The 72,089-nt window shown below is 46.3% G+C and overlaps 1 protein-coding gene across 1 annotated transcript; it reads right to left on the bottom strand.

Annotated features, from left to right (window-relative positions):
- Nucleotides 1–26,614: 26,614 nt before the first annotated feature.
- LOC130298350 (uncharacterized) lies at nt 26,615–28,111 on the bottom strand. Its single transcript, XM_056551278.1, has 2 exons — nt 27,900–28,111; nt 26,615–27,813 (listed from the first exon to the last, which is right to left on the bottom strand). The coding sequence occupies exons 1-2, from the start codon at nt 28,022–28,024 to the stop codon at nt 27,240–27,242; spliced, it is 699 nt and encodes a 232-aa protein (XP_056407253.1). The 5' UTR covers nt 28,025–28,111; the 3' UTR covers nt 26,615–27,239.
- Between the last annotated feature and the right edge of the window lie 43,978 nt (nt 28,112–72,089).

The raw sequence follows: 72,089 nt of genomic DNA, 5'->3' as shown, positions 1-72,089 counted from the left end.
TTCATATCCAAAATAGAAAACTACACAGACAAAAGTCAGGCCACAGCAGGTGCACCTACTATGGTGGATGACTTTTTTTGCTCCTGGTAATTTATACATCTGGATGGACTGCCCAAGGTAGTATAAGGCTTCACATGTAATGGAAATTATCGTGCTGACAAAGTGTATCCTGGGATATTCTTCGGGGGACAATACATGCATAACAGCTGTGGAAAAACAGGAGGCCCACACAATGGCCAGCAGGATCCTCTGGATCAGGACCTGATGACCCCTGAACTCTTCAGTATGCATAACCATATACTTATAAATAAGAAAGGTTAGTACCAAAGTGCCAATGGACGTCCCTATAAATCCAATTCTGAATAATATGCTTTCGGGAAAGACATTTCCCACGTCACTGTGAAGGAAAAGAAACCAATGTTATTATGGATATTTCCTCACTCCCAACCCATGAAATAAGAATCATTTGCTTGTTTATCTTACCTGATGCTCATCAGTGGCGAGGCTGCATGGCCGAGGACGACCGTCATGATGTAGCTGGTGGCAAGCCAGGCCGCACACCAAAACGCCAACAGGAGGGGGACGAACCCCAGTCCTTTTAGCTCCATTTCAGACAAGTAGAAAAAGAAGACGCTAATCTCACTATTCTCACTAATCGCACTGGAACAGACTGAAGGCTCGGGCGGCTGTCAGTGGGATGTCAGGCCTCCAGCTGTCTATGACATCACATGTGACATGTCAGAATGACTGCTTGTTTCTTTGAGCTGCCATGATTTAGTATCTGCTATAGACAGAACCTGATGTTTTTACTATGGACCTTACAGACCTCAGAACCCAAGTAATTAGTGCAGGGGCTCCATTTTGATCATCTCATATTTCACATTATTTGAGTTCCAGGGCTCAGATACATTTGCACCCTCTATAGCAGTGGTCTTCAAGCTGTGAACCCCCAACCGCTGCAGAACCACAACTCCCAGCATGCCCAGACAGCAACTTTGCATAAGGAAATAGTCTAATTAAACTTTTCTTATATATAGAATCCCTGAAATCTCCAATCTCTCCTTTTATTGCTTTATGATCTGTGTTACTTATTTGTAAAAAACAATGTTTGTGATTGTCTTCCCCCCACACACTTATGGGCTATCTCTTCAAACGACTTTATTTGACCTAAAGCGTATAATTGATTTACATAAATAAGCCCCTTTTCATCCAAAAGAGTGAATCTTTAATTTTAAGGAACTCTTTAAGTGCTTTATTCGACCATAATGAAGTAAAGTCAAAACTCCATGTGATTTAAAAAATAAATTTAAGTTCCCCCCATACTTAATTATCTAGATATGCATGGGTGTAGTGAGTATCCCAGCTTCCAAAATCTCAAAAATATCCTTCATTTTTCAGAGGCTTTTTCAAAAATGAAAGAAGCGATCTGATTGGTTGCTATGGGCAACTCAGAAACTTTTCCTCTGGGCAGGTTTTGATAAATCTCCCTCTATGGGGGAGATTCATTAAGACCAGTGTAGAGGAAGAGTTGTGCAGTTGCCCATAGCAACCAGATTGCTTCTTTCATTTTTCACAATGCCTTTGCAAAATGAAAGAAGCGATCTGATTGGTTGCTATGGGCAACTCAGCATATTTTCCTGGAAAAGTTTCTGAGTTGCCCATAGCAACCAATCAGATTACTTCCTTCATTTTTCAGAGACTTTTTCAAAAATGAAAGAAGCGATCTGATTGGTTGCTATGGGCAACTCAGCAGCTTTCCCCATAGACCACAATGGGCCTACTGGTTTAAATGGGCAAAAAATCAGAGTTAATGCACTAGACACAGTTCTCTATACCATTAACCCCTTCCCGACCTATGACATACCTGTACGTCATGGGTGGCAAGGTGTTCCCGACCCATGACATACAGGTACGTCATGAACATTTTTGCCGCTACTCGCGGCATCCCGCAGCGCCCGGTAAGATGGTGGCTATCACTGATAGCCAGCCATCTTACCATGCGACCACGGGGGGTTTCATCCCCCACCCCCCCCCCCCCCAGCGATCGCTGCTATCAGCTGGTCAACTCTGACTAGCTAATAGCAGCGTTTCGCTATCAGAATATTTAGCAGCGCGGTGTGTAAGTCCCGATCACGGGGATCGGGACACACACCGCTCTGCTAAGTGTCCCTTACCCATCCCCCGGCATCACTTACCCGACCATGCGGTGTCCCGAGTGGTCCCGTTGCGAGCGACGTCCTCCAGGCGGTCCCGGCGGCGCTGCGTCCCGGCGGCGCAGGTTGACCGCCAGATGAAGGGGCAGCCGACACGCCCCCTCAAAAAAAGCGCTATAGCAGAGCCAGAAATTGCCAAAGGCAGCGCTGCATCAGTCCCCCAAAAAATGTGAGTTCCTGGATTTAAATATCTATATTCAGGATGGCTGTTCGCATACTGCCAACTATTTTAAGGAGGTGAATGCAAACAGATACCTCGACTTTAACAGTTGCCATCTTAAATAATGGAAGAAGAACATTCCATTCGGTCAAATGAAAAGAATCCGAAGGAATTGTTCTTCCACACAAAAATACCTACAACAACTAGAGAACCTGGAGGATCGTTTTAAACAAAAAGGGTATCCCAAACCCCTTATACAAGGAGCACGCCAGAGAGTGGACGAATTAGAACAAAGTGCTTGCTTGAAAAATAATAAACAGGGTAATGCAGAGGGGGGTTATAATGATGAATTTGATTCTGTTTTTCTAACTAGGTATTACACTTCACACACCAATATTTTTTTATAATTTTTTTTTTTTTGTATAGGTAATATCACCAGCTCATATTATTGTGTCATGATTACTGGCACCATATGTAGTCCCCCAGTTATTCTTCTTTAGATGTTTTCCGTGTCCTGTGCAGTATCTCTCCCAGAAGTCCACTTGATGGCCCCCGTGGTGGTCTACACCCCGAAGTCATCAATTTTTACTCTAAGAGAGAGTGTGCAGCTGTTTCTGGAGACGGTCAACAATAACCTCTGCATGGTGGAATAATAGGTCACGATGTTTATCAGGATCAGTAGAAGCATCACCCACTCGATGATTATGATGGGGATTTCACGGATCTCGTCCCAGTCTTCATCATTATGGAATAATTCCTTTAATGTTTCATATCCAAAATAGAAAACTACACAGACAAAAGTCAGGCCACAGCAGGTGCACCTACTATGGTGGATGACTTTTTTTGCTCCTGGTAATTTATACATCTGGATGGACTGCCCAAGGTAGTATAAGGCTTCACATGTAATGGAAATTATCGTGCTGACAAAGTGTATCCTGGGATATTCTTCGGGGGACAATACATGCATAACAGCTGTGGAAAAACAGGAGGCCCACACAATGGCCAGCAGGATCCTCTGGATCAGGACCTGATGACCCCTGAACTCTTCAGTATGCATAACCATATACTTATAAATAAGAAAGGTTAGTACCAAAGTGCCAATGGACGTCCCTATAAATCCAATTCTGAATAATATGCTTTCGGGAAAGACATTTCCCACGTCACTGTGAAGGAAAAGAAACCAATGTTATTATGGATATTTCCTCACTCCCAACCCATGAAATAAGAATCATTTGCTTGTTTATCTTACCTGATGCTCATCAGTGGCGAGGCTGCATGGCCGAGGACGACCGTCATGATGTAGCTGGTGGCAAGCCAGGCCGCACACCAAAACGCCAACAGGAGGGGGACGAACCCCAGTCCTTTTAGCTCCATTTCAGACAAGTAGAAAAAGAAGACGCTAATCTCACTATTCTCACTAATCGCACTGGAACAGACTGAAGGCTCGGGCGGCTGTCAGTGGGATGTCAGGCCTCCAGCTGTCTATGACATCACATGTGACATGTCAGAATGACTGCTTGTTTCTTTGAGCTGCCATGATTTAGTATCTGCTATAGACAGAACCTGATGTTTTTACTATGGACCTTACAGACCTCAGAACCCAAGTAATTAGTGCAGGGGCTCCATTTTGATCATCTCATATTTCACATTATTTGAGTTCCAGGGCTCAGATACATTTGCACCCTCTATAGCAGTGGTCTTCAAGCTGTGAACCCCCAACCGCTGCAGAACCACAACTCCCAGCATGCCCAGACAGCAACTTTGCATAAGGAAATAGTCTAATTAAACTTTTCTTATATATAGAATCCCTGAAATCTCCAATCTCTCCTTTTATTGCTTTATGATCTGTGTTACTTATTTGTAAAAAACAATGTTTGTGATTGTCTTCCCCCCACACACTTATGGGCTATCTCTTCAAACGACTTTATTTGACCTAAAGCGTATAATTGATTTACATAAATAAGCCCCTTTTCATCCAAAAGAGTGAATCTTTAATTTTAAGGAACTCTTTAAGTGCTTTATTCGACCATAATGAAGTAAAGTCAAAACTCCATGTGATTTAAAAAATAAATTTAAGTTCCCCCCATACTTAATTATCTAGATATGCATGGGTGTAGTGAGTATCCCAGCTTCCAAAATCTCAAAAATATCCTTCATTTTTCAGAGGCTTTTTCAAAAATGAAAGAAGCGATCTGATTGGTTGCTATGGGCAACTCAGAAACTTTTCCTCTGGGCAGGTTTTGATAAATCTCCCTCTATGGGGGAGATTCATTAAGACCAGTGTAGAGGAAGAGTTGTGCAGTTGCCCATAGCAACCAGATTGCTTCTTTCATTTTTCACAATGCCTTTGCAAAATGAAAGAAGCGATCTGATTGGTTGCTATGGGCAACTCAGCATATTTTCCTGGAAAAGTTTCTGAGTTGCCCATAGCAACCAATCAGATTACTTCCTTCATTTTTCAGAGACTTTTTCAAAAATGAAAGAAGCGATCTGATTGGTTGCTATGGGCAACTCAGCAGCTTTCCCCATAGACCACAATGGGCCTACTGGTTTCAATGGGCAAAAAATCAGAGTTAATGCACTAGACACAGTTCTCTATACCATTAACCCCTTCCCGACCTATGACATACCTGTACGTCATGGGTGGCAAGGTGTTCCCGACCCATGACATACAGGTACGTCATGAACATTTTTGCCGCTACTCGCGGCATCCCGCAGCGCCCGGTAAGATGGTGGCTATCACTGATAGCCAGCCATCTTACCATGCGACCACGGGGGGTTTCATCCCCCACCCCCCCCCCCCCCCCAGCGATCGCTGCTATCAGCTGGTCAACTCTGACTAGCTAATAGCAGCGTTTCGCTATCAGAATATTTAGCAGCGCGGTGTGTAAGTCCCGATCACGGGGATCGGGACACACACCGCTCTGCTAAGTGTCCCTTACCCATCCCCCGGCATCACTTACCCGACCATGCGGTGTCCCGAGTGGTCCCGTTGCGAGCGACGTCCTCCAGGCGGTCCCGGCGGCGCTGCGTCCCGGAGGTGAGTTTCCGGCAGCAGTGCGGCATCTTCATTGGCAGCAGTGAGATCGCCGTAAAGCGATCTCACTGCTGCCTCTGGGAGTTTCAAAACGGCAACTCCCAGCATGCCCAGACAGCCTTTGGCTTTCTGGGCATGCTGGGAGTTGTAGTTTTGTAACATCTGGAGGTCCACAGTTTGGAGACCACTGTATAATGGTCTCCAATCTGTGCTGTTCCAGATGTTGCAAAACTACAACTCCCAGCATGCTCAGTCTGTTCAGGCATGCTGGGAGTTGTAGTTCTCTAACATCTGGAAGAGCATAGATTGGAGACCATTATACAGTGGTCTCCAAACTGTGGACCTCCAGATATTGCAAAACTACAACTCCCAGCATGCCCAGACTGCCCAAGCATGCTGGAAGTTGTAGTTCGGCAACATCTGATCCTTCAGATATTGCCGAACTACAACTTCCAGCATGCTTGGGCAGTCTGGGCATGCTGGGAGTTGTAGTTTTGCAACAACTGGAGGCACACTAGTTGGGAAACATTGTCCGTTTGCTACCTCAGTGCCTCCAGCTGTTTCAATTGTTGCAAAACTATAACTCCCAGCATGCACTGACAGACCATGCATGCTGGGAGTTGTAGTTTTTCAACAGCTGGAGGCACACTGGTTTGGAAACGCTAAGTTTGGTTGCAAAACACTTGAAAGTTTATTACTTAACTTAGTGTTTCCAAACCAGTGTGCCTCCAGCTGTTGCAAAACTACAACTCCCAGCATGCACGGACAGCCAAAGGGCATGCTCGGAGTTTGCAACAGCTGGATGTTTGCCCCCTCCCCCCAATGTGAATGTACAGGGTACACTCACATGGGCGGAGGTTTACAGTGAGTGCTGCAAGTTTGAGATGGCGCAAAATTTGCGCTGCAGCTCAAACTCCCAGCGGCAAACTTGCTGTGAACCTCTGCCCATGTGACTGTACCCTAAAAACACTACACTAACACTAACCTAAAATAAAAAGTAAAAAACACTACATATACACATTATCCCTACACAGCCCCCAAAAAAATGAAAAACGTCTGGTACGCTACTGTTTCCAAAACGGAGCCTCCAGCTGTTGCAAAATAATAACTCCCAGTATTGCCGGACAGCCATTGACTGTCCAGGCATGCTGGGAGTTTTGCAACAGCTGGAGGCACCCTGTTTGGGAATCATTGGCATAGAATACCCCTATGTCCACCCCTATGCAAATCCCTAATTCAGGCCTCAAATGCGCATGGCGCTCTCTCACTTTGGAGCCCTGTTGTATTTCAGGGCAACAGTTTTGGGACACATATGGGGTATTGCCGTACTCGGGAGAAATTGCCTTACAAATTTTGGGGGGCTTTTTCTTCTTTAACCCCTTATGAAAAGGTGAAGTTGGGGTCTACACCAGCATGTTAGTGTAAAAAAATAATTTTTTTACTCTGACATGCTGGTGTTGCCCTATACTTTTCATTTTCACAAGAGGTAAAAGGGGAAAAAAGATCCTCTAAATTTGTAATGCAATTTCTCCCGAGTATGGAGATACCCCATATGTGGGCGCAAAGTGCTCTGGGGGCGCACAACAAGGCTCAGAAGGGAGAGTGCACCATGTACATTTGAGGCGATTTGCACAGGGGTGGCTGATTGTTACAGCAGTTCTCGGAATCAGAATGATAAGTAAAAGCATTCCAGAGTTATTAATGTTTAAAGTGACAGTGGTCAGATTTTCAAAAAATGCCCAGGACCTGAAGGTGAAAATGGGCTGGGTCATGAAGGGGTTAAAGGGGTACTCCGGTGAAAACCTTTTTTTTCTTTTAAATCAACTGGCTCCGGAAAGTTAAACAGATTTGTAAATTACTTCTATTAAAAAATCGTAATCTTTCCTGTACTTATTAGCTGCTGAATACTACAGAGGAAATTATTTTCTTTTTGGAATGCTCTCTGATGACATCACGAGCACAGTGCTCTCTGCTGACGTTATTATAATAATAATAATAATAATAATAAGTCTTTATTTATTGTTGTCCTTAGTGGGATTTGAACCCTCTCCAGCTCCACTATATCTTTCTTGTACACTGGTGCTCAGTACTGTACACAGTACTCTATGTGAGGACTGACTAGTGATTTGTACAGCGGTAGCATTATTTCCTTGTCGTCGGCATCTATGCCCCTATTGATGTACCCCATGATTTTATTAGCCTTGGCAGCAGCTGCCCGACACTGGTCACTACAGCTAAGTTTACTGTTACCTAAGGCTCCTAAGTCCTTTTCCATGTCAGTCGTCCTAAGTGTTCTTCCATTTAATACATAATCCCAGCTCGGATTTTTGCATTACCTTACATTTATCAGTGTTGAACCTCATCTGCCACTTCCCAGCCCAAACCTCCAACCTATCCAGATCCATTTGTAACAGTGCACTGTCCTCTATAGTGTTTACCACTTTACAGAGTTTGGTGTCATCTGCAAAGATTGCTACTTTACTATTCAACCCCTCTGCAAGGTCATTCATGAATATATTAAATAGGACAGGACCCAAGACGGACCCCTGTGGTACCCCACTAGTAACAGTCACCCAATCAGAATAAGTACCATTAATAAACACCCTCTGTTTCCTATCATTGAGCCAGTTACTTACCCACTTGCGCACATTCTCACCCAGCCCAAACCTTCTCATTTTATGCACCAACCTTTTATGTGGAACCGTATCAAATGCTTTGGAAAAATCCAGATATACGACATCCAGCGATTGCCCCTGGTCCAGTCTTGTGCTCACCTCCTCATAAAAGCTGATCAGGTTAGTTTGACAGGATCAATCCCTCATAAATCCATGCTGATACAGGGTCATACATTTATTTTTATCAAGATATTCCAAAATAGCATCTCTTAGGAAACCCTCAAACTATTTACCGAGGTTAAACTAACAGGTCTATAATTCCCGGGGTCACCTTTTGACCCCTTCTTAAATATTGGCACCACATTTGCCATGCGCCAGTCCTGGGGAACAGTCCCTGTCACTATAGAGTCCCTGAATATTAAAAATTGGGGTCTGTCTATTACATTACTTTTTTTTTATATTTTTTTTATTTTAATATTAAACAATTACAAAAATACATTGCACAAATCCGATAAAACAACATCACCAATCGGAAGAAAAGCAAAAGCCATAGAAGCCAAATCCATACTTGTTTACATCCAAGAGTATGTCTAATCAAATTTGCCCATCTTACCAATAGCTCCCAGCAGTATAAACTCTATCGTACGAGGTACCTTCACAGGGATTTTACTTTCTACCTCTTTTATTACAGATTCCCAGAAAACAGATATCTTCTCACACGACCAAAAACTATGTAAATAGTCCGCCTCTTCCAAACCACATTTAACACAGTGAAGTGATTCTCACCCCTATCCTATGTAAATGAAGCGCGGAATAGTGGGTCTTGTGTAATATCTTAAATTGTGTAATTTTATGTTCCATATTACGAGAAACCTTGCTTATATTTTGGGCCATAATGTCCCAATCTTCCTCAGACACAGTACCCACTATTCCGGACCATTTGTCTTTAATTCTGTTGATCCCCCTTACTCCAATAATCTTATTTAATTTCTTATACAAAATTGATATTCCTTTTTTTTTTTAAAGTGCTCTATTTGAGTTAGTGCTTCTATGAAATTGTGTTTCTGTGCTACATATATCTCCTTATCTATCGTGTTATGGACTGCATGACTAACTTGCCAATAGTACAGCCAATCGTTATCACTAATATCATACCCCCTTTTTATGTGCTCAAATGAAAAGAGTTGTCCTTTATCAAATAATTGTTCCAGTCGTTTTATACCCTTACTATCCCAAAAAGTTGACTCACACTTCACCAATTCTTTAAATGTATTGTTACCCCATAGGGGTGTGAACCCAAAACTATTTCCTACATGTAATTCTCCCTTTAATCTTTCCCATACTTTCCTATATTTATACAATAACATCGTGTTATTTGACCCACTCTCCTCATAATCATCTAATTCCAACACCTCATATATGTTCACTTTCTCCTTATCTACTACAATCTTCTCCAGATATCTAAAATTTCTCCAATTCACGATTCGTACCAACTGCGCGGCCATGTAATAAACAAAGAAATTGGGCATATCCAATCCCCCCCTATCTCCAGGGGCCATAAAATATCTGTACTTCAGACGAACCCTTTTTCTTCCCCATAACAATCTACCCAGTATCACTTCTATCTTCCGGAACCAGCATTTGCCGATCCACACTGGCGAGGCAGCAAGAAAAAAAAGGATCTGTGGGAGGACCACCATTTTTATTATCGCCATCCTTTCTGACATAGAGAAGGGCATTTTAATCCATACTTCTACTCTCTTCGCTAAACTATTCAAAAGGGGCAGTATATTGTTAATCACAAACCTATCATTCGTGGCTGCTATTTTTACTCCCAGATAATGGAAACATTCATTTTTTTTGAACACGGATAGTCTTCCCACCGTCTCCCCCATATCTTCATCCAGGGGGAGCATAGTAGATTTACTCCAATTTATGTCCAACCCAGATAGAGGGGCAAATGCCTCGAACATCTTAATGATACGATGTATTTTTTCTTGTGGGTTAGTTACAAAAAGGAGGATATCATCTGCAAATAACAAGATCTTACTCTTCTCTCCATTTACTCCAAATCCCTCATAAACATCATTATCTCTTATCCAAGCCGCTAAGGGTTCAATATAAATTAAAAATAAAAAGGGTGAGAGGGGGCAGCCCTGCCTTGTTCCTCTACTTAGTTTGAATGGGTAGGAGGGGGTTCCATCTACCACCACACTCGCCTCGGGGTTAGTGTATAGTAGCTGAATATAACTCAAAAACCTCGGGCCCACCCTAACCCTCTTCAAAACTTCCCAGAGGTATCTCCACTCCACCCTGTCAAAAGCTTTAGTAGCATCCAATGACAGAATGGAGCGGGGGCCACGGGATCCACTCTGGATTGCTTCATACACCTGGTGGATATTGTCATGAACCTTTCTTCCTGACCTAAACCCTCCCTGGTCACCGCCCACCACTACCTCCACTACTTTATCCAATCTCCTTGCCAGTGCTTTCGCTATTATCTTTATATCTGTATTAAGCAAGGAGATATGAGCCCAAATCCAAGGGATCCTTATCTTTTTTCCTAATGAGTCTAATATTAGCCTCACACATAGATTTAGGGAGAACCCCCCCCCCCCCCCTCCAGGATTCATTAATGATACCCAGCAGTTTTGGAAGCAGCAGGGTTGAGTATATTCTATATATCTGGAAAGGAATGCCGTCAGACCCAGGGGATGTATTCCCTTGGATTGATGCCAATGCCTCCTCCAATTCCTGGAGGGAGATTGGGTCATCCAGGGAGTCCCTGACATCCTCTGTCAAACTCGGAATATTAATTCCCCTCAAGAATTCCGCTACCTCCGCCCTATTAATATCGCTGCCCATATAGAGATTGGAGAAAAAAGAGCCATCCATTTGGGCTATTTCTTCTCTATCTGTGGTTATGCTGCCATCCTCCCTCCTCAGAGCCATAATACCACATTCGTCGCCTTGATTTTTAAGTAATCTTGACAGTGTCTTATTTGGTTTCCCTTTCTCAAAGAAATTAAATTGCCCACTGAAGAATAGTTTATTTTGTGCCTTTTTAAGTAGATATTCTTTATATTCCTCTTGAGCTGCCTTCAGTTCTAACAGCTGTTCCCCCCACTATCCTCTTCTATCCCTGCTTCTAATGTTGCCACTTTACTATTCAGTACTGATTCTTCCTGTGAGAATTCTTTTTTTTTTTTATTGATTCGCCCTATATATAGGCCCCTCAAGTATGCCTTCATAGTATCCCATACCACCTGAGGGTTTGCGGACTTATGATTAATCTCCCAGAATGCCTCTATTTCCTGTCTAAACCAGTCCTGGTCGCCCACTAATTCAATCCAGTGGGGGTTGAGCCGAAAGCCCAACCTTTTCCCACCCATTACCTTACCTCCAATTTCCACCACCACTGGGCAATGGTCCGATAGGGTTTTAGCTTTATACTGCACCCTGCTGGTCCAGGTCATTGCATTCTTATCACACAGGCATAAGTCAATTCGGGAAGCGGTGTTATATGAGGTACTAAAACATGAGTACTGTCTTACTCCTGGGTTTAGTTACCGCCACCCATCAACCCAATTCCTCTCTCCACAGTATCTCGCCAATGCTGTTTCGTTCCCCCCTACATTCCTACCTAATTTGTATCTGTCCATACTAGGGTCTATTACATTGTTCAAATCTCCAACTATCCATAATGCCGAATGTGTCTTACTTACGCTATAGCTCACGAGGTCCCTCAGAACATCCACTCTAAAAGATGGAGGAATATAAACAAAAGCCAAGATGACTGCCCTATCTTCCCATATTCCATAAAGAAATACATATGGACCATACTTATCTACCTTTGCATTCTTAGTCTCGAATGGTACCCTCCTGTGAACATATACTGATACTCCCATGGAGTAGGAAGAGAGTCTGGAGTGGTATTCTTCTTTGGCCCACTTCCTTGGAAGTATCTGCTCATCTCTTGACCTATGGGTCTCAACTAAACATATGATCGCAGGAAGGCACCTCCGAATATAATCGAAGACTGCACACTTTTTAATTCTATCCGACATACCTCGTATGTTCCAGGCTAATAATTTAAGCATAGATATATTTGCCTAAGAGAAAAAAGAAAAGAGAGAAGAAGAAGAGAGAGAAAAAAAAAAAAACCCTCTTTTGATCATCCCGTGCCATCCCTCCCTCCTTTCCCTTATCCTTCCCCACCCGCAGCCCCCCCTCGCCCCATAATGCACCGTACTTCTACTATGCACTCCTATCCTAGTGACACCCCAGAGAACCCCCCAACCCCTCCCCCCGAGACGTAACATTATTACTCAACTAATACTTCCAACCCCTAATGCCACAGTAGTGCCTTATATTAGATGCCTTATTTATCCATCCAATCTGAGACTTCTTGTGGGGTTCCAAATATTGTTACCTTTCCCTTATGCTCAACCCGGAGTCTCGTTGGAAACAGCAGAGAGAAGGGCACCCCTGCGTTCTTTAGCCGCTTTTTTATCTCCCGAAAGGATGCCCTTTTCCTCTGGGTCTCCCAAGAGAAATCCGGATATAGAAAAATATTCTGTCCATTATACTGTAGGTCCCTCATCTCTCTTGCCTTCCTAAGGATAGTATCCCTGTCCTGGGAGGTATATAACTTAATTAGGATTGTCCTAGAGGGACCCCCCGGAGGGGGAATACGCCTTGGCACCGATGAGCTCGTTCAATCCCAAACATTGGGGTAAGATGCCCTTCCCCTATCCCCTCCTTCAACCACCTACTAAGAAACTGTATGGCAGAGTTCCCCCCCCCCCCCCTCCACCCCCTCAGGAAACCCCACCATCCCCTCAGGAAACCCCACCATCCTTATATTGCAACGTCTGGATCTATCCTCAAGGTCAGTGAGCTTATCTTTAACAGATGTCCTCTCCTTTTTCAAGTCATTAACCTCCTCCTCCAAAACCTTAATCCTATTTTCTGTTTTAGGGGCTTCTTCCTCTAGTCTGGAAATCCTATCTCTCATTTTAGTCATATCGTGTCTTATCAGAGATACCTCGGTAGATACCACACCTAATTGTTTATTTATCTCCTCAATTGCACAATTAGTTTTTTCACCCCTCCCAAGATCTCCTCCAACATCTGTGTTCCCATAGGGGGCACAGACTGCCCTTCCTCAGTTTCTTCCACCTCCAAGACCGAGTACCTAGAGCCTGTTTTACTAGGGGAGAGATCCTTCTGGGTTCTAGTTTTTATACCCACAGCTGGAGACTTCCATATTTTATCCAATTTACCCATAGCCCCCTTATCTTTTTGTGGCGAGCTACCCCCTGATCTTCTGGGGTTCACCTTAGGGGCCATTTCACCCACTATTTCTCTTCACTTTATATTTGTGGGTTGTATGTATCACTACGGGGATATCACGGACCAACTTAGCAACTTTATACACCATAGGCCCCTCCCACTCGAGAATTTAAAACCCGTTATTTACAGCATACAAAAGTAAGAATTCACAGTCCCTTATGGCTCTGGGGAGCGCTTAAAACCTTGGGTATCACACCCTGATCCAGAAATATCCACCACCAAATATAGCATACTAATATGCAACTACGGAATCATTAGTGTATTCACGCTCCCCCTGGTAGACAGTGCAATCACCCCCCAGAGTCACTGATCTTATTGGGTCCAAGGAGGGGTCCAAATTCATGAGAGAGGAATTCTGCTAAGACCAAGTTGTTCAATTTAGTCCATGAGTCCCGGTTTCTCCAAATCGCTAGGAGGAGTGACCAGGCAGAGAGTCAGGCATCCAATATTGTCCATTCCACATGGGGCCAGTGCAAGAGGCTGCTGCTGTTCAGAATATTGCCGGGGTATTAATCAATGGTTTCACCGGCTTCTGCACTGTTAGATATTCATCACATGTAAAGTCTGATCGTTTTACTCAGCTCCACTCTCCATCCACAAGAAAGGGTCTGGGCCAGTCTATTCAAATCCCAGCAAGGAGTAGCGGAGTTCCACACATGCCCCTCAACACCTCCGCGTCTGTCTATTACATTACTTAATTCCTTTAGAACATGGGGGTGAATGCCATCTGGACCTGGTGATTTGTCTATTTTGATTTTTTGTAGGTGGCACTGTACTTCTTCCTGGGTTAGACAGGTGACCTGTACTGGGGAGTTTACCTTATCACACTGTATTTCACCTGGCATTTCATTTTCCTCAGTGAATACAGTGGAGAAGAATTTTAGTATATTTGCTTTTTCCTGATCCCCGTTTATAATTTCTTCCTCATCATTTTTTAAAGGGCCAACACTTTCATTTTTGACCCTATTGCTATTTATATAATTAAAGAACATTTTGGGGTTAGTTATACTCTCTTTGGCAATGAGTCTTTCTGTCTCTATTTTTGCGGCTTTTATCTGTTTTTTACATATTTCACATTTTTCTCTATAGCTTTTTAATGCTTCTTCACTGCTGTCCTGTTTTAGTAACTGAAATGCTTTATTTTAGTCATTTATTGCCCCCTTAACATTTTTATTCATCCATATTGGTTTTCTTTTATTTCTGACCCTTTTATTCCTATAAAGTATATACATCTTACAGTGAAAATTTAAGATATTTTTTAAAGTCTCCCATTTAGTGTCAGTATTGTTCTTTTTGAGGACAATATCCCATTTTATATTGTTATGGGCTTCTCTGAGTTGATCGAACTTTGCTTTTCGAAAGTTCATTGTTTTTGTGGCCCCTCGAGAGATTCCCTTATTGAAGAACAAGTTATAATGTATTACATTATGATCACTATTTCCTCGGTGTCCATCTACTTGCACATTAATTACTCTGCCAGTTTCAGTACGTTGGAAAATATTAAGTCTAGTAGGGCGCCCCCTCTGGTCAGGCCCTGCACCATTTGGGACAGATAATGGTCTTTAGCTATAGTCAGAAATCTGTTTCCTTTAAAGTCAAAGTCTGCCCAGTTCTCCATGAACCCAAACCCCTCCTTCCTACACCAGCTTCTGAGCCACTTGTTTACCTCCCTTATCTCCCGCAGCCTCTCTGGTACGGCTCGTGGTACAGGTAATATTTCAGAAAATACTACCTTGGAGGTCCTTGCCTTAAGCTTGCAGCCTAAGTCCCTGAAATCATTTTTAAGGACACTCCATCTACCTCTTACTTTGTCATTGGTGCCAATATGTACCATGACTGCTGGGTCTTCTCCAGCCCCACCCAGCAACCTGTCAACCCGATCCGCGAAAGTGCCGAACTCGAGCGCCAGGAAGACAACACACTGTTCGGCTATCCCGGTCTTTGTGACAGATCACCCTGTCTGTCCCCCTAATAATTGAGTCCCCCACTACCAGTACCTGTCTGGCCTGCCCTGCTCTCCTCCCTCCCTCCTTACTGGAGCAGACACCCCCCTGGCGGTCAGAGGCAGAGTCCTGCTGCAGTACCGCTAGCTCTGAAATGACATCCCCCTCATCTGCCAACTGGGCAAACTTGTTGGGGTGTGCCAGTTCAGGACTAGCCTCCCTGACACTTTTCCCTCTACCCCGTTTTCTAACTGTAACCCAGCTAACTGCCTGACTGTCCTGCCCCTCCGTCCCACTATCCATCCCCACCTCGACCCCAGAGAGTACCTGCTCAGTGAGCAGGAGACTACTCTGCGGGTTGTCAATGCATCTCAGTGTTGCCAGTTGCTCCTCTAGATCCAGGATCTGGGCTTCTAAATGAGCAACTCGCACACATCTCGCACAACAATATGCACCCTCAAACTGTTGTTCAAGGATTGCATAGATTGCGCAAGATGCACACTGGACTGCCTTTTCCAACATGGAGGTCATACTAGATTTGGGGATTGCAAAAATTAACAGAAAAGAAAAAAAAATCAAATATTTCAATTTAAACTTCCTGAATTTAAAGTCCCTTAATTTTAAGTCCCCTCACTTTTATACTCACTCACTTGTATGCTTCACACTCTTGTATACAGACAAACAGTCGCTAGCTCAACATAGTGTATTTGCTTTATATTTATCACAACCACAACCACCTCTCTTCCACTGCCTGGAAGTGAAACTTTTTTTTTTTTTTTTCATTTACACATCCAAATTTAACGAAAAGTCGTAAAAGACCTGTGGGGTGTTAAGGCTCACTGGACCCCTTGGTACGTGGCTTGAGGGGTGTAGTTTCCAAAATGGTATGCCATGTGGGGGTTTTCTGCTCTTCTGGCACCATAGGGGCTTCCAAAATGTGACATGCCCCCCAAAAACCATTTCAGCAAAAATTCACTCTCCAAAATCCCATTGTTGCTCCTTCCCTTCTGAGCCCTCTACTGCACCAGCCGAACACTTTACATACACATATGAGGTATTTCCTTACTCTAGAGAAATTGGGTTACAAATTTTGGGGGGCTTTTTCTCCTATTACCCCTTGTAAAAATTCAAAAACTGGGTCTACAAGAACATGCGAGTGTAAAAAATGGAGATTTTGAATTTCCTCCTTCACTTTGCTGCTATTCCTGTGAAACACCTAAAGGGTTAACAAACTTACCCAAATGTCATTTTGGATACTTTGAGGGGTGCAGTTTTTATAATGTGGTCATTTGTGGGGTATTTCTAATATGAAGGCCCTTCAAATCCACTTCAAAACTGAACTGGTCCCTGAAAAATTCCAATTTAGAAAATGTTGTGAAAAATTGGAAAAGTGCTGCTGAACTTTGAAGCCCTCTGATATCTTCTAAAACTTAAAACCTGTCAACTTTATGATGAAAATATAAAGTAGACATATTGTATCTGTGAATCAATATATAATTTATTTGGAATGTCTGTTTTTGTTACAAGCAGAGAGCTTCAAAGTTAGAAAAATGCTAAATTTTCAATTTTTTCATCAAATTTGGGAATTTTTCACCAAGAAATGATGCAAGCCTCAACAAAAATTTACCACTAACATGAAGTAGAATATGTCACGAAAAAACAATCTCAGAATCAGAATGAAAAGTAAAAGTATCCCAGAGTTATTAATGCTTAAAATGACAGTGGTCAGATGTGCAAAAATGGCTCGGTCCTTAAGGTGAAAATGGGCTGGTTCCTTAAGGGGTTAAACCCCTCTGGCATTTGACAGATCTTTGGAACAGTGGGCTGTGCAAATGAAAAATTTTCATTTTTCTTTTGGCAGACCACTGCTCAAAAAAATCTATCAGACACCTGTGAGATGTAAATGCTCACTGCACTTCTTATTAGGGGTGTAGTTTCCATGATGGGGTCACATGTGGGGGGGGGGGTTCACTGTTCTGGCACCATGGAGGCCTAAACGCACATGGCCTTCAATTTCAGCCAGATTCTCTCTCCAAAAGCCCAATGGTGCTCCTTCTCTTCTGAGCCCTGTAGTTCACCCGCAGAGCACTTTACATCCACATAAGGGGTATTTTCTGACTCACAAGAGATGGGGTTACAAATTTCGCTGGGCTTTTTTTCCTATTGCCCCTTGTGAAAATGATAAAATTGGGGTAACAATAGCATTTTAGGGAAAAAAATATACATTTTTTTATTTTCACCTCCAACTTTAACTAAAATTTGTCAAACACCTGTGGGATGTTAAGGCTCACTATACCCCTTATTACTTTACGTGAGGGGTGTAGTTTTCTAAATGGGGGTCAAATATGGGTGTTTTTTATGTTTATGTCAGAACTGCTGTAACTACCAGCCACCCCTGTGCAAATCACCAATTTAGGCCTCAAATGTATATGGTACACTCTGTTTACACTAACATGCTGGTGTAGACCCAAAATTTACCTTTTCTTAAGGGGTAAAAGAAGAGAAAAAAAATTTGTAACCAAAAACTGTTGCCTTGAAATATGAGAGGGCTCCAAAGTGAAAAAGCACCATGTGCATTTGAGGCCTAAATTAGGGATTTGCATCCACCACCAAATTACCCTACAGCAGTGCTTTCCAAATAGGGTGTCTCCAGCTGTTGCACTACTTCCTGTTCAGGGTGTGGTTGTGTGATCGTCAGCTCCAGGAGAACCAGAGAGCAGCAGGATTTTCACCAGCCCTCCCCCCCCCCCCCCCCCCCCAGGTTTGTGGCAGCCTTCGGGGAAGGGCTTCCCTGCATGAACCCCAACGTCCCCATCTCCCTTACCAGGCCGGCGGGAGGTGGAGGTGACATTGCAACGGCCAACTCCCAGGATGGGGTACGGAGATCCTCCAGGATCCGCAGAAATGCAGAACCAACTCCACCGTCCATATCTGGAAGCCGCAAGGCTGCAAGGAAGGCTACAAGCAAGGCTGCAGGTAAAGACCTGCATGAAGGTGAGGAGTTGAGGAGAAACATGGGGAGGCAAGGTACCTCTGAACCCCAGCAATGGGGGGCATTGGGTCCCAGGGAGTCTTTGGCCACTTTTGGGTCCCGACTCCAAGCAAAAATGGCGGAGTATGAGCGTCTTGGCAAAATTCTTCGTGGGCTAAGAGAGGACTTAAAATTTGCCCGTTACCAGGCTGATTACACCTCAAAAAATCCAAGGCCAGTGTATTCGGCTAAAGTGCGCACCCTGAAAAAAGAGGTTGAGGAGGTAGAAAGGGTGAGGATGGAGATCATGGAAGGGGCTGGTATCTTCAGAGAAAAACTCTGCAATGAAAGTCGGTTCAGAGGCCAGCAGAACCCAGAAAGAGAGGAGGAGGTCAGTCACAGCGAAAGCAGTGCAGAGGAGGATGGTGTGGAGGTGGATGGTGGAGGAGAAAGAGAGAACAGTGCTGAGGAGGACAGTGTGGAGGAAGATGGTGGTGGAGAAAGAGAGGACAGTGCTGAGGAAGGTGCTAAAGAGAAGCAAGATGGTGGTGCAGAGGAGAGTGAAATGGAGGAGGACACAACCCAGAGTTCATACATAAATCCTGCTCAGGTAGCCCTGCCTGTAACGTCAGATGACAGCAGTGACGACAGCGGCAGCAGCAATGGGTTAATTGGTGGTGGATTGCTGAAGGCGATTGTGCTCCAAGAGTCACCTACCCATTTTGAGAACTTCTCATTTGGAAATGACTTAGGCCCAGATACTGAGGTGAAGGGCAAGAGGAAGAGGAGAAATAAAAGGAAAAAAGGAGAGGTCACCAGACTTGTTTATTCTTCTCTCCAGCAGTCTGGGCCATCTGAAAAGGTGGTTCAGGCTGGTGGGCCCCCCAGTCTGCCCGACCCCGCTTTTGCTGTAAAGCGGGGCCAGAATGGGGGGTACATGGTGGATAAGGTTTCTAAGATGGCTGCAGATGCCAAGGAGCCCGCCTGTCCAGCCGGTAGGGAAGGGCAGGACAGGCTTAAGGTGGGCGACTCCGATGCTGCAGGACCACCCCAGGTGGGCAGGGGGCGTGTCCTAGTGCCGGAGCTTGGTGATGTTGCTGTCTGCTCGGGGGGCGGTCCCCTGAGCGATCTGGGCGTAGCAGGGCACTCCTCTGTGAGGGGGGGGGAGTGTCCATGCGTCTGGATTGGTAGAAAAGCCCGGGCGGTCGGGTGAGGTGGCTCCTGAAGGTTGCACTGACGCTGTGGGGAATCCCTACACGTCGGCTGCTGTAGGAGGGGTGGGGGTGCGTCCGGAGGGACAGCTCCCACCCAGTGTGAAGCAGTTCTCACTGGGAACATCATCGGCGTTGAAGGAAGTGTCATCACTGGAACTGGAAGTAACATCGCCAGAACCGAAAAAGCGGTCATCGGGGGCGGGACCAGCAGCACAAACCCCCGTGGCATACGCAAATAACCCGGCTAGCTCAGGAAAGTTTAGCCAGGATAATAGTGTGAAAGGGAAGAGTGCAAAAGAGTGAAAATTTTGGTGATGGTATGTTGCATGAAAATGTTAGCAGTGTGCAAGAGTGGGGCATTAGAGGTGTACTAGAGAGGGGTGCTAGCGGTGTGCAAGAGAGGGGTGCTAGCGGTGTGCAAGAGAGGGGTGCTAGCGGTGTGCAAGAGAGGGGTGCTAGCGGTGTGCGAGAGAGGGGTGCTAGCGGTGTGCAAGAGAGGGGTGCTAGCGGTGTGCGAGAGAGGGGTGCTAGCGGTGTGCAAGAAAGGGATGCTAGCGGTGTGCGAGAGAGGGGTGCTAGAGGTGTACAAGAGAGGGATGCTATCGGTGTGCAAGAGAAGAGTGCTGGAGGCAGGCAAAGGGATGTCACTGGATCAGTAAAGAGTACTGAGGAAGTATGGGCTGGTTCGGCTGCCCCCCTGGTGGTGACTGCTAGAAGCTATGCCAGCGTCGCTGCCGGGGAATCAAGAGGGTCTCCGTCTCCATCTGGTTCTGGGGGTCACTTGCAGCGGCGCCTCCTGGAGGCTCTGCGTAAGGGTGATAGGTCAATTGAGGTAGAAGGGAGGGGTTCGGTTGACCTGTCTTTTTGGATAGAGAGGCATGGTCTGGGTGCCTTCCAAGAACAGAATGGGGAGGTGATGTGGTCCCTCCCGACTCCCGGGCAGGATAGTAACCGTAGGAATGTGGCCCGTCTGATTTGGAGGGGTAAAGATGCGTGCCCACCCCGGGCAAGGGTGGTTGAGCTCCTCCTTCAGATGGAGTTCAGGGCGAGTGACATCTTTGCCCTGATTCACCCCTATGGTTCTTCTGAGTTCGACATCAGCTTTGTTCGGCCAGAGGGTCTTGAACTTTTCTGGTCGAATTACGAGATGGTGAAGAACGAGCCCGGCTGGCGGGATTTCGCTGTAAAAGCGATATCCCGGCAGAACCAAACCAAGAGAGTGACCGTTTTGACCCGTAACGAGTCGCTCTCTTGCTACGACATCATGACCTGGCTCGGTCGTTATGGGGATGTGACGGACATGCCCAAGAAAAATCTTGATGAGCACGGGATCTGGTCTGGGGCCTGGACGTTTTCCGTCAAACTTAGGCGTTCAGGGAGCACAGTTGCCCACATCCCATCGGCAGCCTTACTCGGACGTGACAGAATCCAAGTCTTCTACCAGGGGCAGCCTAAAGTCTGCCACAGGTGTGGTAGTCCTACCCATTTTAGCGCAGCCTGCACTGTGCAGGTTTGCGCTTTGTGTGGTGGGGCTGGTCATTTGGCTGCATCCTGTGGGCAGATCCGGTGTCATCTGTGTGGTGTCCTAGGACACCCTTTCAAGCGTTGCCCCAGCGCCTTTTCCCGTTTGGTGGCCGCTCCAGCTGGGGAGAGCTTTAGGGTTGCCCCGGCTGGGGAGGGTACGGGCATGGGTGAAGGAGCAAAAGGGTTAATGAAGAGCAAGAAGGGGCCTGCCAAACTAAGGCGAGAGGAAAACCGCAGAAGGAGCAGGGAGCTGGAGAGTTCTCAGGTGGCGGGGGTAGCTCCTGGCCCTGCTCCTGTCACTAGCCCAGATGTTGCTGAGACCCTGGGGGATGATGTGTTGGATGAGGAGATTAGGAGGATTCGCGAAGAGGAAGGCAAAGAGGCTGATCTTTCTGATTCCTCCCACTATAAAAGTGTGGATGAGGAGGGGAGGGAAAGGCCGAAAAAAGACAAGGGCAAAAAAGTTGTAAAGGAGAAGTCTCAGTCCTCTATTTCAGGTGCTAAAGGCCAGGTCCTAAAAGGAAGCTTACCTGCCCCCCTTCTGATTGACCTATCGAACAGGTACCTTGTCCTTGATACCATCTCCTCCCCCTCATTGGAGGGGGTGGCGAGGATGGGGTGCCTGAGGGATTGGAGCCTCCAGGGGGAACTGGGTCCTGTCCTGTTGAGGCATCTTCCTCGGAGGGCAGGGCTAACTCAGGGCCAGATGGAGATGGGAGCCAGATGGATCAGTCTGAGTCAAAAAAGAGATCTAAAGAAAGTAAGAATGCTCCTTCTTCTTCAGGGGATGAGGCGGTGAAGAAGAAGGGCCGAAAAAATAATGGGTAAGGCCGTCTAACTCAATTACCCAGGATGGCAGCACTCACCCCATTGACGCTGGCATCTATTAATTGTGCCAGTATAAAGTCTGATACGGCTAGATTCGCAGCCTTTGATTTTCTCGGCCGTGTTGAAGCCGACATTTTCTTTTTACAGGAGAACAGGTTGTCAGATCTAGCCTCTCTGGTGAAAGCCAGAAGAGAGTGGAGGCGCGGCCCCTCCCACTGGTCGCTTGTGGCTGAGCCGTATAGTGGGGTGGCGGTCCTTTTTACCGCTCCGGTCGAATGCAGACGGGTCATTGAGTTAGAAAGGGGGAGGTGCCTGATCTTAGATGTCTTCATGAAGGGACAAGAGCTCCGGCTCATTAACATCTACACCCCACAAACAAAGTGGGGCCGTAAGGATCTCTTTATGAGGATTAAGCCCTTTCTTTTTACTAGCCGGCAAGTGATCTTTGGAGGGGACTTCAATAATGTCACGAGGTCCCAAGATAGGAGAGGTTCCAATGATCGGCTGGCTTATGACTGTGTGGCCCTTAGTAATATAGTCAGGGAAGCTCGCCTAGAGGATGCCCACATCCGGAGCCCCTCAGGCCACGCGGGTTTCACCTTTCATCGAGGTAGCAGCAGGTCTAGGATAGACAGGTTTTATTTAAAGGAGGAATCCGTCTCTTCCGCAGTGTCCGTGGTTGAGGTGGAGTTCTCCGACCACTGTATGATTTTGTTTTCCCTGAATGTTTCAGAGACCCCCCGGATGGGAAAAGGTTATTGGAAGCTGAATTTGTCCCTCCTGGAGGAAACAGAGATAAGACAGTCCTTTGAGGATTTTCTTCAGAGTCAGGTACCTTTACTGGACTTTTGTAGTAGTAAGTCTGAGTGGTGGGAGATATTCAAGAAGCAGGTTGCGGGGTTCTTCCGCCAGCTCTCGAGCCTCAGGTCCCTGAACAGGTATCGCCTGTATCAGGGACTGAGGAGGAAACTCGAGCTTCTCGTCTCAACTGGAGGTAGCCGAGAGGATATCTCCAGAGTGAAGTCCTTGCTGATGATGTGTCAGTACGATAGGCAAGCATCTTTGGTTTTTGAGAGGGATTACGGGAAGTACCGCTCGCCCGACCCTTACAGGAACTGCAAGATGTCAGTGAGTAGTAAAGTAGTCTCAGGACTGATTGATAGTACGGGATCTCTGAATCGGTCCAGATCAGGGATCCTGGAGGTCGTCAGATCCTTCTACTCGCACCTACAGACAGGAAGCTTCTGGCCAAGATACTGTTTAATCGGCTGGTGAAGTTTGCACCCCGGCTCCTTTCGGGGGCTCAGCACTGCTCTGTTCCAGGCCGAAGCACCTTAAGTGCTGTCCTCAGTGTCAGGGAGGCAGTGGAGCGGAGTAGTGCGGGTCTCTGGAAGGGGTACTTACTTTTCCTTGGATCAGGCCAAAGCATTTGATCAAGTGAACCATGACTACCTCTGGTCCGTCCTCCTGAGATATGGCTTACCGTTTACTTTTGTTAATTGGCTTAAGGGCAGAGAGTTTCCCGCTGGTGAACGGGTGGTCTGGCCGCTCTTTGAGGTGGGGTCCGGAGTCCGTCAGGGTTGTCCTTTGAGCCCGCTCTTATATGTATTTGCGATCGATCCCTTCCTTAGGAGGGTAAGTTGCGGACCATTGGCGGGAGTCAGGATGATTCTGGCGGAGCCGGGTGTCGCCCAGAGAGTGGTGGCGTACGCTGATGATGTCACCATTTTCCTCTCCTCGAGAGAGGAGGTCGATGTGGTGATGTCGGAAGTGGACCGCTACTCGGAGGCATCCGGGTCTAAGATCAACCAGGATAAGTGTGAGAGTCTCTGGCTGGGAGGGGGAGACCCCACGTACGATCTCCCGGACACCCTTCCAGGGCCCCAAGAGTCAGCAAAAGTTTTGGGCATCACATTCGGCCAGGATGATTATCCCACCAAAAACTGGGATGGTAAGCTCCAGGATGCCACTCAGAGGGTGGACCAGTGGAAGGGTTGGTCTATGACCCTCAGGGAAAGGGTACACCTGATCAAATCGTACCTGCTCCCCTTGTTTATCTATCTGGGCAGCGTATGTATTTTACCAGAGGCTTACTACACTAGGGTCTGCAGCCTGTTTTTCCAACTGTTATGGGGGAACAGGTTGAACCTAGTCAAGAGGGAGGTTACGTACCGCACGAGGAGACTAGGGGGTTTATCTATGGTAAACCCTGTGGTGTTCTTAACGAACACCTTCTTGAAAGCCAACATTGCAAACCTCTGGTCAGAGAGGGCTCCTCCGTGGGTACTCTCCTGCAGGGAATGGTTTCGGCCTTTCTTCCAGGAATGGGAGACAGGAGGGCAAGTGAAGGACCTCCGTACACCACATGGATATCTTCCGGCTTACGCTACCCCGACTCTGAAGGTGATACGTCGGTGGGGTCTGGGAGTGTGGGAGATCAGGACCCAGTCAAGGCAGTTCCTTGACAAACGGGTTCTGTTGACCCACTTCCAGAAGCCTCTGGCGCTCAGGGACTGCCCAGGTCGGGATCTGAGGGTGGGGTTGCATCTTTTAAATATGAAAAGGATCCCCCAGAAGTTTTGGGACTTGGCCTGGCGCTGCTTTCAGGGGAAGCTATATGTGAGGGACAACCTGAAGTACAGGAACTCTGATGACCGGGGATGTCCCCGAGAAGAGTGCGGGGACACGCTGGAAAGCATGGACCACTTCCTGCTTCATTGTCCCTTTAATATAGGGGTTTACAACAGGGTGGGTGCTTCCATCGGCTGTAGTCAACTTGCCGGCCTTTCCTATCCGGAGTGGGCTTATGGGGCATTCAGGAACCTGGGTGGCCGTGATCGGGGCACTTTATTCTTAGTTAGCTTAGTGGTTAGGTACTACACGTGGAATGCACGGTGCTTAGTATCGACCCAACAGAAAGTCCTCTCCGAGGTGGAGGTATGTAGGAACATCACTGGTGACCTCGGGAAGATCAGGTCTTTGGAGTATGGCAGTCTTGGTACCAGTAGGGCTTCTCTCCTGTGGAGAGGGTTTTCTTTTGATGTACCTTAATTTTGGTTAGGGACAGTATATAGATGTTAGGGTGAGTATAGGGTCAGTTTTATGAAGGGATAGCGATAGGGTTAGAAGTAAGGTTCATAGGGTAAGCATTTTGAAACTTAGTTTTATCAGGATTGCCATCCTTCTTCCTGGTGGTGGGCTATGCATGTCACTCTAGCTTTTTGTTTTGTTTTCTGTAATTTGAATGTAAAGGGCTTGCAGGCAACCAATCTTGGGCCTGGTGGGGGTTTGAAGTACTGTATTACTTTGTTTTTCATATTATTTCTGTGGTTGTAGTGAATTAGTACATTGTTGAGTTAGTTAATAATAGTGGGGGGGGGGGATTAATTTTAAGTTGGGTGGGGGTTGTTGGGGGGAGGGGGTGATGCTTTGGGTCGGACTTGGGTCAGTTTATGGACAATGACTGTTTCAGTAAAAAAAAAATAATAATAAATAAAAAAAACACTGTGATACACGAACTCTGACCATGTCCAGTGGGAGTGGTGTGGGTGATGGGAGAGTTCATAGTGTAGGTTATTTTTCTTTAGGTTTTATTCTTGTTTACATGTATTTCATAAGTATAAATAGTTTTATGTATTTTTGTAAAGTGTTATACCTCATTGTTGGGTAAAGGCAGTCGGACCAGCTTTTAGTTGATATTATTGTGTTTATTTTTTTCCCCTTATGGTAATGTATCCATGCATGTGTGTGTTACTATAGTTTAAAGAGAAGGGAAAGGAGAAAGGGGAAAAAATAAATAAATGAAAATTCCAAGTTGGAATTATTTTTAGTTATGGCAATAAGCCCTCTTTTTATTATATTTTTTTTATTTTTTTTTACTTTATTTTATTTTTATTTTTTTTTCGTTGTTATGATATAATATGTATTGTGAGTATTGGTTGTTGTATGTGTGTAAAATTAATGGTATTTCCAAGATGGAATTATTTTATTTATTTCCTTATTATTTTTATGGCAGTTAGCCCTATTTATTTTTGTTTAATGCATTTTGTGTATGGTATGTGGGGATAAGTTTCCTATTCGGATGTTTTCAGTTAAAACTTAATTAAGGAAAGCTATATTTATGTTTTGTTGGTAATTAATGTGTGTGTGTATGTGTGTTTGGAAGGATAATAGGTAAGAATTAGTGGTATCAGGCAATATTTGTTAGTTGAGTTAAGCTGGGCTGGTTGGTTAGGTAGGTCCTTTTATTCTGTAACAAAGAGTTTATATTTGTTACTTTTTCATCCTTATGTTTCAGCTGATTACGCATTGTATTTGTGTTTTGTAAAAGTTTTATATTTTTCTAATAAAAAGAGTTCCAGCTGTAGCAAAACTCCCAGCATGCCAGGACAGTCAATGGCTATGCCGATGTGCTGGCCCCTGTATCACCCGTCATTATGCACAGAGTAAGTTTTCTCTGTGCAGTGATGACAACAGGGTGCCGCAACCGAGATCATGGGGGTCCTTTGGAGAGGGGATAAGATGTCTTGGTGCGTAGTACCCCTTTAAGAGGGAAAAACATGATATATATATATATATATATATATATATAAGAGGACTATATGTGGGCAACGCTAGATATTGCTTCATTATATAGTAACATCCCACATGACAGAGGAGTGGAAGCTGTGTGATATTTTTTAGTGGAAGATCCCTTGATGCCCATACATCAGAGGAACTTCATTTTGGAGGCCATTAAAGGAGTAGTGCAGTGTTGAAAAACATCCCCTATCCCAAGGATAGGGGATACATTTCAGATTGTGGGGTGTCCGACTGCTGGGGGGCCCCGTGATCTCCTGTACGGGGCCCTGGCTCGCTGGCCAGATAGCGCGTGTTGACTAGTGTTGAGCAGCATAGGCCATATTCGAATTCGCGATATTTCGCGTATATATGGACAAATATTCGTCATATATTCGCTAAATTCGCATATTTGTAATATTCGCGTAATATTTTTGCATATGCGAAAATTTGCATAAATGAAAATGTGCATAAGCAAATTTTCCCATATGCGAAAATTCATATCCCAGTCTCACACAGTAGTATTAGAGCCTTCTTTACACCACACAAGCTGGAAGCAGAGAGGGATGATCACTGTGATGTGTATTGTGAAAAAAAAAAAAAACTATATTCGTAATTTCGAATATATAGTGCTATATTGGCGAATATTCGCGAATTCGCGCATTGCGAATATTTGCGAGCAACACTAGTGTTGACCACCAGACGAAGGGGCAGCCGACACGCCCCCTCAAAAAAAGCGCTATGGCAGAGCCAGAGATATCCAAAGGCAGCGCTGCATCAGTCCCCCAAAAAATGTGAGTTCCTGGATTTAAATATCTATATTCAGGATGGCTGTTCGCAGCTGTTTCTGGAGACGGTCAACAATAACCTCTGCATGGTGGAATAATAGGTCACGATGTTTATCAGGATCAGTAGAAGCATCACCCACTCGATGATTATGATGGGGATTTCACGGATCTCGTCCCAGTCTTCATCATTATGGAATAATTCCTTTAATGTTTCATATCCAAAATAGAAAACTACACAGGCAAAAGTCAGGCCACAGCAGGTGCATCTACTATGGTGGATGACTTTTTTTGCTCCTGGTAATTTATACATCTGGATGGACTGCCCAAGGTAGTATAAGGCTTCACATGTAATGGAAATTATCATGCTGACAAAGTGTATCCTGGGATATTCTTCGGGGGACAATACATGCATAACAGCTGTGGAAAAACAGGAGGCCCACACAATGGCCAGCAGGATCCTCTGGATCAGGACCTGATGACCCCTGAACTCTTCAGTATGCATAACCATATACTTATAAATAAGAAAGGTTAGTACCAAAGTGCCAATGGACGTCCCTATGAATCCAATTCTGAATAATATGCTTTCGGGAAAGACATTTCCCACGTCACTGTGAAGGAAAAGAAACCAATGTTATTATGGATATTTCCTCACTCCCAACCCATGAAATAAGAATCATGTGCTTGTTTATCTTACCTGATGCTCATCAGTGGCGAGGCTGCATGGCCGAGGACGACCGTCATGATGTAGCTGGTGGCAAGCCAGGCCGCACACCAAAACGCCAACAGGAGGGGGACGAACCCCAGTCCTTTTAGCTCCATTTCAGACAAGTAGAAGAAGAAGACGCTAATCTCACTATTCTCACTAATCGCACTGGAACTGACTGAAGGCTCGGGCGGCTGTCAGTGGAATGTAAGGCCTCCAGCTGTCTATGACATCACATGTGACATGTCAGAATGACTGCTTGTTTCTTTGAGCTGCCATGATTTAGTATCTGCTATAGACAGAACCTGATGTTTTTACTATGGACCTTACAGACCTCAGAACCCAAGTAATTAGTGCAGGGGCTCCATTTTGATCATCTCATATTTCACATTATTTGAGTTCCAGGGCTCAGATACATTTGCACCCTCTATAGCAGTGGTCTTCAAGCTGTGAACCCCCAACCGCTGCAGAACCACAACTCCCAGCATGCCGAGATAGCAACTTTGCATAAGGAAATAGTCTAATTAAACTTTTCTTATATATAGAATCCCTGAAATCTCCAATCTCTCCTTTTATTGGTTTATGATCTGTGTTACTTATTTGTTAAAAACAATGTTTCTGATTGTCTTCCCCCCACACACTTATGGGCTATCTCTTCAAACGACTATTTGACCTAAAGCGTATAATTGATTTACATAAATAAGCCCCTTTTCATCCAAAAGAGTGAATCTTTAATTTTAAGGAATTCTTTAAGTGCTTTATTCGACCATAATGAAGTAAAGTCAAATCTCCATGTGATTTTAAACATTTTTTAAGTTCCTCCCATACTTAATTATATAGATATGCATGGGTGTAGTGAGTATCCCAGCTTCCAAAATCTCAAAAATATCCTTATAACGACCCATTAGGGTATGTTCACACTACAGTGTGTGAATGGAATCTCCGCTCGCTGAATTCAGTGAGCGAAGATTCAGACTGGCAGCCGGCGGTGGCGGTAGGACCGGGCGGCACTGAGCCGTCACCATTGACAGCTATGCAGTGCTCGCGGACTTCCGTGCAAAGAATGAACATGATCTTTCTTTGGGCGGAACAATTTCAGTGGCGCTGAACGGCTCTCGCGGAAACCCATTCACATTAATGTTAAGTTCACACCGCGGAATTCGGCTCTCGGAATTCCGCCCGTGGAATTCGGCTTGCGGAATTCCGCCCGTGGAATTCCGCGGGAATTCCGTAGTGTGAACATACCCTTAGAGAGAAAAAATAGGACTACATTTTCCCTCCTTCTCATAATAGTCTGCAATTTTAGTGCTAAAAAGTACCTAAAAAAAAAAAAAGTGCCCAACCCCCATCGTGCTCAGCTAACGTTAAAGAAACATATTTCATTCTCGTGCTTTCCTGCCCCAAAGTAGTGAATTTAATAAAGAAATAAGAGCTTGGAACCATTTTTCTGATATCCATACAGTATAGAAACATAGAATGTGTCGGCAGATAAGAACCAATTGGCCCATTTAGTCTGCCCAATAATCTGAATCCTATCAATAGTCCCTGGCCCTATCTTATATGAAGGATAGCCTTATGCCTATCCCATGCATGTTTAAACTCCTTCACTGTATTTGCAGCGACTAGTGTTGCTCGCGAATATTCGCAATTCAAATTTTAATCGCGAATATAGCATATTCGCGAATTTGCGAATATTGCAAATATAGCACTATATATTCATAATTACGAATATTCGCTTTTTTTGCGCATATGTGAAAATTTGTGCGCATATGCGCAAATTTGCGAATATTGAGCCCTCCCTTCATTAATGGTATAGAGAACTGTGACTAGTGCATCAACTCTGTGATTTTTTGCCCAATAAAACCAATAGGCTAATTGTGGTCTATGGGGATCTCACTGCATGTAAGATAAGCAGGACCGTCTCGGCAGTACAGTGGGATGGGAAACCGTCACTGGTTCGAGTCCCAGGGTGGACAGTGTTACAGTGTTGTGGTTAAACTTTACTTTCCTGGAAAAGCTGCTGAGTTGCCCATAGCAACCAATCAAATTGCTTCTTTCATTTTTCAGAGGCCTATTCAAAAATGAAAGAAGCGATCTGATTGGTTGCTAAGTATATAGTAAACATTCATATATGTGGTCAATATATAGTATACATTCATATATATGGGGGTAAGTATATAGTATACATTCATATATATGGGGGTCAGTATATAGTATACATTCATATATGGGGGTCAGTATATAGTATACATTCATATATATGGGGGTCAGTATATAGTATACATTCATATATATGGGGGTCAGTATATAGTATACATTCATATGTGTGGTCAGTATATAGTATACATTCATATATGGGGGTCAGTATATAGTATACATTCATATATATATAATGGGGGTCAGTATATAGTATACATTCATATATATGGGGGTCAGTATTTAGTATACATTCATATGTGTGGTCAGTATATAGTATACATTCATATATATGGGGGGTCAGTATATAGTATACATTCATATATGGGGGTTAGTATATAGTATACATTCATATATATGGGGTCAGTATATAGTATACATTCATATATATGTGGTCAGTATATAGTATACATTCATATATATAGGGGTCAGAATATAATATACATTCATATATGGGGGTCAGTATATAGTATACATTCATATATACGGGGGTCAGTATATAGTATACATTCATATATATGTGGTCAGTATATAATATACATTCATATATATGGGGGTCAGTATATAGTATACATTCATATATATGGGGGTCAGTATATAATATACATTCATATATATGGGGGTCAGTATATAGTATTCATTCATATATATGGGGGTCAGTATATAATATACATTCCTATATGGGGGTCAGTATATAGTATACATTCATATATACGGGGGTCAGTATATAGTATACATTCATATATGGGGGTCAGTATATAGTATACATTCATATATATGGGGGTCAGTATATAATATACATTCATATATGGGGGTCAGTATATAGTATACATTCATATATATGTGGTCAGTATATAGTATACATTCATATATATGGGGGTCAGTATATAGCAGTGATTCCCAACCGCGGTGCCGCGGCACACGTGTGTACCGTTCAGCACTGCCCGTGGTGCCGCTGGATTTTGCCGTGATTTTTATTTTTTTTCACTATTATTTGTTTTTTAAATGTCCCGCCCCGGCCTGACGGCGCAGGGGGGAAGGGAAGTCTGCGTGCGCACTGCGCACACAGCGTCCCCCTCTATCTCCTGCGTTTCCTGTGTTCCCCTCCGTCCCCTGCGTCTGCCGCGTGACCCGTGTTCCCCTCCTTCCCCATCTGTTCCCTGTGTCCCCCGCATCCCCCTCCTTCACTCTCCGTCTCCTGCGTCCCCCTCCGTCCCCCTCTCCCTTGCGGCGCAGTGAGACGGATATGGTGCCCTGGGGCGGAACGAGCTGCACCAGCGCCGTACTCCCGTGCCTCCTGTGGAACTGCAAGCTGTGCGGGCCGGCTTGCTTAAGGTACCGTACCCTTTCCACCCCTCTTTTCACCTTCTCAACCCTGTCTAAATCCCCCCACCGTCACCCAGGTCCACACTCTACCCCTCCCCCCCCCGACCCCGTCACTCATGTCCACCCCCCCCTGTCAGCCATGTCTGCCTTGTTTACCTCCCTGTCCATCTCTATCACCCATGTCCACCCCCCCTGTCAGCCATGTCTGCCTTGTTTACCTCCCTGTCCATCTCTATCACCCATGTCCACCCCCCCCTGTCACCCATGTCCACCCTCCCTGTCACCCATGTCCACCCTCCCTGTCACCCATTTCCACCCTCCCTGTCACCCATTTCCACCCTCCCTGTCACCCATATCCACCCCCCCAGTCACCCATGTCCACCCCCCCAGTCACCCATGTCCACCCCCCCAGTCACCCATGTCCACCCCCCCAGTCACCAATGTCCACCCCCCCCCGTCACCCATGTAATCCCTCCCGTCACCCATGTAATCCCTCCCTGTCACCCATGTAATCCCCCCCTGTCACCCATGTCCAGCCCCCCGTCACCCATGTCCACCCCCCCTGTCACACATGTCCACCCCCCCTGTCACCCATGTCCACCCTCCCTGTCACCCATTTCCACCCTCCCAGTCACCCATATCCACCCCCCCAGTCACCCATGTCCACCCCCCCAGTCACCCATGTCCACCCCCCCAGTCACCCATGTCCACCCCCCCAGTCACCCATGTCCACCCCCCCCGTCACCCATGTAATCCCTCCCTGTCACCCATGTAATCCCTCCCTGTCACCCATGTAATCCCCCCGTCACCCATGTCCACCCCCTCAGTCACCCATGTCCACCCCCTCAGTCACCCATGTAATCCCTCCCTGTCATCCATGTAATCCCTCCCTGTCACCCATATAATCCCTCCCTGTCACCCATGTAATCCCTCCCTGTCACCCATGTCCACCCCCCGTCACCCATGTCCACCCCCCCTGTCACCCATGTCCACCCCCCCTGTCACCCATGTCCACCCCCCCTGTCACCCATGTCCACCCTCCCTGTCACTCATGTCCACCCTCCCTGTCACCCATGTCCACCCTCCCTGTCACCCATGTAATCCCTCCCCCGTCACCCATGTAATCCCTCCCCCGTCACCCATGTAATCCCTCCCCCGTCACCCATGTAATCCCTCCCCCGTCACCCATGTAATCCCTCCCCCATCACCCATGTAATCCCTCCCCCGTCACCCATGTCCACCCCCCGTCACCCATGTCCACCCCCACTCTGTCACCCATGTCCACCCTCCTGTTCACCCATCTGTCCCTTTGTTACCGCAGTCCACCCCTCTGTCACTCCTGTCCCTCTTTTACCCCCTTGTCCACCCCTCTGACCCCCTGTCTCCCCTCTCCACCCTCCTGTCACCCATGTCCACCCCCTGTCCACCCCTCTGTCACCCCTATGCCCCCGTCACCCATGTTCACTCTTCTACACCCATCTATCACCCTTGTACACCTCTCTACACCCCTCTCACACCCATTTACACTTCTCTACAACCCTCTGTCACCCATGTACACTCCTCTGTACCCCTCTGCCACCCATGTACACTCCTATACACACCTGTCACCCATGTCCACCCCCTCCCTGTCACCCATGTCCACCCCCTCCCTGTCACCCATGTAATCCCTCCCTGTCACCCATGTAATCCCTCCCTGTCACCCATGTAATCCCTCCCTGTCACCCATGTAATCCCTCCCTGTCACCCATGTCCACCCCCCCGTCACCCATGTCCACCCCCCCGTCACCCATGTCCACCCCCCCTGTCACCCATGTCCACCCTCCCTGTCACCCATGTCCACCCTCCCTGTCACCCATGTCCACCCTCCCTGTCACCCATGTAATCCCTCCCCCGTCACCCATGTAATCCCTCCCCCGTCACCCATGTAATCCTCCCCGTCACCCATGTCCACCCCCCGTCACCCATGTCCACCCCCACTCTGTCACCCATGTCCACCCTCCTGTTCACCCATCTGTCCCTTTGTTACCCCAGTCCACCCCTCTCTGTCACTCCTGTCCCTCTATTACCCCCTTGTCCACCCCTCTGACCCCCTGTCTCCCCTCTCCACCCTCCTGTCACCCATGTCCACCCCCTGTCCACCCCTCTGTCACCCCTATGCCCCCGTCACCCATGTTCACTCTTCTACACCCATCTATCACCCTTGTACACCTCTCTACACCCCTCTGTCACCCATTTACACTTCTCTACAACCCTCTGTCACCCATGTACACCCATCTGTCACCCATGTACACTCCTCTATACCCCTCTGTCACCCATGTACACTCCTCTACACCCCTCTGTCACCCATGTACACTCATAGGCGTGCGCACAGGGTGTGCCGGGTGTGGAGCAAAAGGGGTAGCTGCCCCAGGCCCTGTAATTCCTGGGGGCCCAAAAGCAGCTCTCCCCTTTTGCCCCATAAAGCTGATAAAGGCTGGCGGGCCAGGCGTCAGGGGCCCGGCCAAAATGTTAGTAGGAGTGGGCGGGGGGGCGGGTTTGCGCCGCACGCTACCTTTATATGTTCGCCGCCGCTGTCACTCATTCCCAGGCAGCCAGTACCGCAATGGCTGTCTGGGAGATGGTCACGTGACATGACGTGTGGTGCATCATAGAGAGGAGCGGAGCATAGAGAGTCTCCCGCTCCTCTCAGTCCCCACACGGCCGCTTCCAGGATCAAGGCCGCAGCAAGGGACCCACCGCCGGGGGTATCCTCCCCTCACTTGCATAATCTGATAATCCCCTCCCCCGTACGTATCCTGTACTGATCCTGAGTTATATCCTGTATTATTCTAAAGAGCTGTACTCACTATTCTGCTGGTGAGGTCACTGTGTACATACATTACATTACTTATCCTGTACTGATCCTGAGTTATATCCTGTAGATCTTTTATTAAAATTTCAAACATAATAAAAAAATTACAAAACATAAACATATCATATCCGACAGAACATATCAATATAACGATCATAAAACCAAAACCATAGCATAAAATACAACACCGGTCCACCCCACACTCATTCCTGCACACAAACAAATATATACAATATTTACAAAAGACATATTCCTATAATACCCATAATACCCATACCATACTAATAAACTATATACACTAATACTAAATGTGAATTTCCTGGCCCAGTTGCAATACCAAAAACCCAATACCAGTAATATACCAAAAAGAATAACAACAACAACAATAATAATATATACAAAATAATAAAAACCAACACAAACAAAATAACACCACTTTTTTTTTTTTTTTTTTGGCCCTGAGCTGGTCCCGCATCCCATGCCCCCAGTACATGTTACCAGACGTCCATGAACCAGTCCAGGATTTTCTGTATATATAAAAGTCCCATACAAACCCCCTCCCCCCTTTTTAACCCACCACCCAACCTAAACTAAACCCAAACCCCAGGTGGCATCACACAATATATACAGTATATACATTACATAAAATATACACAGACTAACAATATATACAATACATAAGTATACAAATAGACTACAACAATAAATACAATAACAAGTACATATAACACTATAAGCCAAACAACAAACCCCTAAAGCTCAAGTTCAGCGCCTGCAAGCCCTATATTACCATAAACCAACTGCTCAAAACAAAAAGACTAATGTGCCAGCATCAGCCCACCACCAGGGGGAGACAACAGGCTAAGGCACTTTAAAGGCAGAGCCCCTCCATAGACGAGAGGCCCTGCCAGCACCCAGCCTCTCGTACTCCAGAGAACGCACCTTCACCAGGTCACCGAGAATGTTCCTAACCACCACATCCACAGGGAGGATTTTACGCTGCGTCGACACTAAACACCGTGCGTTCCACGTGTAGTACCTAACCACTGAGCTGACTAGGAATAAAGTGCACCGGTCCCAGCCTCCAAGGTTTCTGAATGCCCCATAGGCCCATTCCGCATAGGAGAGACTGGCCAGCCAAGGCCAACCAATGGAAGCGCCCACCCTGGTGTAAACCTCTGTGTTAAAGGGACAATGAAGCAGAAAATGCTCCATGCTTTCCAGCATGCCTCCACACTCTTCGCGGGGACATCCCCGGTCATCAGAGCTCCTGCACTTCAGATTGTCCCTCACACACAGTTTCCCGTGGAAGCAGCGCCAAGTCAAGTCCCAAAACTTCAAGGGGATCCTGATAGAATTCAAAAGCTCTAAACCCACCTCCAGATCCCGACTTGGGCAGTCCTTGAGCGCCAATGGCCTCTGGAAATGAGAAGACAGGACCCTCTTGTCAAGGAATTTCCTCGACAGAGTCCTAATCTCCCCCATCCCCAGACCCCACGGACGAATAACCTTCAGAACCGGGGTAGTGTAAGCCGGGAGATGCCCGTGTGGTGTGCGAAGATCCTTCACTTGCCCTCCTGTCTCCCATTCCTGGAAGAAAGGCCAAAACCATCCCCTACAGGAGGATACCCACGGAGGAGCCCTCTCTGACCAGAGGTTTGCTATATTGGTCTTAAGAAAGGTATTCACTAGGAACACCACAGGGTTGACCATACACAACCCCCCTAGTCTCCTCGTACGGTAAGTAACCTCCCTCTTCACTAGGTTCAGTCTGTTCCCCCATAACATCTGGAAGAACACACTGTAGACCCGGGTCCAAAGAGGTTCTGGCAACATGCATACACTGCCCAGATATATCAGTAAAGGGAGCAGGAATGTTTTGATCAGGTTAACCCTTTCCCCGAGGGTCAAAGACCAACCCTTCCACTGATCCACCTTCTGAGCGGCGATCTTAAGCCTGCTGTCCCAGTTTTGTTTGGGGTAATCCCCTTGGCCAAATTCGATGCCGAGAACTTTTGCAGATTCCTGGGGCTCTGGAAGGGCGTCCGGGAGATCAAAACCAGGATCTCCCCCTCCCAGCCAGAGACTCTCGCACTTATCCAGGTTGATCTTGGACCCTGATGCCTCCGAGTAGCGGTCCACCTCTGACATCACCCATTGGCCTTCCTCTTGTGAGGAGACAAACACGGTGACATCATCAGCATACGCTACCGCCCTCAGAGCCAAATCCGGCACCGCCAGGTCCATTCTCACCCCCGCCAACGGTCCACAATCAATCCTCCTAAGGAAAGGATCAATTGCAAACACGTACAGCAACGGGCTCAAAGGACAACCCTGACGGACGCCAGACCCAACCTCAAAAGAGCGGCCAATCCAACCATTCACAAGCGGGAAACTCTCTGCCCCTGCGTACAAGGTCTTAAGCCAATCAACAAACCCCCCCGGCAGGCCATATCTCAGAAGAACAGACCAGAGGTATTCATGGTTAACCCGATCAAACGCTTTTGCCTGATCCAAGGACAGCAAGTACCCCTTCCAGTGGCCAGCCCTACCCTGCTCCACAGCCTCTCGGACACTGAGCACAGCACTAAATGTACTGCAGCCCGGAACAGAGCAATGCTGAGCCCCCGAAAGGAGCCGGGGTGCAAACTCCACCAGCCGGTTAAACAGCACTTTTGCCAGAATCTTTCGGTCCACATTGAGAAGCGCTATGGGACGCCAATTCTCAATGTGGGACGGGTCTTTACCCTTTGACAGGATGATCAGCGCTGACCTCCTCATTGACTTTGGCAGAGTGCCCGAGGATAGACACTCATTAAAAACCCCAGTCAAGAGGGGAACCAAAGTGTCCTTAAAGGTCTTATAGAACTCAGATGTTAAGCCATCCGGACCGGGTGACTTCTTGAGGGCAAGCCCATCAATAGCCATCCTGACTTCCTCTTCCCGGATCATCTCTGTCAAAACGTCAAGAGAGGAGTCTACTCCTGGTTCAGGGACGGTTTCAGCCAAGAAAGCTGATACCTTATCTCGATCTAGATCCTTCCTTCCCAAGAGGTGCGAGTAGAAGGATCTGACGACCTCCAGGATCCCTGATCTGGACCTTTTCAAGGATCCCGTACTATCAATCAGTCCTGAGACTATTTTACTATTCACTGACATCTTGCAGTTTCTGTAAGGGTCGGGCGAGCGGTACTTCCCGTAATCCCTCTCAAAAACCAAAGATGCGTGTCTGTCATACTGGCACTTCATCAACAAGGACTTCACTCTGGAGATATCGTCACGACTACCTCCAGTCGAGACAAGGTTCTCAAGTTTCTTCCTCAGGCCCTGGTACAAACGGTACCTGTTTAGGCTTCTGAGGCCCGAGAGCTGGCGGAAGAATCTCGCAACCCTTTCCTTGAAGATCTCCCACCACTTTGACTTACTGCTACAAAGGCCCAGCAATGGTACCTGGCTCTGAAGAAAATCCTCAAAGGACTGTCTTATCTCCGCTTCTTCCAAGAGAGACGAATTCAGCTTCCAATAGCCTCTGCCCATCAGGGGGGTCTCTGTGACATTCAGAGAAAACAAAATTAAACAGTGATCGGAGAACTCCACCTCAACAACAGACACTGCTGAAGATACGGCCTCCTCCTTTAAAAAAAACCTATCTATCCTAGACCTACAACTACCCCTATGATAGGTGAATCCCGCGTGGCCTGGGGTGTGCCGGATGTGGACATCCACCAGGCGAGCCTCACTCGCTATGCTATTAAGGGCGACGCTATCATAAGTCAGCTTGTCTCTGGCACCTCCCCTGTCTTGGGGCCTCGTGACAGCATTAAAGTCCCCTCCAAAGACCACCTGCCGACTTGTAAAAAGATAGGGCTTGATCCTCATAAAGAGACACTTCCGGTCCCACTTAGACTGTGGGCCGTAGATGTTAATAAGGCGAAGTTCTTGTCCCTTCATGAGGACATCTAAGATCAGGCACCTCCCCATTTCTAACTCGATAACCCGTCGGCATTCTACCGATGCGGTAAAAAGGACCGCCACTCCGCTATACGGCTCGGCCCCAAGAGACCAGTAGGAGGGCCCATTCCTCCACTCTCTTTTAGCCTTGTAGATAGATGACATATCTGTTAGCCTGGTCTCTTGCAAAAATAAAATATCAGCATTAATATGGGCAAAAAAATCATAGGCCGCAAATCGAGCCGTATCTGACTTTATGCTGGCAACATTAATGGATGCCAGAGTCAACGGAGAGGGTGCCGCCATCAAGGGTGATTGAGTTAGACAGCTTTCTTTTTCCCACCATCCTTCCCATCCACCCCACCACCCTCCTCATCAGATGATGGTTTACCCCTTTTTAGTGAGATGGATGTGTCCATTTTCCCTTTATTTACATTTTCCTCGTCCCCTGACTCTGAGCCAGTCCCCCCCCCCTGAAGACATAGGTTCCCCAGGGAGACAGGACTCAGGGTCCCCTGTGGGCCCCACCGCAACATCCGGAACCTCACCCCCAGCCTCCTCCTCCGAAGAGGAAATGTCGCGGAGGGCTCGGAACCGGTTGGAGAGACCAATCAGAGGGGGGTCAGTTGTACCTTCCTTTGGCATCTGGCGGGTGGGAGAAGATTTTAAATCTCCCTTTTTCTTATTCCTCCGAGTACCCCGCTTTGTTTCTGCCCATCTCCCTCTGTCCTCATCCGCGCTCTCACCATGGGAGGACAGCGAGGAGACAGTATCCTCCTCTTTGTGGATCCTTCCAGTCTCCTCATCCAGTTCACTATCCCCCAGGGCCTCAGCAGTAACACTGGTCGCAGGGACAGGATCAGAAGCCACCTCAGCTGGCTGATGCTCCTGTGACTCCCGAATCTCCCTATCCCTTTGACGCTTCTTGAGACGCTTCAGTTAGGCAGGCGTCTTCTGCTTACTTTTCTTCCCTGGCCCCTGCACCCCTTCATCCCCGCCAGCCATCCCCCCAGCAGAGTTCACCTCATGGCTTACCCCCACTGGGGCAACAACCGCGTTGACAAAGGAACGAGGGCAGCGACTGAATGGGTGACCTAAGTCACCACACAGGTGACACCTAATCTCTGCACAAGATGCAGCGAGATGGCCTATTTCCCCACACAGAGTGCACTTCTGCACAGTGCAATTGGCACTAAAATGTGTGGGGTCACCACATCTGTGACAGAGCTTCGGCTGACCCTGGTAGAAGATCTGGATACGATCCCTTCCGAGGAAGGTTGCAGATGGTATATGGGTAACGGTGTTTCCTGAAAGCTTAAGCTTGACCATAAACGTCCAGGCCCCTGACCAGATGCCATATTCATCCCTGTTCTTTTTTGGGACCTCCACCACCTCTCCATACCGACCTAGCCACGTCATGATGTCAATACAAGAAAGTGATTCGTTACGGGTTAAAACGGTCACTTTCTTGACATTGTTTTGGCGAGACACCGCCTGAATGGCAAAGTCTCGCCAGCCGGGCTCATTCTTTACCAGCTCATAATTCGACCAGAAGAGCTCAAGCCCCTCTGGCCGAACAAAGCTGATATCGAACTCAGGGGTACCATAAGGATGTATCAAGGCGTAGATGTCAGCTGCCTTAAAGCCCAACTTCAGCAGAAGCTCAACAACTTTAGATCTTGGAGGACATGTATCACTGCCTCTCCACCTCAGCCGGACCACATTCCTTCGGAGACCACCTGGCCCGGCTGTTGGGAGGGACCACACAGTATCCCCCCCCTTTCCTCTCGGAAGGCTGAAAGACCATGTCTTTCTATCCAAAAGGATAGATCAATCTCCCTACCCTCTACATTGATTGATCTCTCCCCTCTCCTTAAGGCCCCCAGGAGACGCTGCTGCAAATTGCCCCCCCCAGAGCCAGAAGACGAGGAAGGTGCCCCCCTCCCCCCAGCGGTGACTTTTGCGTAGCTGCGTACCGGTGCTGCCACCGCTGGGGGTGCAACTGGACCAGGCCCTACATCCCCACCACTAATCTGTGCCCCTTCACCACCCTCCTCCACATAATCCATACTCACACCATTATTGCCTGTTTTAGCTGATGTGCCCCCCATACCTCCACCCGTGCTACAGCCCATACTACAATTCACTCCAACATTAACCTCCTCATTCATACTGGCTGGACCGATGCGTTCTGGTGCAGATAGTGTACCATCAGCATCACTGGGTACCAGAGCTGGAGCCACCACCACAGGACAGGTCACCAGTCCTTTATACAAGGACCGGGAAGCCTGCCTAGCCTGTTTATTAGCGGCCCCAGCCCTGTTTTTACTGGTACCCTCCGCCTCATCAGTACTGGAGTTTTCTGCTCCTGGGCGCCGCTGTTCTGGATTAGCGGCGCCAATACAAAATAAAGGTTTTAGTCCAGTCTTTCTGGGAGGCGAAGACATCTTGGCCCCAGCAGCTCTTTCACGATGACACCGCTGCTCCAAAGGAACAGCATGTCAACGTTCAGAGCCACCGGAGCTTCCGCAGCTGACTCTGGCACAAAGCCCCCCCCCCCCCTCCCGTTAGGGAGCAGCCCAATGTGCCAGAGCCATCCATGCCCATCGCTGGGCAAATATCACTGTCCGACCTCACAGCCGATACATTGTCTGCTCCACCACTGTTACTACAAACAGCGATGGAGCTCACCGCCACACTAGACTCCATACTCTCCCCACTCTCCTGCACTGAGTCCACAGCAGAACTCAGGCTGGGCTGAGAAATGGGGTTCACACAGTGAGCTGACCCTGCGGCCAGTCCGGGGGGCTCAGGGAGGGGGGTATATACAAATGTTACCTGCTCCTGGAGCTTGGTCTTCTTTAGCTTCTTTTTCCTTCCCCCAGGTGCCTCCTCTGGTAACTCATCCCCAAACGTGAAGTCCTGGAGGCGACCTGGGGACTCCAGGAGCTGGATCTGGGCCATCAGCGCCCCTCCCTGGTGACTGGTGCTGCTCTCATCCCCCGAACCGCCAGAGCCACGGCCAGATGACATCGCCACTTGCCCTGCAGGGAGCCCACTGTATGGGGTCAGATGTTGCAGACCCCCGGGTGGATTTGGCTCAACATTATCGGCCTCCGCAGCGTCTCCTTCCTCCTCCACCCGTGGCTGAAGCCCCCTCAGCCGTCTCTGCTTCTCTCTCTCCATTGTATGAAAGCGGTCTTCATTTAAAAGTTTTTCCCTAAATGGCCCGCTGTTCTCTAAAATAAAAGTTCTCTTCTTCTCCAGTATCCTTATTTCATTTTTCAGCTGTTTAATCCGGGCTGACAGCTCAGCTTTCTGTCGTTTCGCCGCAGTTTCCATCAGGGCTTTTGCTTCCCGTACCTCCTCCTGGAGCCTATACAAGCTGCCCCTTGCTTCCTCATATCCACGGATGTGTTCTGCCACACGAGAGTTATGGGGGACTCCAGACTCCCGGGCCCTAGGCATCCCCCAATCCTCCTCCACACATCCGTGGGCATTTAGCTTTGCTCCAGGAGGAGTATCACAGTCCACATTGTCAGGCCTTGTTGTCACAGTACCTGTGCTTCCGGAACTTCTTGCACTTGTAGTCCCACAACTTGCAGGGCCAGCCTTGCGGCTGCTCTTTGTCTCTACGGGTTCAGGGGTGGCTGGAGATGCATCGCTGCACCTCCTGGCAGAGCGCCTCAACCCGGAGACCTCTGATGCACTTCCTGACGCTGGTCCCTCCACACCTGGTCGCTGGCTCGCCCTGCCCCCCGCGGACCTGATTCGGGGGGCAGGTGTTGGGGTTCTCCTCTCCTCGCTCATGCCTGAACACACGCTCTCCCTCTGGGGAAGGAAGAACGTTGTCCGGCACAGATGACACGGCAGAGCTCAGAGCGCACACACACCAAACAATCCAGCAAACGACTTCCTCCACACTCAGCAGACTCACAGGAAGATGCTCCCTCTAGTGGCCAGACTCCAGAGCTGTACTCACTATTCTGCTGGTGAGGTCACTGTCTACATACATTACTTATCCTGTACTGATCCTGAGTTATATCCTGTAAATCTTTTATTAGAAAAATATAAATCATAACAAAACATAAACCAGCACAACTTTGCCATAACGGAAAACAACAACATTGAAATAACATAAACCCAAACTTTACATTTAAATAAAAGAACAAAAATCCTGCCTAACCGGCCAGCCCAGCTTTCCTACTAGAACTAGAAATATTATAACTACACCTTTCATAGACAAACAACACACTCATAAGAAACATAAATATAGCACTATTTCGCTTTAACTCAAAACACCCAAACTCGGGAAAAATCATACATTACAAATAGAAAACACAACAAGCACTCACACTGCACACCATGTTTTTTTTTTTAAATAATAATAATAATTATAATAATAATAACAACACTATACCACACTCACACATGCACACATATATATCCATATATTAACTACATTTAACCAAGAAACCAAAAATAAATAAATAAATAAATTAAATTCAACTCAAAATACCCAAACTCGGGAAAATATCACAGAAAACACAATACACACATGCTTACACACATCTTTACTACATACTACATATATAAACCAAAGAAAATAAATCCACAACGGGATACTAAAGAAACATTACTACAAAAACAAAACTGGTTCGACTGCCATGTCTATCTCTACTATAAATACTATATACTTTAAAAAAAAAAAAAAAAAATTTTTTTTTGTAATAATATAACATTATACATACTATATAAATAACTAACTATATACACTACTATGTACAATACTATACACAAACTATATACACCTATAAATAAACAGAAAACACACCTACAAATATAAAAGAACATTCTACACTAAACTGACCCTTCACCCACACCACCCGCCCTCCTGTACATGGGTCAGAGTTTTTTCCATACAGTTCATAGTCCTCAATGTCCAGTCCACGACTCGCCCATGCCAGGTCCACCAAAAGAAAAGACCACCACCACCCACAAATATACCCTCCCAACCTAGAACTCCTCCCAACCAACTTAACCATTACCAGCTTTAACATACATAAGCAAACAATACAACCCACTTTAGGCCCAAGTTCGGTGCCTGTAAGCCCTTCATAACCATAGCATCTGAAAACAAAACAAAAAGCTAGGGTGCACATGCATTAGCCCACCACCAGGAAGAAGGAAGGCAATCCTGATACATACAAAATGTATATTCTTTCCCTAACTGCACCCTACCTCTCACCCTACCATTATCCCTAAAGATAAACTGACCCTACTATCACCCTAACCCTGTCCCTGCATCACTGTCCCTAACAAAAACAAGGGTACTCTACCCAAAAGGTCTAGTACCTAGGGCACATCAAAAGAAAACCCTCTCCATAGGAGAGAAGCCCTACTGGTACCAAGACTGCCATACTCCAAAGACCTGATCTTCCCGAGGTCACCGGTGATGTTCCTACAGACCTCCACCTCGGAGAGGACTTTGCGCTGATTAGACACTAAACACTGTGCATTCCACGTGTAGTACCTAACCACTAAACTGACTAAAAACAAAGTGCCCCGATCTCGGCCACCCAGGTTCCTGAATGCCCCATAAGCCCACTCTGGATAGGTAAGGCCGGCAAGTTGACTCCAGCCGATGGAAGCGCCCACCCGGTTGTAGACCCCTATATTAAAGGGACAATGAAGCAGGAAATGGTCCATGCTTTCCAGCATGTCCCCGCACTCTTCTCGGGGACATCCCCGGTCATCAGATCTCCTGCACTTCAAATTGTCCCTCACATATAGCTTCCCCTGAAAGCAGCGCCAGGCCAAGTCCCAAAACTTCTGGGGGATCCTTTTCATATTTAAGAGATACAACCCCACCCTCAGATCCCGACCTGGGCAGTCCCTGAGCGCCAGAGGCTTCTGGAAGTGGGTCAACAGAACCCGTTTGTCAAGGAACTGCCTTGACTGGGTCCTGATCTCCCACACTCCCAGACCCTACCGACGTATCGCCTTCAGAGTCGGGGTAGCGTAAGCCGGAAGATGCCCATGGGGCGTACGGAGGTCCTTCACTTGCCCTCCTGTCTCCCATTCCTGGAAGAAAGGCCGAAACCATTCCCTGCAGGAGAGTACCCACGGAGGAGCCCTCTCTGACCAGAGGTTTGAAATGTTAGCTTTCAAGAAGGTGTTTGTTAAGAACACCACAGGGTTTACCATAGATAAACCCCCTAGTCTCCTTGTGCGGTACGTAACCTCTCTCTTGACTAGGTTCATCCTGTTCCCCCATAACAGTTGGAAAAACAGGCTGTAGATCCTAGTGTAGTAGGCATCTGGCAAGATACATACACTGCCAAGATAAATAAACAAGGGGAGCAGGATACGATTTGATCAGGTGTACCCTTTCCCTGAGGGTCATAGACCAACCCTTCCACTGATCCACCCTATGAGTGGCATTCTGGAGCTTACCATCCCAGTTTTTGTTGGGATAATCATCCTGGACGAATGTGATGCCCTGAATTTTTGCTGAGTCTTGGGGCCCTGGGAGGGTGTCCGGGAGATCAAAAGTGGGATCTCCCCCTCCCAGCCAGAGACTTTCACACTTATCCCGGTTGATCTTAGACCCGGATGCCTCCGAGTAGCGTTCCACCTCCGACATCACCACATCGACCTCCTCTCTCTCTCTAGGACACGAAAATGGTGACATCATCAGCGTACACCACCACTCTCTGGGCGACATCCAGCTCCGCCAGACTCATCCCGACTCCCGCCAACGGCCCACAATCTACCCTCCGGACGTAGGGATCAATTGCGAACACGTATAAAAGCGGGCTCAAAGGACAACCCTGACGGACTCCGGACCCCACCTCAAAAGAGCGGCCAGACCACCCGTTCACCAGCGGGAAACTCTCTGCCCCTGCATATAAGGTCTTAAGCCAATTAATAAAAGCACACGGTAAGCCATATCTCAGGAGGACGGACCAGAGGTACTCGTGGTTCACCCGATCAAATGCTTTGGCCTGATCCAGGGACAGCAAGTACCCCTTCCAGAGACCTGCACTACTCCGCTCCACTGCCTCCCGGACACCGAGAACAGCACTTAAGGTGCTTCGGCCTGGAACAGAGCAGTGCTGGGCCCCCGAAAGGAGCCGGGGTGCAAACTTCACCAGCCGATTAAACAGTATCTCTGCCAGAAGCTTCCTGTCCGTATTGAGAAGAGCTATGGGCCTCCAATTCTCAATACGGCTGGGATCTTTACCCTTTGAGAGAAGAATCAGGGCTGACCTCCTCATTGACTTCGGCAGAGTGCCCGAGGAGAGACACTCATTGAATACCTCAGTCAAGAGGGGAGCTAAAGACTCCTTAAAGGTCTTGTACCACTCGGATGTTAAGCCATCCGGACCTGGTGACTTTTTGGGGGCAAGCCCCTCAATCGCCAGTCTCACTTCCTCTTCCCTGATTTTTTTTGCCAAAACATCAAGAGAGGGGTCTACCCCTGGCTCAGGAATGGTTTCAGCCAGGAAAGCCGACATCCCGTCTCGATCTAGATCCTTCCTTCCCAAGAGATGCGAGTAGAAGGATCTGACGACCTCCAAGATCCCTGATCTGGACCGATTCAGAGATCCTGTACTATCAATCAGTCCTGAAATGACTTTACTACTCACTGACATCTTACAGTTTCTGTAAGGGTCGGGCGAGCGGTACTTCCCGAAATCCCTCTCAAAAACCAAAGATGCGTGCCTATCGTACTGACACCTCATCAGCAAGGACTTCACTCTGGAGATATCCTCCCGGCTACCTCCAGTCGAGACGAGAAGCTCGAGTTTCCTCCTCAGTCCCTGATACAGGCGATACCTATTCAGGGACCTGAGGCTCGAGAGCTGGCGGAAGAACCCCGCAACCCGCTTCTTGAATATCTCCCACCACTCTGACTTACTACTACATAGGCCCAGTAAAGGTACCTGACTCTGAAGAAAATCCTCAAAGGACTGTCTTACCTCTGCTTCCTCCAGGAGGGACGAATTCAGCTTCCAATAACCTTTACCCATCCGAGGGGTCTCTGAAACATTCAGGGAAAACAAAATCATACAGTGATCGGAGAACTCCACCTCAACCACGGACACTGCAGAAGAGACAGCTTCCTCCTTCAAATAAAACCTGTCTATTCTAGACCTGCAGCTACCTCGATGATAGGTGAAACCCGCGTGGCCTGAGGGGCTCCGGATGTGGGCGTCCTCTAGGCGAGCTTCCCTAACTATGCTATTGAGAGCTATGCTATCATAAGCCAACCGATCATTGGAGCCTCTCCTATCTTGGGACCTTTTGACAGTATTGAAATCCCCTCCAAAGATCACCTGTCGGCTTGTAAAGGGCTTAATCCTCATAAAGAGATCTTTGCGGCCCCACTTGGTTTGTGGGGCGTAGATGTTAATAAGCCGGAGCTCTTGCCCCTTCATGAGGACATCTAAGATCAGGCACCTCCCCATTTCTAACTCAATAACCCGTCTGCATTCAACAGGAGCGGTAAAAAGGACCGCCACCCCACTATACGGCTCAGCCGCAAGAGACCAGTGGGAGGGGCCACGCCTCCACTCTCTCCTGGCTTTTACCAGAGAGGCAAGATCTGACAACCTGGTCTCCTGCAGATACAAAATATCGGCTTCAACACGGCCGAGAAAATCAAAGGCTGCGAATCTAGCCGTATCAGACTTTATACTGGCACAGTTAATAGATGTCAGTGTCAATGGGGTGAGTGCCGAAATCATGGGTGATTGAGATAGACGGCCCTAACCCCCTCATTTTTGTTTCTTCTTTACCCCCTCATCCCCAGATGAGGAGGCTTCCTTGTCTTTGGACCGTTTTTTTGATTCTGACTGGTCCATTTTATAATCCCCATCTCCGCCTGGCTCCGATTTGGCCCCATCCCCTGCGGAAATTGCCCCATCAGGACAGGGCCCAGTTCCCCCTGGAGTTTCAGGACTAACCTCAGGAGCAGGGCCAGAAGCTACCCCTGCCACATGGGAACTCTCCAGTTCCCTGCTCCTTCTCCGATTAGCCTCCCGCCTCAGCCTGGCAGGACTTTTCCTCTTCACTGACCCTGTTGCACCTTCACCCGCACCCGTGCCCTCCCCAGCTGAGGCAACGTTACTGCTCTCCCCAGCCAAGGTGACCATCGCACGGGCAAAGGCGCTAGGACAACGGCTGAAAGGGTGTCCTAAGACACCACACAGATGACACCTGATCTGCCTACAGGATGCGGCAAGATGACCTACCCCACCGCACAGTGCACAGACCTGCACGGTACAGGCTGCGCTAAAGTGAGTGGGGCTGCCACACCTGTGACAGACCTTGGGCTGCCCCTGGTAGAAAACTTGGATTCTGTCTCTCCCAAGAAAAGCAGCTGATGGGATGTGGGCAACAGTGCTCCCCGAACGCTTCAGTTTGACGGAAAACGTCCAGGCCCCAGACCAGATCCCATGTTCGTCATAGTTCTTTTTTGGCATGTCCGTCACATCCCCATATCGGCTAAGCCAGGTCATAATGTCATAGCAAGATAGTGACTCGTTACGTGTCAAAACGGTCACTTTCTTGGCCAGATTCTGACGGGATATCGCCTTTACGGCGAAATCCCGCCAGCCGGGCTCGCTTTTCACCACCTCATAATTCGACCAGAAAAGTTCCAGACCCTCTGGCCGAACAAAGCTGATGTCAAACTCGGAAGTACCATAGGGGTGGATCAGGGCAAAGATGTCACTTGCCCTGAATTCCATCCGGAGGAGGAGCTCAACCACCTTACCCCGAGGCGGACGCGCATCTTCGCCCCTCCACACTAAACGGACCACATTCCTACGGCCACTTTCCTGGCCGGATGTCGGGAGGGACCAGACCACCTCCCCGTTTTGTTCTCGGAAGGCGCCTAAGCCATGTCTTTCTATCCAAAAAGACAGGTCAACCTCACCCCTCCCCTCTACATGGATTGACCTGTCTCCCCTACGTAGAGCCTCCAGGAGGCGCTGTTGCAAGTGACCCCCAGAGCCAGACGGAGATGGGGATCCCCCTGATCCCCCGGCAGTGACGCTGGCATAGCTTCTCTGAGAAGCAGCCACTACCGGGGGGGCAGTCGAACCAGGAACTGACCCAGAGGCCAAACCTGGACCCTTATTCTTAACAGCCATAACACCTCTCTCTGTCATTCCACTACCACTCCTCACCTGTATTTCACTAGCACCCCTCTCTTGGACTACACTTGCACCCCTCTCTTGCACTCCTCTTGCACCCCTCTCTTGCACACTACTTGCACCCCTCTCTTGCACACTACTTGCACCCCCCTCATCAACACTGCTACCACAACTCCTCCCATGCACACCACTATAACTCACATTCTGCACATTACCATTTTTATTCACATTTTTCCTTTCACTTTCACTCTTGCGTTCACTCTCCCTTGGAGTGTTACAGACTGGGCTGGCTGGGTCTTTTGCTTCATGTTTAAGGGTTGCCGGTTTCAGGATTGGTGCTGCATAGTTCTTTCTTCCTGTGTCTTTGGGTGCAGACACAGGCTCCGCCTCTGAAATGGGTGGCCACTCCCCCTCACAAAAAGACTGTCCCTCCGGACTAACTCCCGCTACAGCTGATGTGCAGGGAACCTCCCACTTTATAGCGGAGTGCCCCCTGGCGCCAGAACCAGTATCAAACACGCCACCTAGGGGACCGCCCCCTGAACCAACAAGGTCCAGCGCCCGGACACTCCCCCCCCCCCCCTCACAGGAGAGTGCCCTGCGGTGCCAGGACCTGTACCGCCCACTTCAACCAGGGGACCGCCCCCCGAACGGGTGAATCTGCCGCCATTTTCCGGTGCCTGGACACCCTCCCCCCTCACAGGAGGGTGCCCTTTTTTTTCTATAGCACCCGCGGCCATTTTGGGTGCGCTACTGTATCCCCCATGCTGGCCCCGCTCCACTACAGAAACGGGGTCTGGCAGATTGGGGGACCCAGCACCCTTTTCAGCCGACCCAGACTGCTGGAAGGGAGAAAAGACAAACTTAACTCCTTGTGTCTTCTTCCTCTTCTTGCCCTTTCCTTTCTTCTTCTTCTTTCCCTTCTCCTCTGGGCCCAAATCATCCCCGAAGGAAAAGTTTTCCAGACGGGGCGGGGGACTCCTGCATAACAATTGCCCGCAGGAGACCCCCATCTGCCAAGCCGCTTCCATCACTGCAGTCACTGCCGTCATCATCATCCTCCTCACTGGAGGGAGGTAAGGCCACCTGAGCCGGGTTTACATAGTCCTCACTGAGGGTAAGTGGGGGGTCTGGGGTAACAGTAGTGGTGGTACACACAGGTCCAGTATCCATATCCGCCTCACTCTAATCCCCCTCCTCACCTCCCTCCATCTCTTCCTCCTCACTCTGGCAGTCATCTTGGTTACTCACTTGTCCTGAGACCTTCATGCTGGAGAAACGATCCTTGTTCACAAGTCTCTCGCTGAGTATACCACCTCCCTCCACAATGTCCGATCTCAGCCTCACAATCTCATCCACCTGTTTCTTCAGAGCTCTCACCTTGGTGGAAAATGCTGCCCTCTTGGTCTTTGCTGCATTGTTTGCTTGGTAGCTGGAGGGGCAAGCTGTGCATAACTAGCTTGCCCCCTGACTGGTGAGCAGTTAAGGGGTTAAGAAATATACAGGCAATGTTTTTTAGCCCCCTCCCCCGCCTGTAAAAACTTGTTGCTAACTATAGTGGTATGTCCCATGGGTGGGGGGGAAGGAGTGCACCAATCAGGGGTCTAATAGTTTCCCGGGCTTTCAGGGGCCCTCCCCTGGGTATTTATAGCTGTGGTGCCTCCCTTTCCCCCTCAATCTGCCCAGGACCCGGAGTTTTGACTGCTGGCTGGTATGTGTCTGCCCCTTATTTGTGGCCTGGATGGAGCAGATGGGTGAGGGCTGGCATGCTCCCTTGTGGCTGAGCTGGCCTCCCCTCCTGTTGCACCCTTGGCGGGTTCAGGAGGCTGGCGGACCTCTTATCAATCCTGCCCTCCTTTCCCACTGTAATCCCTTTGAGCCCTGTCCCGTTCTTTTGCCCTCTCCCCTGCCTTTACTTTGATCCCTCTCTCCTGGGTGCTCCTGGAGCAGGCTCTGATTACCTACTTGCCCCGTCCGTCTCTTTTTTCCCCCCTGTTGCGGTCCCCTTCGTCTGCCTCCCCCCCCCCCTGTTGCGGTCCTTACCATAACCCCCCCTCCCGCCTGTTTGTCCCCTCCGCTCTGGAGGTGGCGGCCCCTGGGTGGCTGCTGCTGTTTTAACCCCCTTTAACGTTTGCGCAAATGGACGTTTATTAACGTCCATTTGCGCGTCCCCAGCTATAATCCGCGCTCACATAGTGAGCGCGCATTATAGCTGTTGGGTCCCAGTTGCTATTAGCGACCAGGACCCCTGATAATGCCGGACATCGCCGATCTGGCAGATGTCCGGCATCACCTTTTCAGACGCGGCGATCAAAGTCATCGCCGCGTCTGAAAATGTAATTGAACGCATCCCGGCTGCTCAGCGGGCTGATTGGGACCATCGCGATAAAATCGCGATGTCCCGATCAGCTGGGACGCAGCAGGAGGGTCACTCACCTGCCTCCTGCGCGTCCGCTCCTCAATTGATTGCTCCAAGCCTGAAATTCAGGCTTGAGCAATCAATCATTGATAACACCGATCATTGCCATGTTACTACATGGCAAGTGATCGGTGTCAGGTTCAGTGTGTGCAGTGTTATAGCTCCTAGGGGAGCTATAGCATTGCAAAAAAAACAAAAAAAAAAAACTGTTGAAGTATTTGAATAGTTAAGTTAATAAAGATCTTTTAACCCTTGCAATTTTACACGTTTGATCACCCCCCTTTTCCCCATCATAAAATAAAATAAAAAATAAAAATTAATAATAAAAAAAAAAAAGAAAAAGAAAAGAAAAGAAAAATACCATAATAGTAATGATAAAAAATTAAAATCTATAAATAAAATAATAATACATAAAATACTGTATATTACAACAACATACACATGTGTGGTATCGCCACGTGCCTACATGTCCGTAGTATAAAAAAATAAATAAATTAATTAATTAATTAAAAAAATTAATAAATAAATATAGTCATTTAAGGCGCTCCGTCTATGGCGTACGTGTATAATATAAAAAAAAAAAAAAAACATTACAAATTTATTAATTAATGAATAAAATACATAAATAAGTAATATTACTTGAATAAATTTCACAGTCCAAAATAGCGTATTTTTGACCCCTTTTTATACCGTAAATATGAAAAACAGCGATCTCAAACTCTGATCGAAACGACAATGGTACTGCGGACAGCTTCAGATCACAACGCCAACTATATGAGCCCTCATACCGTCCCCACTCCATTGCCCGGCTCCTTACCCCCACCACACTAGCACTCCCCCCCTGCCCACTGCTGCTGCTGCCCCTCCCCCTTTTTCCTCGTGCTCTTCCAGTGCTCCCCATGGTTCTTGCATCCATTGCGCCCCCCCCACGCCTCCCCATCACCTCTCTGCCCCGAGTTCCCAACCCCCCCCTTCCCCCACTGCTGCCACTGCTGTCCTTCCTCCTGCCTCTCCAATGCCCCCCGTGGAGGGGTAGGGAGTGCTCCCCTGATTTCGTGTTGCTCTTCCCCCCTCTGGGGCCGGATGGGGGCATAGACGTATTTGTCGCCGCTCTCGCTCTGGTCCTGGGGGGCGGCACAGGCGGTGTTTTTTGGGCCTTCTGTTCACCTGCGGGGAGTAGGTGTTTCGGTTCTTCCCGCAGGGTTCTCCCTCGGAGTCCTCTACTGCTGTTTTCCCGGCGTGGTTTCCGGCGCCGTTCCGTGCGGCGGCCGAGTGCCCGCGACCCGGCGGTCTCCAGCGTGCCTTGTCCCACGCCTGCGGCGGTGGTGAAGTGGTTCCTCCCTCTGTTGTGCTTCTCCATTTTCTGGAATTGGTGAGTCTTCTGATGTGGGGCTTTGCCCCTTCCCTGGTTTGTGTGCTTATTGCTACGTCTGTGTAGTGTTCGTCCTTTTGTTCCCGTGTGTTTGTTGAGTTTGGGTCTCGGATATGGGTGTATATCTGTGTTGGTCTCTGGTTGTGAGTTGGGTACGTCTCTTCTTGACGGGGTGCTTTGGTAGGGTATCATTTTCTGCGGTGCGCGCTTGGGTGTGTGGTCTTTTGGCCTTACGCTCTAGGTGGCCGGGGTTTTGCTGACTTAGCTCCCGTAGGCATGTTCCTTTTCCTGAATCGGTGGCTGCCACCCAGTCACGGTTTTGTTTCTTTGGGTTTTCTCCCCCTTTGTTTGGTTTATCTCTCCATCTTAAGTTGTAGTCTCTCTCCGCTGCTCCATTGTCCTAGTATATTTGTCTGCTGTTTTTTCCTGTTTCGCCCAATCTCATGTAGGCATGGGACTCCTGTATGTCATGCTGGGTGCTTTGGCTGATGTGGCGGAGGGTAGGTTTCGCTTGAGTCTCTGGGGGTAGGTTTTGCTTGTGTCTCCGTTTGTCTTGCCTGTGTGGTTTCTTCTGTTCGTGGTGGTATTCCGGAGGGTGATTCTCCTGTGCTCTACACTTGTTGGGGTGTGGTTTGTTGCTGCAAGGCTGACATGCAAATTTGTGAAGCGTCCATATTTTGTGCTCGCTTCGGCAGCATGTATGTTAAAATTGGAACGATTTTGAGGAGATTAGCATGTCTTCCGCATGCCTTGTTGGCCTTGGTTTGCTGCTTTCCTATGGTCAGGGAGTAATTGCGTTTTCTCTGTTTTGGTTTCTTCAGGGCTCGCTATGTGCCCCGGTTCCGGTCCTTGCTGGTTTACTGAATGTTCCACGTGGAATGTGGTTCAGAGCGGAGTTTTTTCCTGCAGGTTGTCTCTGGCCGCCGAGGGTGTGTGGTATCTGTGCCCCCGCATATGTGCCCCTGGTGCACTAAGGGCTGACGTTCCGGTTGGTTGGGTTTTTTTCAGGCGTGATGCAGTGGACAGGCCTGCTTTCAGTCCCCCGTTGCAGCTCATGGAGAGCTCGCTCTGTTCCCGGGTGTGGCTGGTTTGGTTGGTTGTTGGTGTGGTGTTTTGGTTTTCCAGTGGTGCTGCAGGGTGGTTTACTACTGGGTGTCTTGGTAGTCAGTGGGTTTCTGCCATGCTTGGGTTTTTTGTTTGCGCTTTTTCCTTTGGTGTTGGTTGTGGGACTTTGGGTGCTTGCTTCGGCAGTTCATGTTCTAGGATTGTAACGGTACTGTGTGGGTTGGCGTGGCCCCTGTGCTTGATTGCGCTATAATTTGGTGATGCTTTTCTTTTTTGGGTGTGATTTGAGTGATCGGGGGCGTTTTGTCGGTCTGACATTTGGGGCGTTGTCACTGTTATTATTTCTTTCTTTCGGCTTTCTTCCTGCGCTCGGCTTGTTGCACCTAGTGCTTCGCTGTTTGGAGATAAGGTTTATTTTGCGGCTGTACTCCCTGGGGTCGGTATTGGGTGTTGACGCTTTGTCCCGTTCTCTGGCAGTGGTTCCGGAGGTTGCTCCCTCGGGTGGAGTCGGAAGGTTTGCTCATGTGACTGTGGAATGGGAGACCACCTCAGGTTCGGGTCCCGGGGTAGGACTGAGTGATACAGTTGTGGTTAAATTTTCGGCCTGTGGGTCATCGTGGAGATTGGTGTATTTCTTGGTCCGCTTTAGTGGCTCCTGCGACTTGGTCACACTCACGGTGAGGCGCTTGCGAGTAGTTGGGGTTGGTGTGGAGGCCGGGATGTCTACAGTCAAGGAGGGTCCCGAAGGTTCCAAGTGTGTCTGTGGATAGGGGTTTTGTTTTTTGTACCTACAAGGTTCTGCTGTTTGACTTCCTATTTCGTTTTGATAGGCTGTGATAAAATAAGTTAACTGCTGTGTCTCCTATCCAAGGACGTTCGAGATTTGGGCTGTATTCTGCATGTATCCAATTAACATTCTTAGTATGTGACGCTGGGTATCTTCACCTGTTCATGTGAATCACCTACTACTCAGTGCAAAAAAAAAAAAAAAAAAAAAAAAGGGTGCTTTCCCACTGTGCTGCGATCCAGTGGGGTGAGGTTGCCGCATGACGGGGGGTGATTTTTCTTTTCTGCTTTGCGGTTGGTGGGATGTTGGTGTATACCTAGGGGCTGAGCCCGTGAGCGGGTGGCCTTGCTGTCGGCGACCATTTTTTCCTATCAGTTTTTGGGTCGCTTGGTGGCGGCTGTGGGTCGGATTTTTGGTTGTCGCTTTTGCGTCGTTTTTTCTGATCTGAGGTTTTGCGCTGGCTATTTTCGGGGCTAGGTGGATGGGGCACTTTCTTTCTCCTCGTCTCCTTCCATGACACTTGGGTGTCTGATGTGTTTTTTGGGTGCCTATTTTGTGCGTTTTCAGGTCCGTCGGTCCGAGATTGCTTAGGCGATCTGGGACACACAGCTTGTGCTGCATGAGGGTCCACGAATGACTGTTTTTTCCTGTTGTCGTCCTATTGTTGATTGGACTGCGGTGGGGGCCTCCCCCCCCACCTCTTTTTCTTTTATGCTCCCCGCCCTCGATTGTCTGTTTTGGGTTTTGGCTTCTCTTTGTAGGAGGGGGTGTTGTGAGTTTGGGATTCGCTCTCTTTTTGTGTCGGTGTCGGCGGAGAGGGCTCAGTTTCCGGAGAGGGTAGCGCAGCGCGTGGGGCGCGGGCGATCTGCTTGTTGCGTTGCTATTTTCGCCCAGTTTGATGTTTCCCACATGTGTTTTTGTTTTGCGAGCGGCTTTCCGCAAGGTGGTGCGAGTGCTGCGGCACTCTTCGGTGTATGGGCGAGTCTGAGAAATGAGTTCACACAAGAGTTAGTGAATACAAAAAAAATAAAAATTACAAAAAATAAAATAAAATGCAAAAACATAGGACCTGGCGGCAGGTACCTCGGATTTCCTGGAGAGGTTATGTGTTGGGAGAATTTCCTGGAGAGGAAATGTGTTGGGCGACTTTCCTGGAGAGGAAATGTGTTGGGTGTGTTCGGGGGGCTGAGTTGGCCCCAGGTGTTGGCTATCCAGTATCTCTTGGGTGGACGGTGAAAGCGGGGTCAACCCGGGGTAGACCTCCACACAGGACAGTGTGGCAGCACCTCTTGGGTTGGCAAGAAGCCAATCGGTGTCTTTGTTACAGTTAAATTGTTATTTATATAAGTAATTTTATAAATAAAGCTGTGGCCGATCCCCACCCACGGAAAAGTTGAATTGTTGTTGTGTCAGTTATTATTTAATTAATTATTGTAGTAAGGGGGAGGGGTAGTTATAGCCTGCTCGGAGCTAATTGGGTCTCAACAGTCTGGAGGGGCAAGCTGTGCATAACTAGCTTGCCCCCTGACTGGTGAGCAGTTAAGGGGTTAAGAAATATACAGGCAATGTTTTCTAGCCCCCTCCCCCGCCTGTAAAAACTTGTTGCTAACTATAGTGGTATGTCCCATGGGTGGGGGGGAAGGAGTGCACCAATCAGGGGTCTAATAGTTTCCCGGGCTTTCAAAGGCCCTCCCCTGGGTATTTATAGCTGTGGTGCCTCCCTTCCCCCCTCAATCTGCCCAGGACCCGGAGTTTTGCCCTCCCTCCCTCCCTTTTTGTATCTCTGTTTATTGTAAGTCACAGCTTGGCGGTAAGAAGACGGTGAAAGCGGGGTCAACCCGGGGTAGACCTCCACACAGGATAGTGTGGCAGCACCTCTCGGGTTGGCAAGAAGCCAATCGGTGTCTTTGTTACAGTTAAATTGTTATTTATATAAGTAATTTTATAAATAAAGCTGTGGCCGATCCCCACCCACGGAAAAGTTGAATTGTTGTTGTGTCAGTTATTATTTAATTAATTATTGTAGTAAGGGGGAGGGGTAGTTATAGCCTGCTCGGAGCTAATTGGGTCTCAACAGTCTTGCAAACTTCAGCTCCTCTCTGAGGCCTCTTAGTTGTTTTCCGAGCTGTTCATACTGAGCCATCTTGGCCTGGATTTTGGACCCAAAGCTGGCCAGGGATTCTTTGGGCCCCTTTACCCCCCATTGCTGGGGTTCTGAGGAAACAGGCTGGATATGGGGATATGATAAACGTATATAAGTATATTAATGGCCCATACAAAAAATATGGAGAAAAACTGTTCCAGGTTAAACCCCCCCAAAGGACGAGGGGGCACTCCCTCCGTCTGGAAAAGAAAAGGTTTAGTCTAAAGGGGCGGCACGCCTTCTTTACCGTGAGGACTGTGAATTTATGGAACGGTCTACCTCAGGAACTGGTCACAGCAGGAACAATTAACAGCTTTAAAACAGGGTTAGATACATTCCTGGAACAAAATAACATTAAAGCTTATGCAGAATTATAAAACTACATCCCTTTCCCTTATCCCCTTACATCCTTCCCTTCAATCCCCTGGTTGGACTTGATGGACGTATGTCTTTTTTCAACCATACTAACTATGTAACTTTGTAACTATGTAACTATGATGCAGACTTTCCACTCCGCTGCCTGGATGAGCTTCTGCTGGAAGCTTTGCAGCTCCCAGCTGAGGTCGGGGTCGGGGGCCCCACATGGCTGTGGACCCTGGTGGATCTCCTCACCCCATCCTGACTACTGGCTGTTGCATTTTCCTTTGCACACCCCGCCAGCCGAGAACGGGGGGGGGGGGGGGGGGGGGGGGTGCAAGATGAAGCCCCAGCTTCCCGGGGCTCCATAGCAGGAAAACCTACCCAGGTGTCTGCCACACACCTGGGGAGGGGTGGAAGAAAATCAATGCTTCTCTGGGAAACTCTGGAGCTCAGCAGAACACACCTTCTCTCCAGAGCTGTACTCACTATTCTGCTGGTGAGGTCACTGTGTACATACATTACATTACTGATCCTGTACTGATCCCGAGTGTGTGTGGGGTGGGGGTGGGGGTGGGGGACCGGGGGGACCCCAAAAAAAATTGCTTGCCCAGGGTCCAATCAAAATTAAAGACAGCCCTGTCCATTATACATACACGGTACAGCAATCATACATCCATTATACATACACTGTGTCTGTGACTGTACAACAATCATACATCCAATCCATTATTAATGGATTGGATGTATGATTGCTGTACAGTCACAGTGTATGTATAATGGAGGTATGATTGCTATACAGTGTATGTATAATGGAGGTATGCTTGCTGTACAGTGTATGTATAATGGAGGTATGCTTGCTGTACAGTGTATGTATAATGGAGGTATGCTTGCTGTATAGTGTATGTATAATGGATGTATGATTGCTGTACAGTTAGTGTATGTATAATGGAGGTATGCTTGCTGTTCAGTCACAGTGTATGTATAATGGATGTATGATTGCTGTACAGTCACAGTGTATGTATAATGGATGTATGATTGCTGTACAGTTTATGTATAATGGAGGTATGCTTGCTGTACAGTGTATGTATGATGGATGTATGATTGCTGTACAGTCACAGTGTATGTATAATGGAGGTATGATTGCTGTACAGTGTATGTATAATGGAGGTATGATTGCTGTACAGTGTTTGTATAATGGAGGTATGCTTGCTGTACAGTGTATGTATAATGGATGTATGATTGCTGTACAGTGTATGTATAATGGATGTATGATTGCTGTACAGTCACAGGGTATGTATAATGGAGGTATGCTTGCTGTACAGTGTATGTATAATGGATGTATGATTGCTGTACAGTCACAGTGTATGTATAATGGAGGTACGCTTGCTGTACAGTGTATGTATAATGGATGTTTGATTGCTATACAGTCACAGTGTATGTATAATGGATGTATGATTGCTGTACAGTCAGTGTATGTATAATGGATGTATGATTGCTGTACAGTGTATGTATAATGGATGTATGATTGCTGCACAGTGTATGTATAATGGAGGTATGCTTGCTGTACAGTGTATGTATAATGGATGTATGATTGCTGTACAGTGTATGTATAATGAATGTATGCTTGCTGTACATTGTATGTATAATGGAGGTATGCTTGCTGTACAGTGTATGTATAATGGATGTATGATTGCTGTACAGTGTATGTATAATGAATGTATGATTGCTGTACAGTGTATGTATAATGGATGTATTATTGCTGTACAGTGTATGTATAATGAATGTATGATTGCTGTACAGTGTATGTATAATGGAGGTATGCTTGCTGTACAGTGTATGTATAATGGATGTATGATTGCTGTACAGTGTATGTATAATGGATGTATGATTGCTGTACGATGTATGTATAATGGATGTATGATTGCTGTACAGTGTATGTATAATGAATGTATGATTGCTGTACAGTGTATGTATAATGGAGGTATGCTTGCTGTACAGTGCATGTATAATGGATGTATGATTGCTGTACAGTGTATGTATAATGGAGGTATGCTTGCTGTACAGTGTATGTATAATGGAGGCATGCTTGCTGTACAGTGTATGTATAGTGAATGTATGATTGCTGTACAGTGTATGTATACTGAATGTATGATTGCTGTACAGTGTATGTATGATGGAGGTATGCTTGCTGTACAGTGTATGTATAATGGATGTATGATTGCTGTACAGACACAGTGTATGTATAATGGATGTATGATTGCTGTACAGTGTATGTATAATGAATGTATGATTGCTGTACAGTGTATGTATAATGGATGTATGATTGCTGTACAGTCACTGTGTATGTATTATGAATGTATGCTTGCTGTACAGTGTATGTATAATGGATGTATGATTGCTGTACAGTGTATGTATAATGGATGTATGATTGCTGTACAGTGTATGAATAATGGATTTATGATTGCTGTACAGTGTATGTATAATGGAGGTATGCTTGCTGTACACTGTATGTATAATGGAGGTATGCTTGCTGTACAGTGTATGTATAATGGAGGTATGATTGTTGTACAGTGTATGTATAATGGATTTATGATTGCTGTACAGTGTATGTATAATGGATGTATGATTGCTGTACAGTGTATGTATAATGAATGTATGATTGCTGTACAAAGTATGTATAATGGATGTATGATTGCTGTACAGTGTATGTATAATGAATGTATGATTGCTGTACAGTGTATGTATAATGGAGGTATGCTTGCTGTACAGTGTATGTATAATGGATGTATGATTGCTGTACAGTCACAGTTTATGTATAATGGAGGTATGCTTGCTGTACAGTGTATGTATAATGGAGGTATTCTTGCTGTACAGTGTATGTATAATGGAGGTATTCTTGCTGTACAGTGTATGTATAATGGAGGTATGATTGCTGTACAGTGTATGTATAATGGATGTATGATTGCTGTACAGTGTATGTATAATGGATGTATGATTGCTGTACAGACACAGTGTATGTATAATGGATGTATGATTGCTGTACAGTGTATGTATAAAGAATGTATGATTGCTGTACAGTGTATGTATAATGGATATATGATTGCTGTACAGTCACAGTGTATGTATAATGAATGTATGCTTGCTGTACAGTGTATGTATAATGGATGTATGATTGCTATACAGTGTATGTATAATGAATGTATGATTGCTGTACAGTGTATGTATAATGGATGTATGATTGCTGTACAGTGTATGTATAATGAATGTATGATTGCTGTACAGTGTATGTATAATGGAGGTATGCTTGCTGTACAGTGTATGTATAATGGATGTATGATTGCTGTACAGTGTATGTATAATGAATGTATGATTGCTGTACAGTGTATGTATAATGGATGTATGATTGCTGTACAGTGTATGTATAATGAATGTATGATTGCTGTACAGTGTATGTATAATGGATGTATGCTTGCTGTACAGTGTATGTATAATGGATGTATGATTGCTGTACAGTCACAGTGTATGTATAATGGAGGTATGCTTGCTGTACAGTGTATGTATAATGGATGTATGATTGCTGTACAGTCAGTGTATGTATAATGGAGGTACGCTTGCTGTACAGTGTATGTATAATGGATGTATGATTGCTGTACAATCACAGTGTATGTATAATGGATGTATGATTGCTGTACAGTGTATGTATAATGAATGTATGATTGCTGTACAGTGTATGTATAATGGAGGTATGCTTGCTGTACAGTGTATGTATAATGGATGTATGATTGCTGTACAGTGTATGTATAATGGATGTATGATTGCTGTACAGTCACAGGGTATGTATAATGGAGGTATGCTTGCTGTACAGTGTATGTATAATGGATGTATGATTGCTGTACAGTCACAGTGTATGTATAATGGAGGTACGCTTGCTGTACAGTGTATGTATAATGGATGTTTGATTGCTATACAGTCACAGTGTATGTATAATGGATGTATGATTGCTGTACAGTCAGTGTATGTATAATGGATGTATGATTGCTGTACAGTGTATGTATAATGGATGTATGATTGCTGCACAGTGTATGTATAATGGATGTATGATTGCTGCACAGTGTATGTATAATGGAGGTATGCTTGCTGTACAGTGTATGTATAATGGATGTATGATTGCTGTACAGTGTATGTATAATGAATGTATGCTTGCTGTACATTGTATGTATAATGGAGGTATGCTTGCTGTACAGTGTATGTATAATGGATGTATGATTGCTGTACAGTGTATGTATAATGAATGTATGATTGCTGTACAGTGTATGTATAATGGATGTATTATTGCTGTACAGTGTATGTATAATGAATGTATGATTGCTGTACAGTGTATGTATAATGGAGGTATGCTTGCTGTACAGTGTATGTATAATGGATGTATGATTGCTGTACAGTGTATGTATAATGGATGTATGATTGCTGTACGATGTATGTATAATGGATGTATGATTGCTGTACAGTGTATGTATAATGAATGTATGATTGCTGTACAGTGTATGTATAATGGAGGTATGCTTGCTGTACAGTGCATGTATAATGGATGTATGATTGCTGTACAGTGTATGTATAATGGAGGTATGCTTGCTGTACAGTGTATGTATAATGGAGGCATGCTTGCTGTACAGTGTATGTATAGTGAATGTATGATTGCTGTACAGTGTATGTATACTGAATGTATGATTGCTGTACAGTGTATGTATGATGGAGGTATGCTTGCTGTACAGTGTATGTATAATGGATGTATGATTGCTGTACAGACACAGTGTATGTATAATGGATGTATGATTGCTGTACAGTGTATGTATAATGAATGTATGATTGCTGTACAGTGTATGTATAATGGATGTATGATTGCTGTACAGTCACTGTGTATGTATTATGAATGTATGCTTGCTGTACAGTGTATGTATAATGGATGTATGATTGCTGTACAGTGTATGTATAATGGATGTATGATTGCTGTACAGTGTATGAATAATGGATTTATGATTGCTGTACAGTGTATGTATAATGGAGGTATGCTTGCTGTACACTGTATGTATAATGGAGGTATGCTTGCTGTACAGTGTATGTATAATGGAGGTATGATTGTTGTACAGTGTATGTATAATGGATTTATGATTGCTGTACAGTGTATGTATAATGGATGTATGATTGCTGTACAGTGTATGTATAATGAATGTATGATTGCTGTACAAAGTATGTATAATGGATGTATGATTGCTGTACAGTGTATGTATAATGAATGTATGATTGCTGTACAGTGTATGTATAATGGAGGTATTCTTGCTGTACAGTGTATGTATAATGGAGGTATTCTTGCTGTACAGTGTATGTATAATGGAGGTATGATTGCTGTACAGTGTATGTATAATGGATGTATGATTGCTGTACAGTGTATGTATAATGGATGTATGATTGCTGTACAGACACAGTGTATGTATAATGGATGTATGATTGCTGTACAGTGTATGTATAAAGAATGTATGATTGCTGTACAGTGTATGTATAATGGATATATGATTGCTGTACAGTCACAGTGTATGTATAATGAATGTATGCTTGCTGTACAGTGTATGTATAATGGATGTATGATTGCTATACAGTGTATGTATAATGAATGTATGATTGCTGTACAGTGTATGTATAATGGATGTATGATTGCTGTACAGTGTATGTATAATGAATGTATGATTGCTGTACAGTGTATGTATAATGGAGGTATGCTTGCTGTACAGTGTATGTATAATGGATGTATGATTGCTGTACAGTGTATGTATAATGAATGTATGATTGCTGTACAGTGTATGTATAATGGATGTATGATTGCTGTACAGTGTATGTATAATGAATGTATGATTGCTGTACAGTGTATGTATAATGGATGTATGCTTGCTGTACAGTGTATGTATAATGGATGTATGATTGCTGTACAGTCACAGTGTATGTATAATGGAGGTATGCTTGCTGTACAGTGTATGTATAATGGATGTATGATTGCTGTACAGTCAGTGTATGTATAATGGAGGTACGCTTGCTGTACAGTGTATGTATAATGGATGTATGATTGCTGTACAATCACAGTGTATGTATAATGGATGTATGATTGCTGTACAGTGTATGTATAATGAATGTATGATTGCTGTACAGTGTATGTATAATGGAGGTATGCTTGCTGTACAGTGTATGTATAATGGATGTATGATTGCTGAACAGTCACAGTTTATGTATAATGGAGGTATGATTGCTGTACAGTGTATGTATAATGGAGGTATGATTGCTGTACAGTGTATGTATAATGGAGGTATGATTGCTGTACAGTGTATGTATAATGGATGTATGATTGCTGTACAGTGTATGTATAATGAATGTATGATTGCTGTACCGTGTATGTATAATGGATGTATGCTTGCTGTACAGTGTATGTATAATGGATGTATGATTGCTGTACAGTCACAGTGTATGTATAATGGAGGTACGCTTGCTGTACAGTGTATGTATAATGGATGTATGATTGCTGTACAGTCAGTGTATGTATAATGGATGTATGATTGCTGTACAGTGTGTGTATGTATAATGGATGTATGATTGCTGTACAGTGTATGTATAATGGATGTATGATTGCTGTACAGTCAGTGTATGTATAATGGATGTATGATTGCTGTACAGTGTATGTATACTGAATGTATGATTGCTTTACAGTGTATGTATAATGGAGGTATGCGTGCTGTACAGTGTATGTATAATGGATGTATGATTGCTGTACAGACACAGTGTATGTATAATGGATGTATGATTGCTGTACAGTGTATGTATAATGGATGTATGATTGCTGTACAATCACTTGGTATGTATAATGAATGTATGCTTGCTGTACAGTGTATGTAAAATGGATGTATGATTGCTGTACAGTGTATGTATAATGGATGTATGATTGCTGTACAGTGTATGTATAATGGATGTATGATTGCTGTACAGACACAGTGTATGTATAATGGATGTATGATTGCTGTACAGTGTATGTATAATTAATGTATGATTGCTGTACAGTGTATGTATAATGGATATATGATTGCTGTACAGTCACAGTGTATGTATAATGAATGTATGCTTGCTGTACAGTGTATGTATAATGGATGTATGATTGCTGTACAGTGTATGTATAATGAATGTATGCTTGCTGTACAGTGTATGTATAATGGATGTATGATTGCTGTACAGTGTATGTATAATGGATGTATGCTTGCTGTACAGTGTATGTATAATGGAGGTATGCTTGCTGTACAGTGTATGTATAATGGATGTATGATTGCTGTACAGTGTATGTATAATGAATGTATGATTGCTGTACAGTGTATGTATAATGGAGGTATGATTGCTGTACAGTGTATGTATAATGGAGGTATGATTGCTGTACAGTGTATGTATAATGACTATATGATTGCTGTACAGTGTATGTATAATGGATGTATGATTGCTGTACAGTGTATGTATACTGAATGTATGATTGCTGTACAGTGTATGTATAATAGATGTATGATTGCTGTACAGTGTATATATACTGAATGTATGATTGCTGTACAGTGTATGTATAATGGAGGTATGCTTGCTGTACAGTGTATGTATAATGGATGTATGATTGCTGTACAGTGTATGTATAATGAATGTATGATTGCTGTACAGTGTATGTATAATGGATGTATGATTGCTGTACAGTGTATGTATAATGAATGTATGATTGCTGTACAGTGTATGTATAATGGAGGTATGATTGCTGTACAGTGTATGTATAATGAATGTATGATTGCTGTACAGTGTATGTATAATGGAGGTATGATTGCTGTACAGTGTATGTATAATGGATGTATGATTGCTGTACAGTGTATGTATAATGAATGTATGATTGCTGTACAGTGTATGTATAATGGAGGTATGATTGCTGTACAGTGTATGTATAATGAATGTATGATTGCTTTACAGTGTATGTATAATGGAGGTATGATTGCTGTACAGTGTATGTATAATGGATGTATGATTGCTGTACAGTGTATGTATAATGGATGTATGATTGCTGTACAGTGTATGTATAATGAATGTATGATTGCTGTACAGTGTATGTATAATGGAGGTATGATTGCTGTACAGTGTATGTATAATGAATGTATGATTGCTGTACACTGTATGTATAATGGAGGTATGCTTGCTGTACAGTGTATGTATAATGGATGTATGATTGCTGTACAGTGTATGTATACTGAATGTATGATTGCTGTACAGTGTATGTATAATGGAGGTATGCTTGCTGTACAGTGTATGTATAATGGAGGTATGATTGCTGTACAGTGTATGTATAATGGATGTATGATTGCTGTACAGTGTATGTATACTGAATGTATGATTGCTGTACAGTGTATGTATAATGGAGGTATGATTGCTGTACAGTGTATGTATAATGAATGTATGATTGCTTTACAGTGTATGTATAATGGAGGTATGATTGCTGTACAGTGTATGTATAATGGATGTATGATTGCTGTACAGTGTATGTATAATGGATGTATGATTGCTGTACAGTGTATGTATAATGAATGTATGATTGCTGTACAGTGTATGTATAATGGAGGTATGATTGCTGTACAGTGTATGTATAATGAATGTATGATTGCTGTACACTGTATGTATAATGGAGGTATGCTTGCTGTACAGTGTATGTATAATGGATGTATGATTGCTGTACAGTGTATGTATACTGAATGTATGATTGCTGTACAGTGTATGTATAATGGAGGTATGCTTGCTGTACAGTGTATGTATAATGGAGGTATGCTTGCTGTACAGTGTATTTATAATGGATGTATGATTGCTGTACAGTGTATGTATAATGGAGGTATGATTGCTGTACAGTGTATGTATAATGGATGTATGATTGCTGTACAGTGTATGTATAATGGAGGTATGATTGCTGTACAGTGTATGTATACTGAATGTATGATTGCTGTACAGTGTATGTATAATGGAGGTATGATTGCTGTACAGTGTATGTATAATGGAGGTATGATTGCTGTACAGTGTATTTATAATGGATGTATGATTGCTGTACAGTGTATGTATAATGGAGGTATGATTGCTGTACAGTGTATGTATAATGGATGTATGATTGCTGTACAGTGTATGTATAATGGAGGTATGATTGCTGTACAGTGTATGTATAATGGAGCCTCCAATCTAAAAAAAAAGCCTCCAATCCCCAAAAAAGTTTTAATAAAGTTTTTCATTTTGTTTGTATTGATATTTATATGAGTGTAGGTCTGTTTATGTATGTGTGCATGCAAGCAAGAGGGGCTGAAACGTCGCACTGTTTGACATGTGGAATAAATAGTTATTTTTTGGATATTTGGAGTGCCGCACCATTTTTGAAGTTATCAATTGGCTGTGATCGAGCCTGAGGAGGTGGCACCCGCCTACTGTGGTAAAGTAGTGCTGCATTTTTTTCGACATTTATATATATATATATATATATATATATATATATATATATATCTATATAAACACACACACGCGTGTGCGGCATGAGTTTGTGCTTTAGGGTGCACACTCCTCTACACCCCTCTGTCACCCATGTACACTCCTCTACACCCCTCTGTCACCCATGTACACCCATCTGTCACCCATGTACACTCCTCTACACCCCTCTGTCACCCATGTACACTCCTCTACACCCCTCTGTCACCCATGTACACCCATCTGTCACCCATGTACACTCCTCTACACCCCTCTGTCACCCATGTACACTCCTCTACACCCCTCTGTCACCCATGTACACTCCTCTACACCCCTCTGTCACCCATGTACACCCATCTGTCACTCATGTACACTCCTCTAAACCCCTCTGTACACTCCTCTACAGGCTGAAGGTTTATATAAAAAAGATGGCTCCGGGGGGGCGGGGGCTCGGGCCCCTTACTGGTGAACTAGCTGTACCCCCTGATAGCCATGAGAGCTGCTAGTGACCTACTGCTGCTAGGGGGGGCACAAGGGGGGCCAATCATGATATAGGGGGGGCCGTGGCCCCCTCTGCCCCCCCCCCTAGAGACGCCACTGAGAAGACCTGCTGTTACTACTTTGTAAGAGAGGGCACTTTGGTTTTCTTTTATTGCAATTTAAGTTGTTAGTTAATGAAAAATAATAAATATTGTTTTATATATAACTACAGTTAAGGGGAATGTTTTATCAGTTATTCTGCCTAAACATCGGGCAGCATAAAACTGGTGCAGACATCACGATCCCAGGACACCAGGAAAAACACTGAGACACTCGGTCATTCAGAGTCATCTTAGATTGAAAATCCTGCTGAAACCCCGGAAATGAGTCCCTGGGGCTGGTCCCAGCGGGGCGGGTGACGCATCTCTCCCTATGCCAATGGTCTCCAAACTGTGGACCTCCAGCTGTTGCTTAACTAAAACTCCCAGCAAAACTACAACTCCCAGCATGCCCAGACCATTTTTGGAACAACTAGCAGTCCACAGTTTGTAGTCCTAGTCCCTATACAGTTACATTCCTGGCTTCTGCACTACTACTGGAATTGTGTTCCTGGTATCTGGCACTTCCGGGTCAGGTGACGTCATATAACTAGCCATCCAATCAGAGGCTGAGGCTGGACATTGCTTCGGCCCATAACTGAATGAGCAGCTGTGTAACGTCACCTAACCCAGAAGCGCTGGACACTGGGAACTGAATTTCGTGATTCTGGCGGTAGCGCAAGAGCAAGGAAGAGAGGGTTTTTTTATACTGTCTTCCCCAAGCGTTAATACCACATTTCTGCCACAACATAGCTTTCTTATGGAGGCCTGGCAAATCAAATGTCAGGCTTCCCTGTCCCTTCCCTGCTGCCGGCGGCTGCCACAATGACACAATGCTGTGGGGCTGGTATGATCATTTTTTCAGGGTTGGTTTTTAGCCCCAGTTCTGCCCTGGGTGGAGAGAGATATATCTAGCTAAGGCTGCATTCACACCACAATTGTTACAAACCGGATCTGGCTGGGAGATGTGAAAACCAGGCGCTCCCGTATCTCAGCCGGACCCGGACCACATCTCGTTTGAATGAGCCGACCGGAGTCAGATAATGACTCCAGTCGGCTCAGTTTTGCCCCGTATCCAGATTTGTGACCGTACTTAAAACTGTAGTATACCACGGTTTTAAGTCTGGTCACAAAACCGGATATGGGGCAAAAATAAGCCGACCGGAGTCACTATTTGACTCCGGTCGGCTCATTCAAATGAGATGAGATGGGGGCCGGGTCCGGCTGAGATACGGGAGTGCCTGGTTTTCACATATCCCTATCGGATCCGGTCCCGTATGTAACAATCGTGGGGTGAATACAGCCTAATGTGGAATGGAGGTAGAAGTGGGAAGAAGCCTGCCTACCTACCTAATATATTAAGGCTGAACATTTACTTAGCTAAGAAGGGGAGAGGGAAGGGGGGCACCTTTGTAGTGTTGGTATCTATCTGTATATGATCACTGTATGGAGTTAACCTTGGTCTTTGCCTAGTGGATTTTTTTCAGTAGCAGTGCGGGGATATTAGTCATTCTGCGGTGATACTGGTCATGATGTGGCGATATTACTTGTCCCTTGTATACTGATATTGATAATTTCAATGTCAGTTCACAGGATTTGGTCAGTAACAGTATGACGGTAATATGTATGGGGATAATATTCCTCCTTGTATACTGGTATTATTGGTAATATTACTCTCAACATACAGGATTTGGTCAGTAACAGTATCATGGTAATATGTATGGTGATAATTTTTCTCCTTGTATACTGGCATTATTGTTAATATTGCTATCAATATACCGGATTTTCACATATAGCCTTTTTAAAACATTGCTGCCATTTTTCATTATAAGCAGGGCCGGTGTTATGGCGGGGCAAACCAGGCAATTGCCTAGGGCCCCCATCCCCCAGGGGTCCTGCCGTCTGCTCAGTAGGGGGGGGGGGGGCAACTGTTTTAAAGTAGCCGCAGCGTTGGCTTCTTGTTAAAGATTAGCAGGGGGGCCACTTTAAAACAGTGATCAGCTCCGGGCCCCGTGCCCGCAGGGGGGCCCCGTCACATTCGGGACATCCCTGTGTCCCGAAAAATCTTTTCAGGCCACAAGGATGCCCCGTTTACTTCATAGCGGCCCCGCGTTAACTTTAAAAACGCTGGGGCCGTTGGGAGGAAGCGCACGCAGTGACGGCACTGACGTCACGTGCGTGCGCCCATAGCAACAGTACAGCAGAGCGCAGCTGTGAGGAGGACGTGCGGGTATGGTAAGTCACCTGCGGTCATCTTCAGTGTTCCGACCGCTGCTCCCGGGATGGCCCATAGGCCATAGCAGTAGATCGTGACCGGGATGGCCCATAGGCCATAGCAGTAGATCGTGATCCAGGAGCGGTGGTCGGAATACTCAAGTGGGGCAGTAAACAGGCATACAGCCTCCAGCCATACATTGTATATGGCTGAAGGCTGTATGTCTGTAGGGGAACATTAGTTGCACTATAATTCCACCACATTTGGTGCAGTATAGTTCCCCCACATTAAGTGCAGTCACTTAATGTGGGGATCTATACTGCACCAAATGTGGTGGAATTATAGTGCACCTAATGTGGGGGAACTATACTGAACCTAATGTGGGGAATTATACTGCACCTAATGTGGGGGAACTATACTGCACCTAATGTGGGGAATTATACTGCACCTAATGTGAGGAATTATACTGCACCTAATGTGAGGGAACTATACTGCACCTAATGTGGGGGAACTACTGTATACTGCACCTAATGTGGGGAAACTACTGTACTTCACCTAATGTGGGGAACTACTGTATACTGCACCTAATGTGGGGAACTACTGTATACTGCACCTAATGTGGGAGGACTACTGTATACTGCACCTAATGTGGGGCAACTACTGTATACTGCACCTAATGTGGGGAAACTACTGTACTTCACCTAATGTGGGGAACTACTGTATACTGCACCTAATGTGGGGGGACTACTGTATACTGCACCTAATGTGGGGGGGACTACTGTATACTGCACCTAATGTGGGGGGACTACTGTATACTGCACCTAATGTGGGGGGACTACTGTATACTGCACCTAATGTGGGGAACTACTGTATACTCCACCTAATGTGGGGGGACTATTGTATACTGCACCTAATGTGGGGAACTACTGTATACTGCACCTAATGTGGAGGGACTACTGTATACTGCACCTAATGTGGAGGGACTACTGTATACTGCACCTAATGTGGAGGGACTACTGTATACTGCACCTAATGTGGGAGACTATACTGCACCTAATGTGGGGAACTATACTGCACCTAATGTGGGGAACTATACTGCCAACCTAATGTGGGGGAACTATACTGCCAACCTAATGTGGGGGAACTATACTGCCAACCTAATGTGGGGGAACTATACTGCACCTAATGTGAGGGAACTATACTGCACCTAATGTGGGGGAACTATACTGCACCTAATGTGGGGGAACTATACTGCACCTAATGTGGGGGAACTATACTGCACCTAATGTGGGGGAACTATACTGCACCTAATGTGGGGGAACTATACTGCACCTAATGTGGGGGAACTATACTGCACCTAATGTGGGGGAACTACACTGCACCTAATGTGGGGGAACTACTGTATACTGCACCTAATGTGGGAGAACTACTGTATACTGCACCTAATGTGGGGAACTACTGTATACTGCACCTAATGTGGAGGGACTATACTGCACCTAATGTGGGGAACTATTTTGCACCTAATGTGGGGAACTATACTGCCAACCTAATGTGGGGGAACTATACTGCCAACCTAATGTGGAGAACTATACTGCACCTAATGTGGAGAACTATACTGCACCTAATGTGGAGAACTATACTGCACCTAATGTGGAGAGCTATACTGCACCTAATGTGGGGGAACTATACTGCTCCTAATGTGAGGGAACTACACTGCACCTAATGTGGGGGAACTACACTGCACCTAATGTGGGGGAACTATACTGCACCTAATGTGGGGGAACTATACTGCACCTAATGTGGGGGAACTATACTGCACCTAATGTGGGGGAACTATACTGCACCTAATGTGGGGGAACTATACTGCACCTAATGTGGGGGAACTATACTGCACCTAATGTGGGGGAACTACACTGCACCTAATGTGGGGGAACTACTGTATACTGCACCTAATGTGGGAGAACTACTGTATACTGCACCTAATGTGGGGAACTACTGTATACTGCACCTAATGGGGGGAATTATACTGCACCTAATGCGGGGGAACTACTGTATACTGCAACTAATGTGGGGGAACTACTGTATACTGCACCTAATGTGGGGGAACTACTGTATACTGCACCTAATGTGGGGAATTATACTGCACCTCATGTGGGGGAACTACTGTATACTGCACCTAATGTGGGGAATTATACTGCACCTAATGTGGGGAACTATACTGACAACCTAATGTGGGGGAACTATACTGCCAACCTAATGTGGGGGAACTATACTGCCAACCTAATGTGGGGGAACTATACTGCACCTAATGTGGAGAACTATACTGCACCTAATGTGGAGAACTATACTGCACCTAATGTGGAGAGCTATACTGCACCTAATGTGGAGAGCTATACTGCACCTAATGTGGAGAGCTATACTGCTCCTAATGTGGAGAGCTATACTGCTCCTAATGTGGAGAACTATACTGCTCCTAATGTGGAGAACTATACTGCTCCTAATGTGGAGAGCTATACTGCTCCTAATGTGGAGAGCTATACTGCTCCTAATGTGGGGGACTATACTGCACCAATGTGTGGGACTATACTGCACCTAATGTGGGGAACTATACTGCACCTAATGTGGGGGACTATCAGGGCCGTTTGAAGGAATTTGGGGGCCCCAAGCAAAATGGACATGGAGGCCCCCCCCCTCCATAGTAACGCCGACCCTTGAATTCTGGGAGCGCCGCAACGTGAGCGAACGTCAATACGACGCACATTAGGTGCAGCAGTGTTCCCCCTACATTAGGTGCAGCAGAGATCCCCCACATTAGCTAGGCAGTCTTCCCCCCACATTAGGTAGGCAGTGTTCCCCCCACATTAGGTGCAGCAGTGTTCCCTACCCATACCCGCTGTCCAGACCCCCCCCCCCCCCGGGCCATTTTTTTGGTGGGGGTTTGACTGCTGAGACCCCCACCGATCACCTCGGTTAAAATGGTTCTCCAGCTGTTGGAAAGATAAAACTCCCATCATTCTGGAGAGCCTCTGGCAATGGGAGTTGTAGTTTTGTAACAGCTGAAGAGCCACAGATTGGACACAGTTTTACCCATCATCACTGCAGAACTTACAAGTGACTACAGCTCTGATGGGACAGTCAGGAGAATACACAATGATAGTGACCTGAGTGACGTCTTCTGACTTGAGTGATATCTTCTCTGTTAT

This window comes from Hyla sarda, assembly GCF_029499605.1.
Source record: "Hyla sarda isolate aHylSar1 chromosome 2 unlocalized genomic scaffold, aHylSar1.hap1 SUPER_2_unloc_14, whole genome shotgun sequence".
Taxonomy (NCBI): domain Eukaryota; kingdom Metazoa; phylum Chordata; class Amphibia; order Anura; family Hylidae; genus Hyla; species Hyla sarda.
The sequence above is the reverse complement of the archived record's forward strand: the minus strand, read 5'-3'. Positions and strand labels throughout refer to the sequence as shown.

Coding starts and splice junctions, on each gene's coding strand:
- LOC130298350 (XM_056551278.1), bottom strand. CDS start 28,024: ATGGAGCTAAAAGGACTGGGGTTCGTCCCCCTCCTGTTGGCGTTTTGG. Junction 27,814..27,899: donor TCGCCACTGATGAGCATCAG/GTAAGATAAACA, acceptor TTTCCTTCACAG/TGACGTGGGAAATGTCTTTC.